The 71,347-nt window shown below is 49.3% G+C and overlaps 2 protein-coding genes across 3 annotated transcripts; both read left to right on the top strand.

The window, feature by feature from the left end:
* Positions 1-7,553: 7,553 nt before the first annotated feature.
* LOC144610956 (uncharacterized) lies at positions 7,554-59,754 on the top strand. 2 transcript variants are annotated; one of them, XM_078429987.1, is made up of 12 exons: positions 7,554-7,627; positions 12,163-12,906; positions 20,186-20,245; positions 22,314-22,366; positions 24,171-24,315; positions 30,260-30,690; positions 34,928-35,156; positions 40,727-40,844; positions 45,718-45,841; positions 46,996-47,107; positions 51,038-51,150; positions 55,400-59,754. In XM_078429987.1, exons 2-12 carry the CDS (start codon positions 12,175-12,177, stop codon positions 55,470-55,472), a joined length of 2,190 nt encoding a protein of 729 aa, XP_078286113.1. In that variant the 5' UTR covers positions 7,554-7,627; positions 12,163-12,174; the 3' UTR covers positions 55,473-59,754. The 2 variants fall into 2 exon arrangements, with proteins under 2 accessions (XP_078286113.1, XP_078286114.1); XM_078429988.1 differs by lacking the exon at positions 7,554-7,627 and adding an exon at positions 7,628-7,719.
* Positions 59,755-66,362: 6,608 nt separating this feature from the next.
* Positions 66,363-67,178, top strand: LOC144610905 (cholesterol 25-hydroxylase-like protein 1, member 1). The gene has a single exon (XM_078429893.1). The coding sequence runs from the start codon at positions 66,363-66,365 to the stop codon at positions 67,176-67,178; it is 816 nt and encodes a 271-aa protein (XP_078286019.1).
* The last annotated feature ends 4,169 nt before the right edge of the window (positions 67,179-71,347 follow it).

Consider the following 71,347-nt stretch of genomic DNA (forward strand, 5'->3'; position numbering starts at 1 on the left):
ATGCTCCCGCTCCACCAATGTCAGCCGCCCGTGCCGGGCAGGAACGGGAGCACGTGGCCGCTGGCTGGGTGAGGTCACGTGGGGCGCGGGGTGGTGACGTCACCCTTTGTCCCTGATTAGCGAGTGTGGAAGTTGGCAACCCCACTAATACGGGACAAGGGCGGTCCTTTACGGGACAAATTCAGTGGGCCAAAGGGCCTGTTTCTGTGCTGTGTCTCTGTGAGTCAGTCTGAAGAAGGGTCTCAACCCGAACCGTCACCCATTCCTTCTCTCCAGAGATGCGGCCTGTCCCGCTGAGTTACTCAAGCATTTTGTGTCTATCTAAAGGGAAAAGAGAGATTCCGAGATGCAAGTGGGGAATCAGACGACCACTTGTGGAGGTTTTTAGGGCAAACTACATTTGCTCCTTTAGTGGACCTTTGCTGCCACCTACTGTTGGACGGTTGTAGAACAGGCCCGACATCAGCAAACTAATGGATCGCTTATTAATAATTATTATTAATGGATCGATAATGAACGCATCGCTGGCACTCTGACCTTGGTACATCATCGCGGATTGCTGGATTCTTTGCCCTTTCCTGCCACCATCCTTCTGAAACAGGAAAGTTACTATCTAGCTCCCTCAGGGCGTGCAGCGTAGGTTCACTAGGTTAATTCCCGGAATGGCGGGATTGTCATATGTTGAAAGGCTGGAGCAATTAGGCTTGTATACACTGGAATTTAGAAGGATGAGGGGGGATCTTATTGAAACATATAAGATAATTAGGGGATTGGACACATTAGAGGCAGGAAACATGTTCCCAATGTTGGGGGAGTCCAGAACAAGGGGCCACAGTTTAAGGATAAGGGGTAGGCCATTTAGAACGGAGATGAGGAAGAACTTTTTCAGTCAGAGAGTGGTGAAGGTGTGGAATTCTCTGCCTCAGAAGGCAGTGGAGGCCAGTTCGTTGGATGCTTTCAAGAGAGAGCTGGATAGAGCTCTTAAGGATAGCGGAGTCAGGGGGTATGGGGAGAAGGCAGGAACGGGGTACTGATTGAGAATGATCAGCCATGATCGCATTGAATGGCGGTGCAGCCTCGAAGGGCTGAATGGCCTCCTCCTGCACCTATTGTCTATTGTCTATTGTAACCTACATGAAGTTGCTGCAGCTGTGAATTCACTGCTTGAAGTTATGATGGTTATTTGACAGCATTTACCATGCAATACCATACGATACGACTTTATGGAAAGAATTGGGGGATGTGCAAAGATTTGGGGGGAGGGAGGGGAGTCGGTCTCAGTCTCAGTCTCAGTCTACCCCACGACAGAAGGGGGAGGAGTTGTACAGTTTGATAGCCGCAGGGTAGAACGATCTCCTGTGGCGTTCGTTCTGTGCTGCATCTTGGTGGGACCAGTCTGTTGCTGAAGGTGCTCCTCAGGTTGACCAGTGTGTCACGGAGGGAGGGGGGGAGCTGTATTGTCCAGATGCCCCGCAGTTTGAGGAGCATCATCCCCTCCAAGACCCCCTCCCGTGAATCCAACTCTAACTCCGCCCCCAGGACGGAGCCAGCCTTCCTGATGGGTTTGTTGATCCTATTGGCGTCCGCGGCCTTCGCTCTGCTGCCCCAGCACACGGCAGTGAAGAAGATGGCACGGGCTACCACCGACTGGTAGAACATCTGCAGCATCTCACTGCAGATGTTGAAGGAGCGGAGGTAGCGTCAAAAAGTACAGCCGGCTCTGTCCCTTCTTGTACAGGGCCTCAGCGTTCCTGGACCAGCCCAGTTTACTGTCCAGGTACACTCCAAGGTATTTGTACTCCCAGGAAAGACATTCTTGCCATAGAGGGAGTACAGAGAAGGTTCACCAGATTTGATTCCTGGGATGGCAGGACTTCCATATGAAGAAAGACTGGATAGACTCGGCTTGTACTCGCTGGAATTTAGAAGATTGAGAGGGGATCTTATAGAAACTTACAAAATTCTTAAGGGGTTGGACAGGCTAGATGCAGGAAGATTGTTCCCAATGTTGGGGAAGTCCAGAACAAGGGGTCACAGTTTAAGGATAAGGGGGAAGTCTTTTAGGACCGAGATGAGAACGTTTTTTTTCACACAGAGAGTGGTGAATCTGTGGAATTCTCTGCCACAGAAGGTAGTTGAGGCCAGTTCATTGGCTATATTTAAGAGGGAGTTAGATGTGGCCCTTGTGGCTAAAGGGATCAGGGGGTATGGAGAGAAGGCAGGTACGGGATACTGAGTTGGATGATCAGCCATGATCATATTGAATGGCGGTGCAGGCTCGAAGGGCTGAATGGCCTACTCCTGCACCTATTTTCTATGTTTCTATTTTTTGTATGTAAACTGCACACCCACACCATTGATGGAGACATTGGGACAGGGGTGTTCCTCTCCTCCTAAAGTCCATCATCAACCATCAATTTATTGATGTGATTTATGTTTCTGACACTCGGCCTGTCCAGCCCGGCGTTAGACCGAGTATAACTGTGGTCTCATTGCTGCCGATCGATCGCAAACTGTCAGATGTGCAAGTTGATCGGGATGTGCTTAATGTTTTCACGGTCTCCAATATGAGAAAATCAACTGGTGCAATAAGTTGGTCTCTCCCATCGACTGCTGGCTGTAACACGACTTTGAAACATTCGGTACAAATAGAATGAAAAATCACAAATAAATGGCCTAGACAGAGGATGTGGAAGAAGATAGAGAGTGTGAAGTACTTGATAAGGCCCCAATAAGGAGTGATACGGCCTGGAGCAGGGTTCTTTTGCCCGTCTAAATCGTTTAGTTTCGTTTACTTTAGTTTAGAGATACAGCGCGGAAACTGGCCCTTCGGCCCACCGAGTCCGCACCGCCCAGCGATCCCCACACACTAACACTATCCTACACACACTAGGGACAATTTACACTTATACCAAGCTAATTAACCTACAAACCTGCACGTCTTTGGAGTGTGGGAGGAAACCGAAGATCTCGGGGAAAACCCTCGCAGGTCACGGGGAGAACGTACAAACTCCGTACAGACAGCACCCGTAGTCGGGATGGAACCCGGGTCTCTGGTGCCGTAAGGCAGTAGCTCCAGCGCTGCGCCACCGTGCCGCCTCATAGATTTGCTATCATATCTGAATCAGAAGAAAGGTCATACAGCATCGAAGCAGGCCCTTCGGCCCAACTGGTCCATGCTGACCAAGATCTCCCATCCAAGCTACTCCCAATCACCCGCCCCTGGTCCACCCCACTTCACTAAAAGACACCAGATTATCAGAAGATACACACAAAATGCTGGAGTAACACTGGGACAGGCAGCATCTGTGGAGAGAAAGAATGGATAACATTCATGGTGCATGGTGCACGGTGACGCAGCGGTAGAGTTGCTGCCTTACAGCGAATGCAGCGCCGGAGACTCAGGTTCGATCCCGACTACAGGCGCTGTCTGTACGGAGTTTGTACGTTCTCCCCGTGACCTGCGTGGGTTTTCCCCGAGATCTTCGGTTTCCTCCCACACTCCAAAGACGTCCAGGTTTGTAGGTTAATTGACTGGGTAAATGTAAAAATTGTCCCTAGCGTGTGTAGGATAGTGTTAATGTGCGTGGATCGCTGGGCGCCGCGGACTCGGTGGGCCGAAGGGCCTGTTTCCGCGCTGTATCTCTAAATCTAAATCTAAAACAAAAACATTTCCGTTCAAGACCCTTCTCCAGACTGAGAGTCAGGGGAGAGGGATATGGAAGAGTAAGGTGTGAAAACGACAGATCAAAGCAGACGATGACCGAGGAGATATGGAATGGATCAATGTTTGCTGAGGGGAAGGTGAGAATGAGGCATAGAATCAGTAAAGTGAATCAGGAGGACAGTGAAACTAGTCGGAGAACGAGGATGGGGGAGGGACGGAGAGAGAGGGGAAGCAAGGGTTACTTGAAGTTAGAGAAATACAGCCCTCCGCTCGCTCTGCAGCAACCCTGACATTATAATCAAACCCGCTGACCAGGGAGATGCCGTGGTAGTCTGGTGCGCTGAGGACAGGCCACAACTCTCAGACACCTCCTCCTCAACAATAGACAATAGACAATAGACAATAGGTGCAGGAGTAGGCCATTCAGCCCTTCGAGCCAGCACCGCCATTCAATGCGATCATGGCTGATCATTCTCCATCACTACCCCGTTCCTGCCTTCTCCCCATACCCCCTCACTACGCTATCCTTAAGAGCTCTATCCAGCTCTCTCTTGAAAGCATCCAACGAACTGGCCTCCACCGCCTTCTGAGGCCGAGAATTCCACACCTTCACCAATCTCTGACTGAAAAAGTTCTTCCTCATCTCCTCCCACCTCCTCCGGGTCCAACACGTAGCTATGGGCACTCGCGTGGGCCCCAGCTCTGCCTGCCTCTTTGTAGGGTACGTCGAACAATCCCTGTTCCAGGCATACACTGGCCCTATCCCCGAACTCTATCTTATCGGACCATGATCCCACAGATGAGCTCCAGGCCTTAATCTCAAACACCATTACTGATTTCATCACCTCCGGATGTCTGCCTTCCACCGCCTCCAACCTTATCGTTCCCCAGGCCCATTTTTACCTTCTCGCCAAAATCCACAAACACACAACTGCCCTGGCAGACCCATTGCTTCAGCCTGCTCCTGTCCCATGGAAATGATTCCCACGTAGTGTACCTCGACTCCATCTTATCCCCCCTGGTCCGATCTCTCCCAACCTATGTCCAAGATGCCTCACACGCCCTTCGTCTCTTTAATGTCTTCCACTATCCGAGCCCCCACTCCCTCATCCTTACTATGCACGCCCAGTCACTCTACACCTCCATCCCCCACCAGGAAGGCCTTAAAGCCCTCCGTTTCTTCCTCGACCGCAGGACCATCCAATTTCCCTCTACCAACACTCTGGCGGAACTGGACCTCACCCTCAACAACTTCTCCTATTACTCCTCCCACCTCCTCCAAGTCCGAGGCGTAGCTATGGGCAGCCGCATGGGCCCCAGCTATGCCTGCCTCTTTGAAGGGTACGTTGAACAATCACTGTTCCAGGCGTACACTGGCCCCAACCCCGAACTCTATCTCCGTTACATTGATGACTGCATCGGTGCTACCTCCAGAACTCATGGACTTCATCAACTTCACCACCAATTTTCATCCTGCACTCAAATCTACTTGGACCATCTCCGACACCTCCCTCCCCTTTCTTGATCTCACAGTCTCCATCACAGGAGATAGTCTATTGACTGACATCTATTACAAACCCACTGACTCCCACAACTATCTCGACTACACTTCTTCCCACCCTGCTTCCTGCAAAGACTCTATCTCCTACTCCCAATTCCTCCGTCTACGCCGCATCAGCGCCCAAGATGAGGTGTTCCTTACCGGAACATCCAAGATGTCCTCATTCTTTAGGGAATGGTGGTTCCCCTTGCCCATCACAGATGAGGCCCTCACTCGTGTCTCCTCGGTACCCCGCAGCTCCGCCCTTGCTCCCCCTCCCCCTAGTTGTAACAGAGACAGAGTCCCCCTCGTCCTTACCTTCCACCCCATCAGCCATCGCATACAACACATAATCCTCTGAAATTTCTGCCACCTCCAACAGGATCCCACCACTAGCCACATTTTCCCATCTCCACCCCTTTCCGCCTTCCGCAGAGACCGTTCCCTCCGCAACTCCCTTAACTCATCTCTTCCCACCCAAACCAACCCCTCCCCAGGTACCTTTCCCTGCAAACCGCAGAAGATGCAACACCTGTTGCTATACCTCCTCCCTCGACTCTGTCCAGAGACCCCGACAGTCCTTTCAGGTGAGGCAGAGGTTCACTTGCACCTCCTCCAACCTCATCTACTGTATCCGTTGTTCAAGATGTGGACTCTTATACATCGGCGAGACCAGACACAGACTGGGCGATCGTTTCACGGAACACCTTCGCTCAGCTCGCGTGAACCAACCTGATCTCCCGGTTGCTGGACACTTTAATTCCCCTTCCCATTCCTACACAGACCTTTCTGTCCACGGTCTCCTCCATTGTTAGAGTGAGGCTAAACGTAAATTGGAGGAACAGCATCTCATATTTCGCTTGGGCAGCTCACAGCCCAGTGGTGTGAATAATGATTTCTCTCACTTCAGGTAGCCCCGGCATACCCTCTCTCTCCATCCCTCCCCCACACAAGTCTCACTTTCACCCTACAAACAGCTAACAATGGCCTGTTTCCTTTATCATCGTCACTTTTTTGCACATCTTTCATTCATTGTTCTTTATCTCTCTACATCATCGTCTAAATCTCTCGTTTCCCTTATCCCTAAACAGTCTGAAAAAGGGTCTCGACCTGAAACGTCACCCATTCCTTCTCTCCAGAGATGCTGCCTGTCCTGTTGAGTTACTCCAGCACTTTGTGTCTATCTTCAATATTCATACCGCTGGGGTGTAAGCTGCCCAAGTGAAATATGAGGTGCTGTTCCTCCAATTTGCGCTGGGCCTGGCGAAAGCAACAGATGTTCTAAATTTTCTGAGACGCAACTTTTATCATTCTTCAACATCTATCAAGGAGAAGTTATTGTTAGACCTCATTTGGACTATGCAGTTTCAGCATGGGACCTATACACAAATAGAAAAATTTCTTCCATCGAACGTGTCCAAAGACGGGCAGCTCGTTTTGTTACAAAGAAGCGAGTGTTACCAAACATTAGGGTGGAACACTCTCCAAGACAGACGTAAAGCCCACCGTTTGACCTGTTTTTATAAAATGTTAAATGGTCAGCTCGACATAGATGACCAAATCTACACCAAACCCAAACCTATCAGGAACAGACAAGGGCATTCGATTCAATTTGAGATACCAGCTATCAAGACAGATGTGTATAGCAATTCATTCTCCCCTCGCACAATTAAAGCATGGAATAGTCTTCACCCTACTATAGTTACTCAACCAGACGCAACTACATTTACTGCAGCTCTTCTTCTCCAAGAAGCCCTTCTTGCTTAAGTCCATTTATTCACAAAATGCTGGAGTAACTCAGCAGGTCAGGCAGCATCTCGGGAGAGAAGGAATGGGTGACGTTTCGGGTCGAGACCCTTCTTCAGACTGAGTCCATACTCCGCCACCTCCAGTTTAAATTCCATTTGCAATATTTTGGAGGACCAAGAACCAAGGAAGAGGGAAAACCCCGTTCCCTAAAGAACGAGGACATCTCGGATGTCCTGGTATGGAACACCTCATCCCGGGCGCAGATGCGGCGTAGACGGAGGAATTGGGAGTAGGGGGATAGAGTCTTTGCTGGAAGCAGGGTGGGAAGAAGTGTAGTCTAGATAGCTGTGGGAGCCCACTACTCTGCACAGGCGCAGACGCGACCGCCGGCACCCTAGCGACGCGCAGGCGCAGTTGCTGCCGGCGGCACCCGAGTGATGCGCCGGCGCAGGCACCCGAGTGATGCGCAGGCGCAGTTGCTGCCGGCGGCACCCGAGTAATGCGCAGGCGCAGTTCCCACTAGCGACGGCACCCGATCGGTGCGCAGGCGCCGTTATGGAGACGGCGCCCGCAGTTTCGGACGCCGGGCGCGGCGCAGGCGCAGTGGGGCCGGGGGAAGGGTTAGCGGGGGCGCCGGTCCGCCGCTCTTGTGGCTCCGGCGGCATTGGCAGGTAAATGGCGGCTCCGCCCGCGCTGCGAGGGGAACAAGGGGGCGGCGGCACCGCCACCAACAGCAGCAGTAACAGTAGTGGCGGGCACTCCGGTGCGGCTCGACTCGACGCGCGGGCTCGGTGGGCGCTGGGTCCGGGAGGCGGCAGCGGTGACGCCGAGGGAGGGCCGCCAGTCCCGGGCCGGAGAAGGCCGCTCCCCCCCCCCCCCCCCCCCCGATGCCCCGGCCCTGCCTCCCCCCCGGTGTCTCCCCACCGCCACCCCTCAATGCCCCTCTCCCCTCGCCTCTTGATGCCCCCCCCTCTCTCTCCCTCCTCTTCCCCCCCCCCCACTCCTGCCACCTCAACGTCCCTCTTCCCCTGATGCCCCCCTTCCACTCCCGATGGTCTTCTCCCCTCCCGTCCATCCCCATTGATGCCCCTCTCCCCTCGCCTCTTCCTTCAATGCCCCCCTCAATACCCCTCTTCCCCTGATGCCCCCCTTCCACTCCCGATGGTCTTCTTCCCCCTTAATGCCCCTGTCTCTTTCCATGCTCCTTCCCCCCCACCGATGCCCTGTCCCTCCCTCTCTGATGCCCCCCTTCCACCCCCTATGGTCTCCCCCCCCCCGTCCCTCCCCATGATGCCTCCCCCCCCCCGTCCCTCCCCATGATGCCTCCCCCCGTCCCTCTCCTTGATACCCCTCTCCCCCCGTCCCTCCCCCTTGATACCCCTCTCCCCCTTGATGCCCCCCTGTCCCTCCCCCTTGATGCCCCCTGTCCCTCCCCCTTGATTCCCCTGTCTCTTTCCATGCTCCTCTCCCCCCCACGATGCCCTGTCCCTCCCTCTCTGACGTCCCTCTTCCCCCCCCCCCCGCCATGCCCCTACCCCTTCCCAGACCCTATCTCACCCCCCCCCCCCCCCCCCCGCCCTAGTTCCCTGAACTCCTTTTCCCAATCCCTTGTGCCCTCCTACCCTGGACTTTCTCTCTCTCCCTACCCCAAGACGTGGTGTGACAGCTGACCCTCGCTTACCCATCCCACTCCCCTCTCCTGCTGCACCCATTCTCGGGTCGATCTCTTCCCCCCACTGGGGCAGATACTCCACGCTACTGAGAGAGGGGGGTGGGGTGGTGTTCTGCTTGACCCGGTCAGACTCACCGAGGGACAGTGAAACAATCAACAGGCCTGGCAATGTCCACGACGGGAGAAGATTAAGAGGCCCGGGTCATGTTCAGACGTGCTGATCTGAGTTTCCATCTTTACTGTGACGTTCTCAAGGGCTTGCGCTTCCTCTAATCGGACGCAATGAAAGTTTACTGAACTTTTACATTGAAAAGTTTTTATTTACATGGCTGGCGTGTAGCGCAACAACGACCATAATCTTTAAAACAACACAACTCTTTAAAAAAAAAAAAAGAAAGAAAATGCTGAGAAAACTTGGGCCAGGCAGCATCTGAGGAATGAGGAACAGATTAAACACTACAAATGGATGACTTCTATTGAAAGGCCATTCATTGCTCTGAGGCGGTAACATTGTTTCTCCCTCAGCAATGCTGTTTGGCCTACTGAGTATATTTTGCGTTTCCTGCTTATATTTCATGTTTTCAGTGTCTGAAGCATTTTTGCCTTTCTTTGACAGGGTCAGAGTTGAAACGGTTTCTGGAATCTGACTTTTTTCAGCTGCATGGTGGTTATGTGATTAGATTCTAGGTTTTGATTACTGGGACACTTCATATCCCTGCAGCACTGCACAAGCATATCCTTGACGTGGACGCAAGATAAAATTAGATACTTTGACATTGCGAATTGGGAAAACATCTTGTAGTTTAAACTTTTGATAACCTTGAACTTTTGTAAACAAGTTCTCAGTTTATGTGTCAATGTCACCAGGGTGGCACAGTGGCAAAACAGCAGAGTTGCTGCCTCACAGCGCCAGAGGCCCGGGTTCAATCCTGGCTACGGGTGCTGTCTGTACGGAGTTTGTACATTCTCCCCAAGAGTTTTCTCCCGCATTCCAAAGACGTACAGGTTTGCAGGTTATTTGGCTTCGGTAAAATTGTAAATTGTCCGTAGTGTGTGTAGGATAGTGTTAGGTGTGTGGGGATCGCTGGTCAGCATGAACTTGGTGGGCCGATGGGCCTGTTTCCGTGCTGTATCTCTAAAGTTTAAAGTAAAAGTCATGTTCATTTACAGGCTTTCCTGTAAATATGTGCTTGGGAGGAGAGGGCCTTGTATGTGTTTAACAGCTAAATTAGAAATGTGCAGCATATAACTGTTGCTTTTTTTTGTTTTTAGAATTCAAGTAGAGTTCATTGTTATATGCACAGGTATGGTGAGGTACAGGTTCTATGGAAAATCTTGCGTGCAGCAGTATCACAGGCACAAACCCGGATAAACGCACACAAACAGAAATTATATATAAATCACACAAATTCTGCAAGACAGTAAAAGGAAAAAGACTGCAAAAAAAAACATTAGTGTGAAACACAATTAGGAAAAAAATCTATGGTAGTGCAAGAAGTGATTTATTCTGAATCTTTGTGTACCTCTAGTTTCCCTCTCCCCTGACTCTCAGTCTAAAGAAGGGTCTCAACACCCATTTGTTTACTGGCTGCCTGACTCGCTGAGTTACTCACGGTGGCGCAGCGGTAGAGTTGCTGCCTTACAGCGAATGCAGCGCCGGAGACTCGGGTTCGATCCTGACTACGGGCGCCGTCTGTACGGAGTTTGTACGTTCTCCCCGTGACCTGCGTGGGTTTTCTCCGAGATCTTCGGTTTCCTCCCACACTCCAAAGACGTACAGGTATGTAGGTTAATTGACTGGGTAAATGTAAAAATTGCCCCTAGTGTGTGTAGGATAGTGTTAGTGTGCGGGGATTGCTGGGCGGCGCGGACTCGGTGGGCCGAAGGGCCTGTTTCCGCGCTGTATCTCAAAATCTAAATCTAAAAAAAACTCCAGCATTTTGTGTCTATCTTCTTTGCAAACCAGCATCTGCAGTTCCTTTCTACACAGATGATCTGTAGTGTTCTGTTGAGAAAGGATTAGGGTTGTACGAGTTTGTTCAAGAACCTGACAGTTGTAGGCAGGTAGCTGTTCTTGAACCTGGTGATGCGGGACTTAAGGCTTCTGTATTCCTGGCTGACGGTAGCAGTGTGAAGAGGTTACAGCCTCGGTGATGGAGATCCTCAATAATAGATGCCCCCTTCTTGAGGCAGCATCTCATGTAGATGCTTTTGATGGTGGGGAGCTTTGTGTCGTGATAGACTGGGCTAAATTGGAATGAAATTACTGAGTAAATATCAATTGTTGATATTTATTCAGTGGTGCACATGTTGTTCTTTAGAATAAGAGAATAACTGCAGATGCTGGTACAAATTGAAGGTATTTATTCACAAAATGCTGGAGTAACTCAGCAGGCCAGGCAGCATCTCAGGAGAGATGGAATGGGTGACGTTTCGGGTCGAGACCCTTCTTCAGACTGAAGAAGTGTCTCGACCCGAAACGTCACCCATTCCTTCTCTCCTGAGATGCTGCCTGACCTGCTGAGTTACTCCAGCATTTTGTGAATAAATACCTTCGTGCGGTTCTTTAGAGAAATGCAGCTACACAAAATTGTAAACTATGATTGAGGTTTGCTGTAATTGGATTGTGTGTCTTTTAGTTGCTGATGCTGTAAACCTTGCGATAGTGTATGTGCATGCATACAGTTTTACTGAGGACATAATAGATCATGACAGTGGCAGCAGTGTGCCAAAATGCATGTGGTATGGGTTGCACGATAGCTCCACTGACCATCTACAAAATCAACTGCACTCGGAATCAGTCCACAGCAACGTTCAGCTTTCAAATTTTTTTAATGCAGTTTTGAGAAGCAGAGACTTGTATCCATATACCGTGAATGGTTCGATTGTAATCATGTATTGTCTTTCGGCCGACTGGTTGGCACGCAACAAAAGCAAACTCTGTACGGAGTTTGTACATTCTCCCCGTGACCTGCGTGGGTTTTCTCCGAGATCTTCGGTTTCCTCCCACACTCCAAAGACGTACAGGTATGTAGGTTAATTGACTGGGTAAATGTAAAAATTGTCCCTAGTGTGTGTCGGATAGTGTTGGTGTGCTGGGATCGCTGGGCGGCGCGGACTCGGTGGGCCGAAGGGCCTGTTTCCACACTGTCTCTCTAAAAAAAAAGCTTTTCACTGTACCTTGGTAACACATGACGATATGCTAAACTAAGGTTTTGTAACAATTTAATCTCGAATTTAAATTGGTAATGAATTGCCAACTGAATCAGAAGGTGCAGTTTGAACTCCATCCTTTCACCAACTAGAGAGTGGTTCTGACCTCCCATTGGAGACCTTTGGACTATCATCGAAATTCACTGGACTGTATCTTGCACTAAACTTTATTCCCTTTATCCTGTATCTGTATACCGTGGACTGTTTGTGGACAGTAATTGGCTCTTCGCTAACAGGATAGCACGCGGAAAAAAAAAATGAAAGCATGTACCTTGGTACATGTGATAATGGTAAACTAAACTGAACTCTTTTTGTCCACAGACGCTGAAAGCCATGGAGGTGGGTCACATCCCAGTGTCCGAGGGTCTGCCTCATGCCAGCGACGTGGCTGAGAAAGCCAGGGGCTACCCCACGCCTCAGTCGAAGGCCAGGAGCGTGAATGCCTACCCGCCGGTCTGCCGCTTTTACTCTCGGGGAAAGTACTGCCAGTTTGGCCGGAGGTGCCGCTTCCTGCACGAGCACCTGGAGCCGCCGCTGGCCCCGGGGGTGCCCGACAGCCCGTGCAGCGGCGCGGCCGCGGCGGCCGCGGAGAGTGCCCCTCAGTGCCAGGGCGGCGCCGAGTGCCCCACGGATGGCGGCACGGTGCGGTTTGCCGAGGACCTTGGCCGAACGCGGTTTGGAACGCCCAAGCCGCCAGCCCCCAGAGACAGAGTGAGGAGGCCGTGCCGCTACTTCCTGAACGGCTACTGCGTGATGGAGGAACGCTGCCGCTTCTGGCACCCCGAGAGGCTGCCCGCCGTGAGGGACCCCCTGGACCACGAGCCCACCCGCATCAACCTGAGGCCGCCGGGGCCGCTCATACGGCCGGCCGTCCCCCGTCCCGCCGTGGTCAAGGACGAGGTGAAGCTGACCGAGCTGACCCAGGAGGTCGCCCGCCAACTACGAGACACCGAGATCAGCCAGCTGTTGAAACGCTTCCCCAAGGACCAGCTCATCATTCAGAGGAGCCAGGATGGGAAGCAGACCTACTACCGCATTGTGGTGGAGCCTACAGACCCAGACTGGGTGAGTCCTCCACTCTCAACGCTGCTTGCATTGATTGACGTGATTGACAAGATTATTAAGGGGTTGGACACGTTAGAGGCAGGAAACATGTTCCCAATGTTGGGGGAGTCCAGAACAAAGGGCCACAGTTTAAGAATAAGGGGTAGGCCGTTTAGAACGGAGATGAGGAAAAACTTTTTCAGTCAGAGAGTTGTGAATCTGTGGAATTCTCTGCCTCAGAAGGCAGTGAAGGCCAATTCTCTGAATGCATTCAAGAGAGAGCTGGATAGAGCTCTTAAGGATAGCGGAGTGAGGGGGTATGGGGAGAAGGCAACAACGGGGTACTGATTGAGAATGATCAGCCATGATCACATTGAATGGCGGAGCTGGCTCGAAGGGCCGAATGGCCTCCTCCTGCACCTATTGTCTATTGAAACGGGCGTTTTCGGTCCACGCCGACCATCGATCGCCCGTTCTCACCAGTTCAATGTTACCTCACCTTTTCATCCACTCCCTGCACACGAGGGACAATTTACAGAGGCTCATTCACCTGCACGCCTTTGGGATGTGGGAGGGAATGGAACGCCCGTGCGGACCCCACGTGGTAACAGGGAGAACGTGCAAACTCCACACAGACAGCACGCTGACCATCCGTCACCCGTTCACACTAGTTCTGTGCTCGTAAGTTTGTGTTATGGGAGCAGAATTAGGCCATTCAGCCCAGCGAGTTTGCTCTGCCACTTAATCATGGCTGATCTGTTCTTCCATCTTAACTCCATTCTCCTGCTCCCCATAATCCCTGACACCCCTTACTAATCAAGAATCTGTCAATCTGCCTCTTAAAAATACCTGATAACTTGGCCTCCACAGCTGTCTGGCGATGAATTCCACAGATTCAAAGTGTGATCCCACTTCTTCCCTTTTTACTTAATATTTCCTTTTTCAGTGGGGGGCTCCATCTTGTATATTAGCTTGACTTCAAGAATTCCAGTACCTCGCAGTTTTAGTTTTGTTTCGACTTGCCGTGTGGAAGCATGCCCTTCATCCCACCGAGTCCACACCGCCATTCACACTCGTTCTATCGAATCCCACTTTCTCATCCACTCCCGACACACCGGGGACAATTTACACAAGGCCAATTCACCCGCAAACCCACACGACTTTGGTATGTGCAAGGAAATGGTACATGCCGTCACAGGGGAACATGCAAACTCCACACAGACAGCACGCCAACAATCGATCACCCATTCACACTAGTTCTATCCCATTTCCTCACATTTTTCCTTCATAATTCCTTTTTTGGCAGAAGGCATCTTGCATATTCAAGAATTCCAGTACCTCACAGTTTTAGTTTAGTGTAGTCCAACCAAGTCCACTCTGGCTGTTGATCACTAGTTCTATGTTGTCCCACTTTCTCATCCAAGCCCGACGCACGTGGGCAATTTATAGATCAGTTAACCTACAAACCCGCGCGTCTTTGGTATGTGGGAGGAGACACACGCAGTCACAGGGAGAACATGCTAACTCCACACAGACAGCATCCGAAGTCAGGATCAAATGGAGGTCTCTGGTGCTGTGAGGCAGCAACTCTGTGCCGCCTGGGTTGGTGTCGAGCGAGACTTTGTTGACAGAATGGGCAGATTGTAAATCTTCCTCCAGCTGAGAACAATACTGTTGTACGGAGTGCACATCGTAGACATTCTCCCAGCTGTTTTGTTGCACTTTGTCCATTACTTTCTTCTTCGTCTGTACTGCTTCACTTTACCCTTTAAATCCATAGTGGCGACGCAGTGGTAGAGTTGCTCAAGTCAAGTCAAGTCAAGTTTATTTGTCACGTACACATAAATGTGCAGTGAAATGAAAGATTACCCACAGTCTAACAACAAGAGCAATAAAAATAAGCAATAACACACACAATCAAACAAAAAGAAACATCCATCACAGTGAGTCTCCTCCAGTCACCTCCTCGCTGTGATGGAAGGCCAGAATGTATTTTCTCTTCCCCTGCCGTCTTCTCCCGCGGTCAGGCTGTTGTAGTTGCCACGTTCCAGGCCGCGCCGGACGGTGAAAGGTCTGCAGCGGGCCGACCCAAGCCAGCGCCAGAGACCTCGGTTCGATCCTGACTATGGGTGCTGTCTGCAGAGAGTTTTTACGTTCTCTCTGTGACCATGTGGTTTTTTTTTTTCCGGGTGTTCCGGTTTCCGCCCACATTCTAAAGATAGGCAGGTTTGTAGCTTAATTAGCTTCTGTAAATTGTCCCGAATGTGTAGGATATAACTAGCGATCACTGGTCGGCATGGATTCGGCGGACCGAAGGGCCTGATTCCACACAGTATCTCTAATCTAACTTCAAAACTGTTCACTTCATGAATCAAAGAAATGGTCCATTCACTATATTGTTCCTGCTCTAAACATTTGGCAAAAAAAGACCTTGATCCACTTTTTGTTTCTTTGGAGCCATGCAACTCTTTCTTCTTGTAATCCATCCTTTAGATGGGAATCTGAAGTATCGAGGGGGGACTAGAATGTACTGGGAAGACACAAGACTTCATGGTGATCCATTCACTTAATTGGGTTCACCTGCATGTTGTGCAATATATTTTAATAAAAGGAATTGGACAATATTTCTCCAGAGATATATTTTAATAAAAGCACTGGACAAGCTAGATGCGGGAAAAATGTTTCCAATGTTGGGGGAGTCCACAACCAGGGGCCACAGTTTAAGAATAAAGGGGAGGCCATTTAAAACTGAGATGAGAAAGAACTTTTTCACCCAGAGAGTTGTGAATTTGTGGAATTCTCTGCCATAGAAGGCAGTGGAGGCCAATTCACTGAATGAATTTAAAAGAGAGTTAGATAGAGCTCTACGAGCTAGTGGAATCAAGCAATATGGGGAGAAGGCAGGCACGGGTTACTGATTGTGAATGATCAGCCATGATCACAATGAATGGCGGTGCTGGTTCGAAGGGTCAAATGGCCTCCTGCACCTATTTTCTATGTTTCTATGAATTAGAAATTGCATAGTCATACAGCATAAAAACAGGCACTTCTGCCCAATTTGCCCACACGATTAACATGCCCCATCTACACAAGTCCCACCTGTGTGCATTTGACCTCTCTACACCTATCCAATCCATGTATCTGTCCAAATATATCGGCTTGTACTCGCTGGAATTTAGAAGATTGAGGGGGGATCTTATAGAAACTTACAAAATTCTTAAGGGGTTGGACAGGCAGGAAGATTGTTCCCGTTGTTGGGGAAGTCCAGAACAAGGGGTCACAGTTTAAGGATAAGGGGGAAGTCTTTTAGGACCGAGATGAGAACGTTTTTTTTCACACAGAGTGGTGAATCTGTGGAATTCTCCGCCACAGAAGGTAGTTGAGGCCAGTTCATTGGCTATATTTAAGAGGGAGTTAGATGTGGCCCTTGTGGCTAAAGGGATCAGGGGGTATGGAGAGGAGGCAGGTACGGGATACTGAGTTGGATGATCAGCCATGATCATATTGAATGGTGGTGCGTACAGGCTCGAAGGGCCGAATGGCCTACTCCTGCACCTATTTTCTATGTTTATGTTGTGATCGTACCTGCCACAACTGCCCCTGCCGGCAACTCATTCTCGGTGCACTGGGAAGAGAGAGACACTTTAGTTGTAGATCACTGGTCGCAGTCCATCAAGGGTTAATTGAAGATTTAAAAAAATAAAGCAGGTGATAGAAATCTGAATTAAAATGACAAAGTGCTGCGATTGCTCAGCAGGTCAGGCAGCATCTGTGGATGAGAAGTCGATAACTTTTCAGGACAATGTTTGTTTTCTCAGATCTGACAAAATATCATTGAGCTGAAACACCCTCATTTCTCTGTGGAAAATGCTGAGTTTCCAATAGACAATAGACAATAGGTGCAGGAGTAGGCCATTCAGCCCTTCGAGCCAGCACCGCCATTCAATGCGATCATGGCTGATCACTCTCAATCAGTACCCCGTTCCTGCCTTCTCCCCATACCCCCTCACTCCGCTATCCTTAAGAGCTCTATCCAGCTCTCTCTTGAAAGCATCCAACGAACTGGCCTCCACTGCCTTCTGAGGCAAAGAATTCCACACCTTCACCACTCTCTGACTGAAAAAGTTCGTCCTCATCTCCGTTCTAAATGGCCTACCCCTTATTCTTAAACTGTGGCCCCTTGTTCTGGACTCCCCCAACATTGGGAACATGTTTCCTGCCTCTAATTTGTCCAATCCCCTAATTATCTTATATGTTTCAATAAGATCCAGCACTTTGTATTTTATTCCTCCCCCCTAGCCTGCAATACATTACAGTAAACCCCCACAATAACGGTTCTGGGGGTGATCCATTGTCTGCTGTAACCGAGTGAGGGGGGTAAAGTTTAACCCACAGTTGGGGGGGGGGGGGGAGAATTTGGGAGTTTGTGGGAGGGTGGGATTAAACGAGCAGGAATTCACCGGCCGGGGGGCCACAGAGCCCCCAGCATGGTGCGACGGTGACGGATCCCAGCGCACATGCCCCTCGCTCTCGCCGGTCACGGGCAGCTCCCACCCTGAGGTACCAACTAACTGGGTAACTGGCGGAAGTGGGGTGGGGTGGGGAGGGGGGGATGCAACGGGAGCCTCGATCCACTGTAACTGAAATCCACTCAATGAAGGGCCGTTAGTGCAAGGGTTTACAGCACAGATGCTCCTCGACTTACGATGCTTCGACTTACAATATTTCAACTTTACAATGCTGCAAAAGCAATACACGTTCAGTAGAAACCGTGTTTTGAATTTTGATCTTTTCCTCTTCCTTTCTTCTATGCACGTTTAAGTTAGGCTAGGCTATGATGTTGGGTAGGTTAGGCTAGGCTATGATGTTGGGTAGGTTAGGTGGCTATGATGTTGGGTAGGTTAGGTGGCTATGATGTTGGTAGGTTAGATGGCTATGGTGTAGGTAGGTTAGGTGGCTATGGTGTTGGTAGGTTAGGTGGCTATGGTGTTGGTAGGTTAGGTGGCTATGGTGTTGGGTAGGTTAGGTGGCTATGATGTTCAGTAGGTTAAGTGGCTACGATGTTCTGTAGGTTAGGTGGCTATGATGTTCTGTAGGTTAGGTGGCTATGGTGTTCTGTAGGCTAGGCTAGGCTATGATGTTCGGTAGGTTAAGTGGCTATGATGTTGGGTGGGTTAGGTGGCTATGATGTTGGGTAGGTTATGTGGCTATGAAGTTGGGTAGGTTAGGTGTATTAAATGCATTTTCGACTTGCAAAATTTTTGATTTACGACGGGTTTATCTGTAAAGGAGGAGCATTTGTATTCAGTTTGTGCATTGTATTGTAGAGCAGATATATTTGACTCACCACAATGCAATCTTTTTACTAAAAACCCCCCACCATTTGTCTACCATACCAAATACAAGACCCACATACACCCAGTGGTCAGGCTTCATTCAACTCTATTTACTCTATCTAGCCTTGATGCCAGAACATGGTGGCGCAGTGGTAGAGTTGCTGCCTTACAGCGTTTGCAGCGCCAGAGACCCGGGTTCCATCCCGACTACGGGCGCTGTCTGTACGGAGTTTGTACGTTCTCTCCGTGACCGCGTGGGTTTTCTCCAAGGTCTTCGATTTCCTCCCACACTTCAAAGAGGTACAGGTTTATAGGTTAATTGGCTTGGGTTTGTATATTTGGTATAAGTGTAAATTGTCCCTAGTGTGTGTAGGCTTATGTTAATGTGCGGGTATCGCTGGTCGGTGCGGACTCGATGGGCCGAAGGGCCTGTTTCCCCACTGTATCTCTAAACTAAGCAATGAATCCTAATAGGAAGCAGGGTCAGAAGAGGAGTCTCGACCTGAAACGTTACCTATTCCAGAGATTGACTGACCTCCTGAGTTACTCCAGGATTTTATCTATCTTTTAAAATCCAAATATTAATTTATCTGTGGTGCTTCACCCAGCCCTGTGTTGAATTTCCTCTAATCTGCATAACAAGCTATTTTGGCTCTTCGCTCTTCTGTACTATTTCATTGCTGCCAGGTTTGCAGCTGTAGCCATGTTCATCTGTTAAAGTTCCACAATCGCACTTGTTTCAAGGACTGCTTGAAAAACCTGATACTCCACTTTGCCTTTAATTCCTGTTTTCACAAGACGTAGGAACAGAATTAGGCCATTTGGCCCATTGAGTCTGTTCTGCCTTTCAATCATGGCTGATTTATTTTTTCCCCTCCCAACCCCATTCTCCTGCCTTCTCCCCTGTAACCTTTGACACCCTTCCCAAATCAAGATCCTATCAGTCTCCGCTCTCAGAATAGCTGGCCTCCACAGCCGTCTGCGGCAAAGAATTCTGCAGATTCCCTCCTCGTCTCCATTCTAATGGGTCGTCTTTTATTCTGAGGCTGTGCTCTCCCAATATTGGAAACGTTCTCCACATCAATGCAATTCCGGCCTTTTTATTATTCAGTAGTTTTCGATGAGGATCCTTCTAAACTACAACGAGTACAGGTCTAGAGCCTTCAAACGCTTGTCATACGTTAACCCAATTGTTCCTGGGATCATTCTCGTAAACCAGACCCTCGTCAAAGCCAGCACACGCCTCTTCAGTTATGGAGGCCCATTAGCTTGGCTTTAAACCCCCCCCCAATCACCCAGCAGAAACATCCCTTACTTATTCTGTGAATGAACTGGCTGGTGTTGAGTTTTTGCTTTCCACAGCCTGTCCTAACATTACAAAGATAGACACAAAGTGCTGGAGTAACTCAGTGGGTTGGGCGGCATCTCTGGGGGGGGGGAGTAAAAAGGATGAGAATTTGAAGAAGGGTCCCGACCCTTGTTCCCAATGTTGGGGGAGTCCAGAACAAGGGGCCACAGTTTAAGAATAAGGGGTAGGCCATTTAGAACTGAGATGAGGAAAAATGTTTTCAGTCAGAGAGTTGTGAATCTGTGGAATTCTCTGCCTCAGAAGGCAGTGGAGGCCAATTCTCTGAATGCATTCAAGAGAGAGAGCTAGATAGAGCTCCTAAGGATAGCGGAGTCAGGGGGTATGGGTAGAAGGCAGGAACGGGGTACTGATTGAGAATGATCAGCCATGATCACATTGAATGGCCGTTCTGGCTCGAAGGGCCAAATGACCTCCTCCCGCACCTATTGTCTATTGACCCGAAACGTCACCCATCCTTTTTCTCCAGAGATGCTGTCTGACCCGCTGAGTTACCCCAGCACTTTGTGTCTATTCTCGGTATAAACTAGCATCTGCAGTTCCTTCTTGCACGTCCTAACATTACGAAGTTGATTCTTATTCTCTCCCTCTCTCACAGCCGTTTGATTTGAAGGAGCTGGACATTCAGATTTGCTTCCCAGACGATTATCCTTTGGAGGTAAGAGGTAATATTGCTGATGGCACAAAGTGCAGGCTTACGCAAGCAGGAGCTATATATGTTGCCCATGGGGCATGTTGCCCATGGGGCATTATGTTACAATGAAAGGCAACTTGTGGCTGACCACACTAATCTATGACACAAACATTGCGGTTTGTTTTTGGAAGAATGTCACAAACTTTTTCCATCCGTCAGTAAGATCAATTCTGTTATTTTCATCAACATTGTTTAGTTTAGTTTTCAGGGCGGCACGGTGGCGCAGCGGTAGAGTTGTTGCCTTACAGCGAATGCAGCGCCGGAGACCCAGGTTCGAACCTGACTCCTGTACGGAGTTTGTATGTTCTCCCCGTGACCTGCCTGGGTTTTCTCCGAGATCTTCGGTTTCCTCCCACACTCCAAAGACTTACAGGTATGTAGGTTAATTGGCTTGGTAAGTGTTCAAAATTGTCCCTAGTGGATGTAGGATAGTGTTAATGTGCGGGGATCGCTGGGCGGCGCGGGCCCGGTGGGCCGAAAGGGCCTGTTTCCTAAACTAAGCTGTATCTCTAAACTAAACTTTAAAAAAACTAAAGATACAGCGTGGAAACAGGCCCTTCGGCATACCGACCAACGATTCCCACACATGAATACTATCCTAGACACGCTAGGGACAATTTACACATACACCAAACCAAGTAACCTACATACCAGTGCGTCTGTGGAGTGTGGGAGGAAAGTGAAAATCTCGGAGAAACCCCACGTAGTCACGGGTAGAACGTACAAACTCCGTACAGACGGCACCCGTAGTCGGGATGGAACCCGGGACTCCGGTGCTGGAAGGCAGCAACTCTACCGCTGCACCACCATGCCACCCTGAGTCATAGAGTCATAGAACTATAAGAATAGTTTCCACTAATAACCTTATGCTATGTAGATCTACCCACGCTAAGTTACATTTCGATGACTGCACCTGCAGAGGAACTGAAATAGAAACACCTAAGTTATAGGTTACTTTTACTCCCCAATGTTGGGGGATTCCAGAACCAGGGGCCACAGTTTAAGAATAAGGGGTAGGCCATTTAGAACGGAGATGAGGAAAAACCTTTTCAGTCAGAGAGTTGTGAATCTGTGGAATTCTCTGCCTCAGAAGGCAGTGGAGGCCAAGTCTCTGAATGCATTCAAGAGAGGGCTGGATAGAGCTCTTAAGGATAGTGGAGTCAGAGGGTATGGGGAGAAGGCAGGAACGGGGTACTGATTGAGAATGATCAGCCATGATCACATTGAATGGCGGTGCTGGCTCGAAGGGCCGAATAGCCTCCTCCTGCACCTATTGTCTACAGTACAGTACAGAAATAGGCCGTTCGGCCCACAATGCCTGTGCTGAGCATGATGCCAAGATAAACATCTCATCTGTCTGTGATCGATATCCCTCCATTCTCTGCATATCCCCATGTGCCTATAAATGCCACTATGGTATCTACCTCCACCACCACCCCTAGCAGTGCGTTCCAGTCACCCACCACCCTCTGTGTAATAGAAAATTGCGTGGAACTGTCCGCAAGGTCATTCAGCTCAACCTCTGGGCTTCAGTTATTGAGGGAAGTGTATTTCTGGCTGAGGCTTACCGCTTTCATCTTGTTGCGATTGGATCTACCTGAAGTGCGTTGCAGGTCCAACGCCGATTTGTCCGCCCCCCCCCTTCGGTTCCAGATCCTTTCTGGCTTGTCCGTTTTGCTGGACCCACAGAGGTCACGGCCTCTGAGAGGAGTCATGCAGTACTGGACTGGCGGATGGCTTTGGGAACGGATCTGCCAGCACCGGCCGGGCTGGAGTTCCAGAGGCCCAGGCCGCAGGGGGCAGATTCGACCCCTCCGCCGATCGGTGAGGTTGAGATCGGCCGCCTCACCCGGCCTTGGTGCCACATTTTCGAGTGGGGGGGAGGGGAATTTCAAGGGCACTCTGGTAATTTTGTCCGGATCAAAGGAGGTGCCGGACAAATCGGTGGTGGACCTGTACTTACCCACTCTTTCTCCTACCTCAAATACGCCGGCACGTTACTCGATTCTCTTCATCTTTCTCTTGTTCTAAGGTGTTCACTTTGGACATTCCCGAGGATCAGGATCTGCCAGCTTCTATGGGAAGGTAAGGAGAAACAAGGATAAAATGCTGAACGTAGACGCAAAATGCTGGAGTAACACAGCAGGTCAGGCAGCATCTCGGGAGAGAAGGAATGGGTGACATTTCGGGTCGAAACTCTTCAAGGTGCCTGGCCTGCTGAGTTACCCCAGCATTTTGTGTCCATCTCTGAGCATTTACCCTGTCTATTCCCCTCAAGATCTTATGAACCTCGTCCTCCCGCGCTCCAAGTGTTGGGATTCTAATGGTGATAGCATCCACTCGTCTGGAAAAACCTACCCCAGTTTGGCACCAACATGTGCTTGGAGTTTGACTATGTTCTTCAGTTCTCAAGTGGTTGTTCATTTTCACTAAGTGCTGGGTTTTTTTTTAAAATGTTTATTTTTTTAATTTTTATTTTAATTAATTACAGTGCATATAACAACAACAGTAAACCCCATCCCTCCCCTTCCCTACAACATCATGAACAAAAACAAACAAATAAATAAATGAAAATAATTTTTTTTAAAACACGACTACAATGTGACAAAAAAGACAAAAGCCCAAAAACATGAGTCAAGGTAATTTTCACAAGTCAAATATTTCAGTATTTTCACTGCTGGATTCAAAGAAGGTACAAAAGCCTGTGGCATTGAGGGGATAGTTTTACTTGTCCTTAATATGCTGCAGCACTGGGTTCCATATGTTGAAGAACTTTTTTAGTTTTTTTTTTAGAGATACAGCGCGGAAACAGGCCCTTCGGCCCACCGAGTCTGCGCCGCCCAGCGATCCCCGCACACTAACACTATCTTACACACACTAGTGACAATTTTTACATTTTACCCACCCAATTAACCTACATACCTGTACGTCTTTGGAGTGTGGGAAGAAACCGAAGATCTCGGAGAAAACCCACGCAGGTCACGGGGAGAACGTACAAACTCCGTACAGACGGCGCCCGTAGTCAGGATCGAACCTGAGTCTCCGGCGCTGAATTCGCTGTAAGGCAGCAACTCTAGCGCTGCGCCACCGTGCCGCCCTGGACCAGAGACCCGGGTTCGATCTCGACTATGGGTGCTGTCTGTACGGTTTTGTACATTCTCCTCATGACCTGCGTGGGTTTTTCTCAGGGTGCTCTGGTTTCCTCCCACACTCCAAAGATGTACAGTTTTGTAGGTTAATTGGCTTTGGTAAAGATTGTAAATTGTTCCTAGTGTGTAGGATCGTGCTAGTGTACGGGAATCGCTGGTCGACGTGGACTCGGTGGGCCAAAGGGCCTGCCTCAGCTAAACTAAACTAAACTAAACTTTTGAGGGTTGCCAGATAATTCATATCTCAGCCTCTCGACGTGTACGATGCTCATTAATTCTCTTAACCAAGTCTCAAACTGAGGAGCAGAGTCTGATTTCCATAGTTTCAAAATACATCTGTTGGTAATTACCATACCATAAACCAAGATTGTGCGAGCATTATGGTCTAGCTTCTCAAGCGTTGTGGAATATCCGAATAGAGCAGTTTCAGGGTCTGGAGTTAAAGTGACGTTTAAAACAGTTCCATTGAAATAAAAGACACAGCAACTAAGTGCTGGTTGCTATTGAGGGCGTGCAGGGTAGGTTTACTAGGTTAATTCCCGGAATGGCGGGACTGTCATATGTTGAAAGACTGGAGCGACTAGGCTTGTATACACTGGAATTTAGGAGGATGAGAGGAGATCTTATCGAAACGTATAAGATTATTAAGGGGTTGGACACGTTAGAGGCAGGAAACACCTATTGTCTATTGTCCATTGAGTGCATCTTCACAAGGTTACCTTCCGTCCTCTCCACCTCAGGCACGTGTGCAACGCCTCAGAGGAGTGGCTTCGGGCCAAGCACGCCACCAACAGGCTGACGGGAAAACTCGAGCTGCTGTTTCGTCCTTACCTGCGGTGGCTCGATCGCAACCTGGAGAAGCTGTTCATAGAGGGGGCCAGAAAGGTAAGACCATGCCGCCCTGTTCAGTGAAGTCTTGAAGATGAATGAATATAAGAAAATAACTGCAGATGCTGGTACAAATCGAAGGTATTTATTCACAAAATGCTGGAGTAACTCAGCAGGTCAGGCAGCATCTCAGGAGAGAAGGAATGGGCGACGTTTCGGGTCAAGACCCTTCTTCAGACTGATGTCAGGGGGGCGGGACAAAGGAAGGATATAGGTGGAGACAGGAAGATAGAGGGAGATATAAGAAAATAACTGCAGATGCTGGTACAAATCGATTTATTCACAAAATGCTGGAGTAACTCAGCAGGTCAGGCAGCATCTCGGGAGAGAAGGAATGGGTGACGTTTCGGGTCGAGACCCTTCTTCAGACTGATGTCGGGGGTGGGACAAAGGAGGGATATAGGTGGAGACAGGAAGATAGAGGGAGATCTGGGAAGGAGGAGGGGAAGGGGGATGTGGCTGTGGTAGCGAGTCTGGGTCAAGATGTGGTCGTAGAGTAGGAGGGCAGGAGAAATCACAGAGGGGGAGCAGCGAGAGAGCATGTTACTGAACTCTCGTCGAAGAGAGGAGGAGAACTTCTTCAAAGTGGACATACCTCGAAGAGAAATCGCAGTGGAGCAACCAGTAGTATAAGAAAATAACTGCAGATGCTGGTACAAATCGATTTATTCACAAAATGCTGGAGTAACTCAGCAGGTCAGGCAGCATCTCGGGAGAGAAGGAATGGGTGACGTTTCGGGTCGAGACCCTTCTTCAGACTGATGTCGGGGGTGGGACAAAGGAAGGATATAGGTGGAGACAGGAAGATAGAGGGAGATCTGGGAAGGAGGAGGGGAAGGGAGATGTGGCTGTGGTAGCGAGTCTGGGTCAAGATGTGGTCGTAGAGTAGGAGGGCAGGAGAAATCACAGAGGGGGAGCAGCGAGAGAGCATGTTACTGAACTCTCGTCGAAGAGAGGAGGAGAACTTCTTCAAAGTGGACATACCTCGAAGAGAAATCGCAGTAGAGGGAGATCTGGGGAGGAGGAGAGAGGGGCAGAGGAACTATCTAAAGTTGGAGAAGTCAATGTTCATACCACTGGGCTGCAAGCTGCCCAGGCAAAATATGAGGTGCTGTTCCTCCAATTTCCGGTGGGCCTCACTATGGCATGATAAATGAATAAGTTTATTGGCCAAGTACGTACACATACAACTCGCAAGTAACAACACGAACACACAGTAAATAATTAAGAATAAAGCATAAAACATTAAGAACACAACATTACAGTTTAAACATGTGAGTGAAATAAACCAGAGCAAAAAGGGACTGCAGACTTTTGGTTGTTGAGTAGAGCTACTGCTCGCGGAAAAAAGCTGTTTTTATGTCTGGCTGTGGCTGCTTTGACAGCCTGATGAGAACAAAATACTTGAGAGATGAAAGAAAGAAGCAACCATATTACAGGCTGGTCTACTCTCAGTGTCCCATTGTGTCAGAATCGATACTTCCTAGCCGTCAGGCTGTCCACTGATTAAGAGGTGTCTTTCTAACTGGTCATTGAAAGGAATTCTGCAGAATAAGTTGCACCTAAATCTGAAGTCAACTAAGATTCAAGAGAGGAGTTAATAGAAGAAGGGTCCCGACCTGAAACATCACCGCTCCATGTTCTCCAAGGATGCTGCCTGGCACGTTGAGTTACGCCAACGTTTTGTGTTGTTGCCTTACAGCGCCAGAGTCCCGGGTTCGATCGCGACTATGGGTGCTGTCTGTACGGTTTTGTACATTCTCCTCATGACCTGTGTGGGTTTTCTCCGGGTCCTCCGGTTTCCTCCCACACTCCAAAGATGTACAGTTTTGTAGGTTAATTGGCTTTGGTAAAGATTGTAAATTGTCCCTGGTGTGTAGGATAGTGCTAGTGTACGGGAATTGCTGGTCGACGTGGGCCAAAGGGCCTGCCCCAGCACTGTGTCTCTAGTGTATGGGAATTGCTGGTCGACGTGGACTCGGTGGGCCAAAGGGCCTGCCTCAGCACTGTGTCTCTAAACTAAACTAAAGTAAAAGATGCACCTAATCCTAAAGTAAACTAAGGGAGAAGAGAGAGTAGACAAAAAGTGCTCGAGTAACTCAGCGGGTCAGGCAGCATCTCTGGAGAGAAGGAATGGGTGACGTTTCGGGTCGAGACCCTTCTTCAGACTGAGGTCGTCTAAAAGAAGGGTCTGGACCCAAAACGTCACCTATCCATGTTCTCCAAGGATGCTGCCTGACCTGCTGAGTTACTCTAGCACTTTGTTTCCTATTTTTCTAAAGTATACTAATTTGAATTTGTACTGTAAATCTCTGGTTCACCTACTTTTTGATTGTTTGGAAATATAGAAGGTTTGGCATCTAGTTCACCTGAGCACAGATTAATAATACAATGCCCTTTGTACATTGAGCCTTTGAATATTTTTGTAGGATCCTCCTGCTCGCAGTTGCGAGGCTGGGTTTTCACGTTGGTAAAATGAATACTTTTGGCATTACAGAAAATCTTAGACACATGCAACAACTTGTCTGTGCTTAATTTGCAACCAGATTAGTCATATACCTGACTGTACCTGAACATTAAAAGCCATCCATTAGTTTAGTTTAGAGATACAGCGTGGAAACGGGCCCTTCGGCCCACTGAGACCACGTCGACCAGCGATCATCATACACTAGCACTATCCTACACGCACTAGGAACAATTTGCAATTATACCAAGCCAATTAGCCTACAATTGCTTGGTATTGTAACCAATTGGTTTAAGCCAATTAGCCTACAAACCTGTACGTCTTTGGAGTGTGGGAGGAAACCGGAGCTCCGGAGAAAACCCAAGCAGGTTACGGGGAGAACGTACAAACTCTGCACAGACAGCACCCGTAGTCGGGGTTGAACCGGGTCTCAGGCGCTGTAAGACAGCAACTCTACCGCTGTGCCACCGTGCTGCCCATTAGTTTCTGCTTTATTAATGAATTTATTAATGATTTCTTGCTTCCCCCTCCCCACGCAACCATCACCACATTTCCACATTGTCCAGTCGTGTCTAGAGTATTTAATCGTGTAGGAAGGAACTGCAGATGCTGGTTTCAACCGAAGATAGACACAAGATGCTTGAGTAACTCTGCGGGACAGGCAGCTTCTCTGGAGAGAAGGAATGGGTGACATTTTGGGTCGAGACAAGGAGGGTCTCGACCTGAAACGTCACCCGTTCCTTCTCCCCAGAGTGCTGCCTGTCCTGAAGAGGATTTCATTGTTATAAGTACTGTCACATTGCATGGTAACAGGCTCTTCAGCCCAACCTGTCAATGCCAAAGCTAGTCCCATTTATCCTCGTTTGCCCCATATTGTCATATGTCCCCATAACAAAACAATGACATTCTTACCTGCAGCAGCATAACAGGCCTGTAAACACGATATACATTAATAACATATTATAATCACAAATTCTCAAAATTAATAACCACAATACTAACGTAGAACTGAGATGAGATGAGGAAAAACTTTTTCAGTCAGAGAGTTGTGAATCTGTGGAATTCTCTGCCTCAGAAGGCAGTGGAGGCCAATTCTCTGAATGCATTCAAGAGAGAGCTGGATAGAGCTCTTAAGGATAGCGGAGTCAGGGGGTATGGGGAGAAGGCAGGAACGGGTTACTGATTGAGAATGATCAGCCATGATCACATTGAATGATGGTGCTGGCTCGAAGGGCTGAATGGCCTGCTGCACCTATTGTCTAAAATGAAATCCCCAGGTCCTTGGTGCAACCAAAGACAGACCACAGAAATTCATGGTTGGGGTTCGTGTTGTATAATGTTCAAGAGCCTGATGGTTGTTGGGAAGCAGCCGTTTGTGAACCCGATGGTCACGGTTTTCAGACTCCAATACCACCTTCCCGATGGCAGGAGTGAAACGCGAGGTGATTTGGTCCATTCACAATCCGGTCCCATCACCTGTAGAATATAGAACAGCACAGCACAGGATCAGGCACTTTGGCCCACAATGCCTGTGCCGAACAAGATGCCAAGTGAAACGAATCTTCCCTGCCTGCACTTGATCACTATCCCTCCATTCCCTGCATGTCGGCACGCCTGTCCAATCTCAACAACAGTTCAACAGCTCAACAGAGCTTTATTTGTCATTCGGTAGCAAGGTACCAAACGAAACTACATAGCAGTCACACACAAAAAAAGAACACAAGACACATGACCCCAACACAAACGTCCATCACAGTGACTCCAAACACCCGCTCACTGTGATGGAGGCAACAAAACTTCCACTCTCTTCCCCACGCCCACGGACAGGCAGCTCGTCCCCGACCGACCCGCACAGTCCCCGCGGCCGAGTCGCACCGGGCGATGTTAGGTCCCGCGGCCGAGCCGCACCGGGCGATGGAAGGCCCCGCGGCCAAGCCGCACCGGGCGATGTTAAGTCCAGCGGCCGAGCCGCACCAGCGATGTTAGGCTCCGCGGCCGAGCTGCACCGGGTGATGGAAGGCCCCGCGGCCAAGCCGCACCGGGCACTGTTAAGTCCAGCGGCCGAGCCGCACCGGGCGATGTTGAGTCCAGCGGCCGAGCCGCGCCGGGCGATGGAAGGCCCCGCGGCCGAGCCGCACCCCGCGCCGTGAGGAAGAGACCTAAAAGAGAAAGGTTTCCCCCACCCCCCCACCCACACCACCCCACCCACACCACCACCCTCCACACATACACAACCAAAAAAAAACAAAAACCATCCCAACACCGACACACAACAAAAAAAAAAGGAAAAAAGACGAACAGACTGCTAGCGAGCCGCAGCCGTTAGGCGCCGCCACTTCCATCTGAAGTCAATTAGTCTAAAGAAGGGTTCTGACCCGTAATGTCACCCATTCCCTCTCTCCCGAGATGCTGCCTGACTCGCTGAGTTACTCCAGTGCTTTGTGCCCATCTTCAGTATAAATCAGCATCTGCACTTCCTCCCTACATATTTTGCCTATACAAAAGCCTCTTAAATGGCCCTATGGTACCTTCCTCCACCACAACCCTTGGATGCCCAACAAGTTAGTAAAACATGATCTGCTGTGGTCAAAGCCATGCTGACCCTACCAAATCACTTTAGTTTAGATATACAGCGTGGAAGCAGGCCCTTCGGCCCACCGAGTCCCTGCCGACCAGCGATCCCTGCACATTAACACTATCCTACACACACCTACAAACCTGTAAGTCTTTGGAGTGTAAGTATCCCATTCTCTGTCGTATGTTGAAAGACTGGAGCGACTAGGTTTGTATACACTGGAATTTAGACGGATGAGAGGAGATCATCGAAACGTATAAGATCATTAAGGGGTTGGACACGTTAGAGGCAGGAAACATGTTCCCAGTGTTGGGGGAGTCCAGAACCAGGGGCCACAGTTTAAGAATAAGGGGTAGGCCATTTAGAACGGAGATGAGGGAAAACCTTTTTCAGTCAGAGAGTTGTAAATCTGTGGAATTCTCTGCCTCAGAAGGCAGTGGAGGCCAATTCTCTGAATGCATTCAAGAGAGAGCTGGATAGAGCTCTTAAGGATAGCAGAGTCAGGGGGTATGGGGAGAAGGCAGGAACGGGGTACTGATTGAGAATGATCAGCCATGATCACATTGAATGGCGGTGCTGGCTCAAAGGGCCGAATGGCCTCCTCCTGCACCTATTGTCTATAAAGCCATGCTGACCCTCCCGAATCAGTTTAGTTTAGAGATACAGCGTGGAAACAGGCCCTTCGGCCCACTGAGTCCCTGCCGACCAGCGATCCCTGCACACTAACACTATCCTACACACACCTACAAACCTGTAAGTCTTTGGAGTGTAAGTATCCCATTCTCTCCAGCCCTGTGACCTCTCCTCTTTATTGAGGAGGTTGCATGAATTATTGTGGAGAATTGCTGTCAATACGACTGTGGCTTTGAATGCTGACATTTCACTTTTTCTACCCTCTCCAGATAAAGAGGGAATTGGACACGGAGAAATCGGGGATCCGCTTTGTGCCGTTCCAGGACCTGCAGCCGCGCCTGGCCGACGCGCGGGTTCTGCAGACGACGGAAGGACCTCTGTGCCCGCAGAAAGAAGACGTGGTCAGGGGGCTGTCACAGGAGCTTCAGCAGACCAAGTTCAACGAGACGGAAAGCCCGGAGTTGAGCGGCACGGGCAGCGAGGTCAGCTCCGGGGAGGAGGTTGACGGCTGTTCAAGGACTGACGCGCCCCGCAGGCATAAACCCCTCCCGGCCGGCAATGGGGGCGGCCAGCTGCCCATGGAGTCAAACAGCAAGGGCCTGCGCAAGGGAACAGCCGTGCGGTTCATTGGCTTTCAGCTGGGAGAAGGGACGGCGACGCTGGCCGTTCAGCAGATCACCGTGTCACTGAAGTGCAGCAGGTACGATCAGCCTTAGTGGCGAGAGAGTGAATGCAGGCAGTCAGCCGCCAAGGCGCATCATTAATTGTACGATGCCAAAACCTTTCCACCCATTTGGTAGACACAGAATGCTGGAGTAACTCAGCGGGTCAGGCAGCATCTCTGGAGAACATGGACACAGAGTGCTGGAGTAACTCAGCGGGTCAGGCAGCATCTCTGGAGAGAAGGAATGGGCGACGTTTCGGGTCGAGACCCTTCTTCAGACTGATGTCAGGGGAGGGGACGGGACAAAGATAGAATGTATTCGGAGACAGGAAGACTAGTGGGAGAACCGGGAAGGGGGAGGGGATAGAGAGGGGAAGCATGGACTATCTGAAGTTAGAGAAGTCAATGTTCATACCACTGGGGTGTAAACTGCCCAAGCGAAATATGAGATGCTGTTCCTCCAATTTGCGCTGGGCATTTGTGTAATTGGGCTCTGGTGATGCTGCCTGCCATCTTGAGGCAGTGCCTCCTGTAGATCCCTTTGATGATGTGGAGGTCAGTGCCCATGATGGACGTGTCTACCACCTGAGCATTTTGTCCACAAACAACTATGCTTAGTCCGTAGTGTCTCTGTTCTAAAAGCTGTGTTCTTAAGAACAAAATGTGTGACAATGTTATATTGCCGACAGAGTAAGCTAAAACTTTTTAAGTATCTCCAGTTTTGGATTTGGTTGCGTGGCAATTTTAGGCCCACCTTACTCACCGTCATCCCTTTGGTGCTAATGGAAGAGGTTTCATTGAAATCGGTGTTATGTTTTTAAAGTTATTCACATTTTAAAGTTTAGATCTATCTCCGAGGAAGGGGTGGGAGGGGTGGGGGGAGGGAAGGGTGAAGGGAAGGGTGAAGGGAAGGAGGGGAAGGAGGGGAGGGTGAGGGGAAGGTGGGGGGGGAAGGGAGGGTGGGGGGGAGGGGAGGGTTGGAGGGGGGGGAGGGAGGGGGAGGAGAGGGTGCTGCACCAATGCAGGAGAGGTTGGGTCTCGTTATCAATTAAAATGGAAAAAATTAACCCCCAATCATTTTAAAAACTATTTCATTTGCCATCATAAGATAGGTCTTGCAATGATGATGTGTATAAATCCAAGATAGGCACAAAAAGCTGGAGTAACTCAGCGGGACAGGCAGCATCTCTGGAGGGAAGGAATGGGTGACGTTTCGGGTCGAGACCCTTCTTCAGACCGAAAGTCACGGGAAAGGCAAACGCAAGATATAGACGATGATGTAGAGAGATAAAGTACAATGAATGAAAGATATGCAAAAAAAGGAACAATGATAAAGGAAACTGGCCATTGTTAGCTATTTGTTGGGTGAAAATGAGCTGGTGCGACTTGGGTGGGGGAGGATAGAGAGAGAGGGAATGCCGGGGTTACTTGAAGTTAGAAAAAACCAATATTCATACTACTGGGCTTTAAGCTGCCCAAGCTAAATATGAGATGCTGTTCCTCTAAATCTATAAAATATAAATTTCCAAGTATAAATCCCAGATGGTTGTGTCTTCCAATAGCCCGGGTCCGCGCCGCCCAGCGATCCCCGCACATTAACACTATCCTACACCCACTAGGGACAATTTTTACATTTACCAAGCCAATTAACCTACAAACCTGCACGTCTTTGGAGTGTGGGAGGAAACCGAAGATCTTGGAGAAAACCCATGTGGGTCACGGGGAGAACGTGCAAACTCCGTACAGACAGCGGCCGTAGTCGGGATGGATCCCGGGTGTTCTGCGCTGCATTCCTTGTAAGGCAGCAACTCTACTGCTGCGCTACTGCTGCGCCACCGTGCCGCCCATGTGTTGTGTGTTATGGGGCGGCCGAGTGGCGCTGCTGCCTCGCAGCGCCAGAGACCCGGTTTCAATCCTGACCTCGGATGCTGTCTGTGTGGAGTTTGCACATCCTCACTGTGATCGCGTGGCTTTCCTCCGGTTTCCTCCCATATTCCAAAGATATGTGGGTTTGGAGTCTAATTGACCGCTGTAAATTGCCTCAAGTGTGCAGGGAGTGGATATGACAATAGACAATGGGTGCAGGAGGAGGCCATTCGGCCCTTCGAGCCAGCACCATCATTCAATGTGATCATGGCTGATCATTCTCAATCAGTACCCTGTTCCTGCCTTCTCCCCATACCCCTTGACTCCGCTATCCTTAAGAGCTCTATCTAGCTCTCTCTTGAATGTATTCAGAGAATTGGCCTCCACTGCCTTCTGAGGCAGAGAATTCCACAGATTCACAACTCTCTGACTGAAAAAGTTTTTCCTCATCTCCGTTCTAAATGGCCTACCCCTTATTCTCAAACTGTGGCCCCTGGTTCTGGACTCCCCCAACATTGGGAACATGTTTCCTGCCTCTAACGTGTCCAACCCCTTAATAATCTTATATGTTTCGATAAGATCTCCTCTCATCCTTCTAAATTCCAGTGCATACAAGCCTAGTCGCTCCAGTCTTTCAACATACGACAGTCCCGCCATTCCGGGAATTGAAAGTGAGATAACGCAGAACTAGTGTGAATGGGTGATCAATGGTCGGCGTGGACCCAGTGGGCCGAAGGGCCTGTTTTCGTGCTGTATCTCTATACAACTCTGCTAGTCACAGCTTCCAAGATAAATCTCAATAGATTTAGCAAATACTGTCTCAGATTATGCTGATTCTGTGCAACATATTATGGTTTTAAATGAGATGGTGTTTCCACAAGCTGGATAACAGATTCCCATCCCTCAATACAGCACTCTTAAACTCGAGAATTGCAAAGGCAGCTCGATAACTAGCGTGAGACAAGTGCAAAAATATCATGAATATTGTACGCGTGGGTTATTTTCTTGGTGGAGTATTGGTGGCCTCAAATATTCACTTTTTTTCTCTCCACAAATATTGTATGCCCTGTTGAGTATTTCTAGTATTTACTGTGGTTTATTTTTAATTTCCAGCCACATTTTCTTTGCTTTTCAACTACCATTGTGATTAATAAGTCTGATTTGGTTTCCTTGCTTATCCATTGACGATCTCCTCCCTGATATCGTTCTCTTATAATATAAGAAAATAACTGCAGATGCTGGTACAAATCGAAGGTATTTATTCACAAAATGCTGGAGTAAATCAGCAGGTCAGGCAGCATCTCGGGAGAGAAGGAATGGGCGACGTTTATAATGTCGTATGCTTATGTTCTCTGTGTGGGGCAGCGCAGTGGGTAGAGCTGCTGCCTCACAGCGCCAGAGACCCAGGTTCGATCCTGACCTCGGGTGCTGTCTATGTGGAGTTTACACGTTCTCCCTGTGACCGGCTGGCTTTCCTCCGGGTGCTCCCAATTTCCTCCTACGTCCCAAAGACGTGTGGGATTTGTAAGTTAATTGGCCTCCAAATTGACCCAGGTGTGTCGGGAGTGATTGAGGGAGTGCAGTAACATAGAACTAGTGCGAGCGGGTGATCAATGGTCGGCATGGACTTGGTGGGCCGAAGGGTCTCTTTCCAAGCTGTGTCTCTAAAATGGAAACTATAACTTGGGGACTGCTGAGATTTTCTGTCGCTCCCTGTTCTTAGGTGGCCTTAATTGTTATTTTCTGGTCTTGTAATTGAGTCAAAACATAGAAAATAGGTGCAGGAGTAGGCCATTCGGCCCTTCGAGCCTGCACCGCCATTCAATATGATCATGGCTGATCATCCAACTCAGTATCCCGTACCTGCCTTCTCTCCATACCCCCTGATCCCTTTAGCCACAAGGGCCACATCTAACTCCCTCTTAAATATAGCCAATGAACTGGCCTCAACTACCTTCTGTGGTAGAGAATTCCACAGATTCACCACTCTCTGTGTGAAAAGAAACTTTCTCATCTCGGTCCTAAAAGACTTCCCCCTTATCCTTAAACTTGTTCTGGACTTCCCCAACATCGGGAACAATCTTCCTGCATCTAGCCTGTCCAATTAGTTTTGTAAGTTTCTATAAGATCCCCCCTCAATCTTCTAAATTCCAGCGAGTACAAGCCGAGTCTATCCAGTCTTTCTTCATATGAAAGTCCTGCCATCCCAGGGATCAATCTGGTGAACCTTCTCTGTACTCCCTCTATGGCAAGAATGTCTATCCTCAGATTAGGAGACCAAAACTGTACGCAATACTCCAGGTGTGGTCTCACCAATGGCAGTGACGATTGAGCAGGGTTTTAGCCAACAGCAAATCCCAGTGAGTAGCTTCTGTTGAACTGACCACTGTTCACTTTCTGTTCAAAGGTGCAAAGTAACTGCCGACCTGACCGTTTCACAGAAACAGCCTTCTTCTGCAAGCTGTGAGAAATGTAGCACGTCCATCAGTGCAACCTTCCGGCCCAGTATCCTCCACGAGAACTCTGATGTCGTGGGTTACCTGGACTTGCGTGGATGCGTCCCTGTAGATTTGATCGTGCAGGATAGTTCCTTCTCTGTGGGCTGCCTAAACTGCTCCAAGGAGGGAGATTTGCAGGTCAGTTAGTAAAACGGGAGCCTTTTCCGAATGTCTTACCTGTTGGTCATTCCAGTGGTTTCTCCTCCTCTTGCATAAAAGGTTAAGACCATAAGACATAGGAGCAGAATTAGGCCATTCGCCCATCGATTCTGCTCTGCCATTCGATCATGGCTGATCTATTTTTCCCTCTCAACCCATTTTTTCCTGTAACCTTTGACGCCCTTAATAATCAAAAACCTATCACTGCGTAGGAAGGAACTGCAGATGCTGGTTTAAACCGAAGATAGACACAAAATGCTGGAGTAACTCAGCGGGACAGGCAGCATCTCTGGAGAGAAGGCATGGGTGACGTTTCAGGCCGAGACCCTTCCTTTCTCTCCAGAGATGTTGCCTGTCCCGCTGAGTTACTCCAGCATTTTGTGTCTACCTACCTAAGACGTTATCAATCTCCACTTTAAAAACATCAAACGACTTCGTCTCCGCTGCCGTCTGGATTCCACAGATTCACCACCCTTTGGCTAAAGAAGTATAGCGGAGATGGACCTTTGTATTGTGTTATTATATGAGCCATATTCCATTGGGCACCTAAATGAGAAAGCAACAGGTTTTGGGCATCTGGATCGGTGACTCCCAGCCCTTTTCATCCACAGTCTGAAAACTGACACGGTGGCGCAGCGGTAGAGTTGCTGCCTTGCAGCGCCAGAGACCCGGGTTCAATCCTGACCACGGGTGCTGTCTGTACGGAGTTTGTCCATTCTCCCCATGACTTGGATGGGGTTTTCTCCGGGTGCTCCGGTTTCCTCCCACACTCCAAAAACATACAGGTTTGTAGGTCAATTGGCTTTGGTAAAATTATAAATTGTTCCCATGCATTAATGTGCGGGGATCGCTGTTTGGCGCGGACATGATGGGCCGAATGGCCTGTTTCTGCGCTGTATCTCTAAACCAAACTAATTGACAAACAAGTATGAAGTAAGATTAAATTTAAATTTGAACCCCCTCCTCGTGGCCCAGTTTCAATCCTTCGTGGGCCAGTTTTGGGGAGCAGCCAGCAGTTGGGAAGCAGCAATCTAGATGATGTTGTATGTGTGCGGTCTGATATTCTAGATTGCTGATAACCTTAGATTACAGTAGAACAAGCAGAGAATTCTAACAAAAGGGCTTCGTCCACAACAGAAGCCTGTGTTTCCCATTCCGATGCTGATTTTAACTCCTCTGTATCTCCAGGTCTTTGTGTTTGTTTTATATTTTCCCTTTAAGATTGTGTTTGACCTGTAACCACCTCATATTAGATAGCGAGGGAAGGCAATCCCATGCTTCAAAGTCACTTTGTCTTGCCAAGGCAAATAGAAGGATGAGAGGGGATCTTATTGAAACATATAAGATTATTAAGGGGTTGGACACATTAGAGGCAGGAAACATGTTCCCAATGTTGGGGGAGTCCAGAACAAGGGGCCATAGTTTAAGAATAAGGGGGTAGGCCATTTAGAATGGAGATGAGGAAAAACTTTTTCACCCAGAGAGTTGTGAATCTGTGTCAATCTCTGCCTCAGAAGGCAGTGGAGGCCAATTCTCAGGATGCTTTCAAGAGAGAGTTCGATAGAGCTCTTAAAGATAGCGGAGTCAGGGGATATGGGGAGAAGGCAGGAACGGGGTACTGATTGTGGATGATCAGCCATGATCACAGTGAATGGCGGTGCTGGCTCGAATGGCCGAATGGCCTACTCCTGCACCTATTGTCTATTGAGTCTTAAAATCTGCAAAGATAGACACAAAATGCTGGAGTAACTCGTGTGTCCGGCAGCATCTCTGGAGAAAACGGAATAGATGACATTTCAGGTCTGAGGAAGGGTCTCGATCTAAAATGTCACCTGTTCCTTTTCTCCAGAGATGCTGCCTGACCCGCTAACTCCGGCATTTTGTGTCTATCTTCGATGTAAACCAGCATCTGCAGTTCCTTCCTACATACTTAAACTCTGTGATATAGGTTGAGAGACTATTTTTGGCGTAGTTTTACAATCTAAAGAGTTCAGCTCCTGATTAGGTTGAGGAGGTGCAAAGGGACTTGGTCGTGCTGGTGCAGGATTCCCGAAAAGTTAATTTGCAAGTCGAATCGGTAGCAAGGAAGGCAAACGCAACGCTAGCATTTATTTCAAGAGAATTTGAACACAAAAACAGTGATGTAATGCTGAGGTTTTGTAAGCTGCCGGTCAAAAAGCATTTGGATCCCATATCTGAGGAAGGATGTGCTAGCGCTGGAGAGTTTTACGAGAATGATCCCAGGAATGAGTGGGTTAACTGACATAGGATGAGGGTTTGACAGCACTGGGCCTGTACTCGCTGGAGTTTAGAAGGCTGAGGGGAAACCTCAAAATGGCAACCCAAAATGGCGGCGCTGCCATAGCAGCTGCGGCTTACCTGCGGTCCATTTGTCTTTGTGTTTTTGTTGTTTTTTTGTCTTAATTGTAGTTGTGATGTGGTGTTTTTGTGTTTGTGTACTATGTGTGTATGTGGGTGGGGGGGGAGGGGGGGGAACTGTAAAATTGTAAATAGGTGTCCCTTCCGAACGGAGACCCGACCTTTGTTTTCTGGGTGGTGTCTCCGTTCCTGCTGCGGCCTACCATCGGCCCAACTCCTGGAGCTGGCGGCCTCCAGGGCTCCGGTTCGCAGAGCCCGCGGACCGGACTTACCATCACCGGAGCCGGCCGTCTTCGGAGGCTGCGGGAGCGGCTGCGACTCGCCTTAGGCTCGGGCTGCGTGGATGCCGACATCAGGAGCTCCGGCAGCGGCAGCGTGTTCGCCCGCCCCGGATCGCGGGGCTTGGGTCGCGGACATTTCACCGTCCGGCGCGGCCTAAGATAGGCCGCGGGATATTTCTCTGCTGGGCGGGGGCTTCAATGTCGGGAGCCACGACCGCCCCGATGTGCAGCAACAGCGGCAGTGACAGCGTGTTCGCCCGCCCCGGATCGTACTTATCATCGGCGGAGCCGGCCGTCTTCGGAGGCTGCGGGAGCGGCTGCGACTCGCCTTAGGCTCGGCCTGCTGCGGACCGTCCGGCGCGGCCTGCAACCACAACAGCCTGACTGCGGGAGAGGACAGCAGGAGAAGGGAAAAGACATTGTGACCTGACATCACAGTGAGGAGAGGACTGGAGGAGACTCACTGTGATGGATGTTTTCTTGATGGATGTTTCTTTTGTGTGTTTTGGGGGTTGTGTAATTTTAATGCCTATTTTGATGCTTTTGTTGTTGGACTGTGGGTGACTGAATTTCGTCCAATTTGGATGACAATAAAGCTATCTTGAATCTTGAATCATTGAAACATCTTGAATAGTGAAAGGCCTGTATGGAGTGGATGTGGAGAGGATGTTTCCACTAGTGGGAGAGTGCAGGACCAGAGGTCATCGCCTCAGAATTAAAGGATGTTCCTTTAAGAAGGAGATGGGGAGGAATATCTTTAGTCTTAGGGTGGTGAATTTGTGGAATTCATTGCCACAGAAGGCTGTGGTGGCCAAGTCAATGGATATTTTTAAGGCAAAGATAGCGAGATTCTTCATGTCAGGGGTTATAGGGAGAAGGCAGGAGAATGAGGTTGAGGGAAAGATAGGTCAGCCATGATTGAATGGTAGAATAGACTCGATGGGCTGAATGACCTAATTCTGCTCCTATCACTTATGAACTTATTATTGTTGCATGTACAGAGAACAGCATTGTTTTGCACGCTATCGAATCAAATCCGATAAAAGTATTCATAAATACAATCAAGCCAAACTCAAATACTGTACAACAGTCAGAGCGAAGGGAAAGACGTGCACGGTGGCGCAGCGGTAGAGTTGCTGCCTTACAGCGGATGCAGCGCCGGAGATCTGGGTTCGATCCCGACTACGGGTGCTGTCTGTACGGAGTTTGCACGTTCACCCCATGACCTGCATAGGTTTTCTCCGAGATCTTCGGTTTCCTCCCACACTCCAAAGACGTACAGGTTTGTAGGTTAATTGGCTTGGTACATATTTTAAAAAATTGTCCCTAGTGGGTATAGGATAGTGTTAATGTGCGGGGAACACTGGTCGGCACGCACCCGGTGGGCCGAAAGGGCCTGTTTCCGCGCTGTATCTCTAATCTAAATTAAACGAAACAGAATGCACTAGACAGTTTTCAGCAGGGATAGATACAGAGTGCAGTACACAGATCTCAGCACTGAAAGATATGGAGTGCAGTATGTAGTTCTCAGCATTGTTGTGCAACAGGTTCAGAGGTGGAGTCCAATGTTTGCAATGAGCTACAATAGACAATAGGTGCAGGTGGAGGCCATTCGGCCCTTCGAGCCAGCACCACCATTCAATGTGATCATGGCTGATCATTCTCAATCAGTACCCCGTTCCTGCCTTCTCCCCATACCCCCTGACTCCGCTATCCTTAAGAGCTCTATCTAGCTCTCTCTTGAATGCATTCAGAGAATTGGCCTCCACTGCCTTCTGAGGCAGAGAATTCCACAGATTCACAACTCTGACTGAAAAAGTTTTTCCTCATCTCCATTCTAAATGGCCTACCCCTTATTCTTAAACTGTGGCCCCTGGTTCTTAGCATAGAGTCCAATGTTTGCAATGAGCTACAGGTGAATGGGCTTGTGGAACTTTGCACTGTAAAGTTAAGAGGGCGTGCAGCGTAGGTTTACTAGGTTAATTCCTGGAATGGCGGGACTGTCATATGTTGAAAGACTGGAGCGACTAGGCTTGTATACACTGGAATTTAGAAGGATGAGAGGGGATCTTATCGAAACGTATAAGATTATTTAGGGGTTGGACACATTAGAGGCAGGAAACATGTTCCCAATATTGGGGGAGTCCTGAACCAGGGGCCACAGTTTAAGAATAAGGGGTAGGCCATTTAGAACAAAGACGAGGAAAAACTTTTTCACCCAGAGAGTTGTGAATCTGTGGAATTCTCTGCCTCAGAGGGCAGTGGAGGCCAATTCTCTGAATACATTCAAGAGAGAGCTAGATAGAGCTCTTAAGGATAGCCGAGTCAGGGGGTATGGGGAGAAGGCAGGAACGGGGTACTGATTGAGAATGATCAGTCATGATCACATTGAATGGCGGTACTGGCTCGAAGGGCCGAATGGCCTACTCCTGCACCTATTGTCTATAAGAGCTGTATTTAACCTGTGATTGCTCCATTGAGAGCCTGGGGATACTCACTATCCCGCGGTCTAGGCTTAAGCTCAGGGGTGACCGCGCTTTTGCGGTTGCAGCTCCGAGACTGTGGAACAGCATCCCTCTCCCCATCAGAACTGCCCCCTCCATTGACTCATTTAAGTCCAGGCTCAAAACCTATTTCTACTCCCTAGCGTTTGAGGCCCTCTGAGGGGGCGCTGTGAGCTGTTTATGTATGTGCTGTTATGTTTGTGTGCCATTGTATGATCGTTTCTTAGTACCTGAACTGATGTACAGCACTTTGGTCAACGTGGGTTGTTTTTAAATGTGCTATACAAATAAAATTGACTTGACTTGACTTGACTTGACTCCTGCATTTTCTTTTGTTAACCCACTGAGTGACTGCGGTTGCTAACCCTTCTCTCTTGTTGTCCAGGGTCTGTCGTACGGCCGGTACAAGGAACTCAACTGCTTGCACTGCCATGGGAAACTCAGTGTGTTTGCAGAGGCGGCCCAGTTTTACCAGATGAACGCCCAGTCAGATGACGAGATGGGTGAGCGTAGCTAAACGTAGTTGACTTCACTCGTAGCAGGAGGATGGAGTTGGGGAAAAGAAGATGTGTTGCAAAGAAACACATTTGGAATACGGGCCTGGAGATTAATAGAGAGCGGGGACTCGTGGCGTGTTCACCCCAATGTCTTTTCTCCATTTCCTTTCCTTACTCAGCCAAATGTATCAATAGCATTTCTCCCCCACCCCCCCCCCCTTTCTCCCCTCCCCTATTTGCACCTATTTCTCCCCTCAATCTCCCCCTCGTCCTAAGCTCCTTCCTCTGGCTTCACAATTTGTAACTCATCAATCAGTCTGTCTCACACCTTCTGATTTAATCAGGCATGTGAATTTCCCGTGTTTCCGAGGATCTCTGCGTTTTTTTTATAACGCTTTTTGCATGATTTCCGCGTTTTTCACTTTGCCAAAATGCGTCTACCAATGGAGAAATTGGATGGAAAAAAATTAATAAACGATGTATAGCAGCGTTTCTCAACCGGGGCTCCCCCCCGGGACACTGGGGTTCCGCTAGAGGTCGCTAGGGGTTCCGCGCAAAATAGCCGCTAATCATTGGAATCTGGACAAAATTAGGAGAGCCCACTTGAAACCCCCCCCCCCCCCCCCCCCACGCGCCCTGGAAGTCTCCCTGAAAATGTGGCACCCAGGCTGGGCAAGGCATCCAATCTCGACCTCATCGGGACTTCCACGGCCGATCGGTGGGTTGAATTTGCAACCTGCGGCCGGGGCTCTGGAACTCCAGCCCAGCTGGAGCCGGCACATCTATCCCCATCGCCGAGCGACTTCCTTGGCCGGCTGGATAAACCAGCAAAGCTCTGGAACCAAGAGTGCCAGAAAATCAGTGGCGGAACTGTAATGAGTAAATATTAAATTTAACTGCAAGATTATATAACTAAATTAATTAAAATAATTTAAAATTTATTAGTGTACAGTGACATATTCACATTATTCTGTAATGTCCGTTTTTACTTTGAAATGCACTAAAAGAGGCTTGAAACTGGTAATTTTGTGTGTGAATTAAAAAAAAAAATTTGACCCCCGCTGTACGCCTCAAAAAACGTTCGGCTCTTTTCTTCTTATTTTACCTCACTCGCGTGCCTGTTTAATCTCTGGCCTTCGTTCCAACCATCTACCTACCACCCCCCCCATATCTATGTCCACCTATTACCTGATACACTTTGTCCTGCCTTTCCTCTCTCCTAGCTTTCTTTCCTCCCCCCCCTCCACAATCAGTCTGAATCCCAATCTGAAGCATCAGCTATCCATGTTCTCCAGAGATGTTGCCTAACCCGCTGTCTTACTCCAGCATTTTGTGTCCTTTTGTATCAGTAGAACACTGATACCCTTTTTCCTGTGTTCCCTTAAAAAAACACTTCATTTCAGCCACCCCCAAATATAGTGTAAGAAAATAACTGCAGATGCTGGTACAAATCGAAGGTATTTATTTCACAAAATGCTGGAGTAACTCAGCAGGTCTGGCAGCATCTCAGGAGATACCCTTCTTCAGACCCTTCTGAAGAAGGGTCTCGACCCGAATAGGTGACGTTTCGGGTCGAGACCCTTCTGAAGAAGGGTCTCGACCCGAAACGTCACCCATTCCTTCTCTCCTGAGATACCCCCAAATATAGAATTAATAGGCCTCACATTCTCACTACCCTCTTCAGAAAATAGGTTTCTTCTCAATTCCCGTTGTGATTTTCCACTGACTATCTTGCTCTGTAAATTTGTTCTTTCTTTCACTTTCTCAGTCAATCCCTCCCCCACGCCTGTTAAAATCTTTCATTACCCATTCTAGGTCACTCCTTGTCCTCTCACTGTAAGAACAATCAGACAGGGACTGCTTGACCCTGATAGATATTGACAATTCCATTATTGAACCAAGTATACTTATGGCTAACTAACTAGCCTGTGTACCTGAGAGGACACAAATTGGTGGAGTAACTCAGCGGGTCAGGCAACATCTCTCGAGAATATGGATAGTTGAAATTTTGGGTTAGGATCCTTCTTCAGCCTGATTGTAAGGAGGGGAAAGATACATAGAAACAGAGAAAATAGGTGCAGGAGGAGGCCATTTGGCCCTTCGAGCCAGCACCGCCATTCATTGTGATCATGGCTGATCATCCACAATCAGTAACCCATGCCTGCCTTCTCCCCATATCCCTTGATTCCACTAGCCCTTGGAGCTCTATCTAACTCTCTTTTAAATTCATCCAGTGAATTGGCCTCCACTGCCCTCTATGGCAGAGAATTCCCCAAATTCACAACTCTCTGGGTGAAAAAGTTTTTTTCTCACCTCAGTTTTAAATGGCCTCCCCTTTATTCTTAGACTGTGGCCCCTGGTTCTGGACTCCCCCAACATTGGGAATATTTTTCCCGCATCTAGCTTGTCCAGTCCTTTTATAATTTTATATGTTTCCATAAGATATCCCTCTCATCCTTCTAAATTCTAGTGAAAGCTGGAAGAGAGGAGGGCCTGGCAGATAATAGGTTGATGCAAGTGAGAAGGGTTTTCTTTTAGATAGGCAGATGGTAAGAACAAAGGCCAGAGATGAAAAAGCAAATGGTGTCAGACAAAAGGAGTGACAAATTGCGAATTGTGAAGCTGGAGGAAGGAATGTAGGTGGAGGGGCAGGGGAGAAATAAGTGCGAGTCCAGGTGAGGCACAGGGGAGAGGGGAAAAAAGGGGGGAGGGGTTTACATAACTTTGTCCTGCCCATCCCCTCCTCCAGCTTTCTTCCCCCAATTCCACAATCTTTTGTAAACAAGCATTTACAGTTCCATGGAACTGCAAACATGCAGTTCCACAAAATGCTTGAGTAACTCAGCGGGTCAGGCAGCATCACTGGAGAGAAGGAATGGGTGACGTTTCGGGTCGAGACTTTGTCCCGCCCCCTCCTCTGACCCAAAATGTCACCCATTCCCTCTCTCCCGAGATGCTGCCTGACCCGCTGAGTTACTCCAGCATTTTGTGTCTGCCTTCGATTTTAAACCAGCATCAGCAGGTTTTTTTTACTTACAACCAATGAATATTGGTTTCTCAAGCTTCAAGTAACCCCTGTTTCCCCCTCTCTGTCCCTCCCCCACCCGAGTCCTCTTGCTCATCTCTCCATTTGTATTCGTTCGTTATCACCTCGTCCCCGACCAACAATGGACCATTGTGGGCTCCACCTGTCCTGAATCATCGATGCGGGCTCCGCTTTGTTCTGTACCTTCCCGCGCCTCTAGTTTCTCCCTCCCTGACCCCCAGTTTGATGAAGGGTCCTGACCCGAAACGCCACCTAACTCCTTTTCTCCAGAGATGCTGCCTGACCCGTGAGTTACTCCAACATTCTGTGTCCATTCATCAAGGGAAAGGGAGTGTGGGTGAAGTCTGGCAACCAGACACTCAGACGGGCAGCTCCAGCCTCAACAGATGATTTGTTTAATTAAATAATTTTTCATTAGTTTCTTAATTAAATAAATAAGAAATGTACGAGGGTTTTCTTTGAAAAAAAACACAAAGTGTTAGAGCAACTCAGCAGATCAGGCAGCATCTCTGGAGGACATGGATAGTTGACGTTTCAGGTCAGGACCATTCTTCGGACCCTAAACGTTACCTATCCATGTTCTCCAGGGATGCTGCCTGGCCCGCTGAGTGACTCCACCCTTTGTGTGGGTTTTTTTTTAATGAACCAGCATCTGCAGTTCCCACAAGAGTTTTCTCGTTAGTGGAAAAGTGCAGGATGGGTCCCAGTTTGGGAGAAGAGTGTTGTCTCTGGGTCATCTGCTCCTTGATGACCGATTGCCGATTAGGAAAAGGGGAGATGCAACGAGACCTGGGTGTCGTGGTACACCAGTCATTGAAAGTAGGCATGCAGGTGCAGCAGGCAGTGAAGAAAGTGAATGGGATGTTGGCATTCATAGCGAGGGGATTTGAGTATAGGAGCAGGGAGGTTCTGCTGCAGTTGTACAGGGCATTGGTGAGACCACACCTTGAGTATTGCGTGCAGTTTTGGTCTCCTAATCTGAGGAAAGACATTCTTGCCATGGAGGGAGTACAGAGAAGGTTCACCAGATTGATTCCTGGGATGGCAGGACTTTCATATGAAGAAAGACTGGATAGACTCGGTTTATACTCGCTGGAATTTAGAAGATTGAGGGGGGATCTTATAGAAACTTACAAAATTCTTAAGGGGTTGGACAGGCTAGATGCAGGAAGATTGTTCCTGATGTTGGGGAAGTCCAGAACAAGGGGTCACAGTTTAAGGATAAGGGGGAAGTCTTTTAGGACTGAGATGAGAAAGTTATTTTTCACACAGAGTGGTGAATCTGTGGAATTCTCTGCTACAGAAGGTAGTTGAGGCCAGCTCATTGGCTATATTTAAGAGGGAGTTAGATGTGGCCCTTGTGGCTAAAGGGATCAGGGGGTATGGAGAGAAGGCAGGTACGGGATACTGAGTTGGATGATCAGCCATGATCATATTGAATGGCGGTGCAGGCTCGAAGGGCCGAATGGCCTACTCCTGCACCTATTTTCTATGTTTCTATGTTGAGCTTGTAGGTTGTGTGTTGGACCACAGCTGACACGTAACCATTCAGTGACAGAAGGTAGATACAAAATGCTGGAGTAACTCAGCGATTCAGGCAGCATCTCTGGAGAGAAGGAATGGGTGATGTTTCAGGTCGAGACCCTTCTTCAGACTGATCAGTCTGAAGAAGGGTCTCGACCCGAAACGTCACCCATTCCTTCTCTCCAGAGATGCTGCCTGACCTGCTGAGTTACTCCAGCATTTTGTGTCCACCTTCGGTTTAAACCAGCATCTGCAGTTTTTTTCCTAACCATTCAGTGACCAGTCGTTTGGTCTTTTTTCTTGCTAAAGACAATAAGAATTCAGTTCACCAACATCCGAAGAGGCTGCCCCAAGTATCTACCATCCAGCTGGGGAAACCCCTGCCTGAATTTGGCACCTGCGGCCACTACAAGAAGAGTTGTCGCTGGCTCAGGTAAGATCTGCTTTAACTTCTGTTTTTGCGTCTGAATAAGATTAGAACATTTGTTTCGCCATCTCCGATTTGTTTTACCCAGAGAGTTTGTGAATCTGTGGAATTCTCTGCCTCAGATGGCAGTGGAGGCCGATTCTCTGGATGCATTCAAGAGAGAGTTAGATGGAGCTCTCAAAGATAGCGGAGTCAGGGGGTATGGGGAGAAGGCAGGAACGGGGTACTGATTGTGGATGATCAGCCATGATCACGGTGAATGGCGGTGCTGGCTTGAAGGGCCGAATGGCCTCCTCCTGCACCTCTCACCTGCCATAGTTTCCTTTTAGCAGATGGATTGCAGTGGAGAAAAGGGGAGGTATCCACATTTGGGAAGATAAATGGCGTTTAGATGAGGTTTTTCTCTTCGACTGTTAGACGTTGCCTGTGCGCCCTCATTTAAGAAACTAGGAAGTGGGGATAGTGTAGGAAGGAACTGCAGATGCTGGTTTACACCGAAGATAGGCCCAAAACGCTGGAGTAACTCGTTGGGACAGGCAGCATCTCTGGAGAGAAGGAATGGGTGACGTTCGATTCGAGACCCTTCTTCAGACATTTCTGCAAAATTTTCTCTGCCTGCCCTGGTTTCCTTCCATATCCCAGACGCTTGGGTTTGTAGGTTAATTAGCTTCTGTAAATTGCCCCTGGTGTGTAGGGAGTGTGAAGGGGTGGGCGATGTGGACTCAATAGGCCGAAGGGCCTGTTTCCATACTGCATCTCCAAACCTAGACAAGGTTAAGATCAGGATTGTGACCGTATTTAAGGATAGTTTACAGATACAGCACGGAAACCAGGCCCTTCAGCCTACCAAGTCCGTGTCGACCAGTACACTAGCACAATCCTACACACTAGGAACAACTTACAATTTATTGAAGCCAATGAACCTGGCAATCTGTACGTGTGTCGGTCAGGGCCAGTCGCTGGTTGGTGAGAGGATAGTCCAATTGCCCTGAATCTGGACTGTGTGCGTTTTCACACTTGTTGCCTGATGGGAGAGGAGGGAGTGAGCGGGGTGAGACTGGTCCTTGATTGTGCTGGTGGTCTTGCTGAGGCAGCATGACCTGCGTGTGCCTCTGTGTGCTGCAGGGTTTTAACTGTTCCTCTCCTGGTGAATCTTTCAGGTTTCAGTGCTGCGGGAAAGCCTACCCGTGCGACCTGTGTCATGACAACAACCAGGACCACCTGATGGAGATGGCCACACGCATGATCTGCGGCTTCTGTGCCAAGGAGCAGGTGAGGGGTGGCTGCTTCAGCTTGGCTTAGTGTCACATGTACCGAGCTACAGTGAAAAGCTGTGCGTGCTAACCAGTCAGCAGAAAGACAGAGAGACAATAGGTGCAGGAGGAGGCCATTCGACCCTTCGAGCCAGCACCGCCATTCAATGTGATCATGGCTGATCATTCTCAATCAGTACCCCGTTCCTGCCTTCTCCCCTGACTCCGCTATCCTTAAGAGCTCTATCTAGCTCTCTTGAATGCATTCAGAGAATTGGCCTCCACTGCCTTCTGAGGCAGAGAATTCCACAGATTCACAACTCTCTGACTGAAAATGTTTTTCCTCATCTCCGTTCAAAATGGCCTCCCCCTTATTCTTAAACTGGCCCCTGGTTCTGGACTCCCCCAACATTAGGAACATGTTTCCTGCCTCTAACGTGTCCAACCCCTTAATAATCTTATACGTTTCGATAAGATCCCCTCTCATTCCTTCTAAATTCCAGTGCATGATTATGCATGATTACAATCGAGCCGTTCAGTGTATTACAGTGCAGAATAAGGGAATAACGTTTAGTGCAAGGTAAAGCCAGCAAAGTCCGATCAAGGAAAGTCCGAGGGTCACCAAAGACGTAGACAGTAGTTCAGCACTGTGTGAGGGTAACCTTGGGTGACCTGACAGTGTGGGACATGATAGTCTCGTGCAGTTCAGTTTATGTAGGAAGGAACTGCAGATTCTGGTTTACACTGAAGACAGACACAAAATGCTGGAGTAACTCAGCGGGTCAGGCAGCATCTGTGGAGGAAAGGAATAGAGGAAGTTTCAGGTAGAGACCCTTCTTCAGACTGAGAATTGGGGGGTGAGAGATACATCCCCTGATACCTCTAGTTTCCCTCTCGCCTGACCCAGTCTGAAGCAGGGTCTCGACCCAAAGTGTTACCTATTCCTTTTCTCCAGAGATGCCGCCTGACCAGCTGAGTTACTCCATTTAGTGCTCATCTCTAATTTAGTTTATAATTGTAACGTTTACCACGATACAGTGAAAAGCTTTTGTTTGTGTGCTTTCCAGTCAGCAAACAGACAATACATGATTACAGTCAAGCTGTCCTCAGTACACAGATAAAGGATAAAGGGTACAACATTAAGTACAAGATAAACTCCAATTAAAGATAGTTCAAAGGTTTCTAGTGAGATTGATGGGAGGTCAGAACCGCACTCTAGCTGATGAGTGATGGATCTTATAGAAACATATAAAAAACTGGATCTTATAGAAACATATATAATACTTATTGGGATTGGACAGGCTAGATGCAGGAAAAATGTTCCCGATGTTGGGGGAGTCCAGAACCAGGGGTCACAGTTTACGAATAAGGGGTAGGCCATTTAGGACTGAGATGAGGAAAATCTTTTTCACCCAGAGAGTTGTGAATTTGTGGAATTCTCTGCCACAGAGGCCAATTCACGATGTTTTCAAGAGAGAGTTAGATTTAGCTCTTCGGGCTAAAGGAATCAAGGGATACAGATGCAGGTACGGGGGACTGATTTTGGATGATCAGCCATGATGATGTTGAATGGCGGTGCTGGCTCGAAGGGCTGAATGGCCTACTCCTGCACCTATTTTCTGTGTTTCTATGAGAGGGCCGTTCAGTTGCCTGACAACAGTTGGGAAGAAACTGTCCCTGAATGTTTGCACGTAGACCTGGATCTGTAGTCACAGCAAAAGATACTCCAGCTAAAGACTGGAACGAGGAGTTGAGTATAGGAGCAAAGAGGTCCTTCTGCAGTTGTACAGGGCCCTGGTGAGACCGCACCTGGAGTACTGTCTGTAGTTTTGGTCTCCAAATTTGAGGAAGGATATGCTTGCTATTGAGGGCGTGCAGCGTAGGTTTACTAGGTTAATTCCCGGAATGGCGGGACTGTCGTATGTTGAAAGACTGGAGCAACTAGGCTTGTATACATTGGAATTTAGAAGGATGAGAGGGGATCTTATTGAAACATATAAGATTATTAAGGGATTGGACGCGCTAGAGGCAGGAAACATGTTCCCAATGTTGGGGGAGTCCAGAACCAGGGGGCACAGTTTAAGAATAAGGGGTAGGCCATTTAGAACAGAGATGAGGGAAAACCTTTTTCTGTCAGAGAGTTGTAAATCTGTGGAATTCTCTGCCTCAGAAGGCAGTGGAGGCCAAGTCTCTGAATGCATTCAAGAGAGAGCTGGATAGAGCTCTTAAGGATAGCGGAGTCAGGGGGTATGGGGAGAAGGCAGGAACGGGGTACTGATTGAGAATGATCAGCCATGATCACACTGAATGGCGGTGCTGACTCGAAGGGCCGAATGGCCTCCTCCTGCACCTATTGTCTATTGTCGTGGAAGTAAAAGGTGAGGAGCACAAGCAATGTCGCTGGCAGCTGGGAGCAGAGATGTAGCTTATGAGAAGAAATTGCTGAGGAAACTTCTTAAAGATTAATTTATTTCTCCCATAGCTGTCAGTGTTAATCGACCCTCACTGGATGGAAAGAGAAAATGGAGAGGTGGGGAATGATGGGAATGCAAGGGGGTTGGTAAGGAGTGGATGGGCCGAATGGTATCCTGCTTCGTTGGAAGAGGATATAAGACTAGACTACGAATGTGATGATGGTGTAGAGCTACTGCACAGTGTGGTGACGATCTACCCACAGTGGTGGTAGTTAGGGTGCTCAATGATTGAGGCCTTGCTGAGGATAAAGGCGCTATATTTCCAAGACGGGACCCAAAGTGCCTGACCCGCTGAATTACTCCAGCAAAAAGTGTTCTTCCTTTGCAAAACAGCATCTCAGTTTTTGTTAGGTAGACAGAGATAGACGCAGAGTGCTGGAGTAACTCAGCGGGTGAGGCAGCATCTCTGGAGAAAAAGGATGGATGACGTTTCGGGTCGGGACCCTTCTTCAGACATCCTCGGTTCTTGTGGCTGCAATTCCAAGACAATTGGTGTTGTGCAACTTTGATTGAAAGATACAACTTTTAAAAACATGCCCTTCGGCCCACCGTCTCCCAGCCAACCATCGATCATCCATAGAAACATAGAAAATAGGTGCAGGAGGAAGCCATTCGGCCCTTCGAGCCAGCACCGCCGTTCATCGTGATCATGGCTGATCATCCACAATCAGTAACCCGTGCCTGCCTTCTCCCCATATCCCTTGATTCCACTAGCCCCTAGAGATCTATCTAACTCTTTTTTAAATTCATACAGTGAATTAGCCTCCACTGCCCTCTGTGGCAGAGAATTCCACAAACTCACAACTTTCTGGGTGAAAAAGTTTTTTCTCATCTCAGTTTTAAATGGCCTCCCCTTTATTCTTAGACTGTGTGGCCCCTGGTTCTGGACTCTCCCAACATTCACACTAGTTCCATAATATCCCACTTTCTCATCCACTCCCTACACACAAAGAGGCCAGTTAACCCGCAAACCAGCACATCTTTGGGATGTGGGAGGACACTGGAGCACCGGTGGAAAAACCACGCAGTCACGGGGAGAACATTGGGCACCTGGTGGACACAAAATGCTGGAGCAACTCAGCGGGTCAGGCGGCATCTCGGGAGAGAAGGAATGGGTGACGTTTCGGGTCGAGACCCTTCTTCAGACTGATGTCAGGGGAGAAGGAATGGGTGACGTTTCGGGTCGAGACCCTTCTTCAGAGGGGGCCCCCTCCCCTGACACGTCTGAAGAAGGGTCTCGACCCAAAACGCCACCCATTCCTTCTCTCCTGAGATGCTGCCTGACCCGCTGAGTTAATCCAGCATTTTGTGTCTACATTCGATTTAAACCTACACATTGTGCACCTGACCGCTCTCCCAGCAGCGCCACTGCGCTGCCCGAGTGGGCTTGTAGACCGGGTGTGGCGCGTGGTGGTCTAGCCCGGGTAGCAGCAGAGCCGCTCCGTCTCTGACTCAAGCTGTGCGCTCGTTTCCAGCCGTACAGCAATGGGAAGCCGTGCGCAGCCTGCGGAGCCATGATGACCAAGGGATCCCACAGCAGCCACTGGGAAGGAGGCCAAGGCTGCCGGAGTCAGATGCGGATGAGTCGGTGAGTCTCCCGCGCCCATCCTCGCCTCCTCGCGTTAGACTGTAGAGTCGCCAGTCCTCCGACCGGAGATCCCCCCCCCCCCCCGTACACGAGCACCATCCCACCCACACTCGGAACAATCTAGAAGCCTATTGACCCACAAACCTGCACGACTTTGGAGTGTGGGAGGAAACCGGAGCACCCGGAGAAAACCCACACGGTCACAGGGAGAACGTACAAACTCGGTACAGACAGTCAGGATTGAACCCGAGTCTCTGGCGCTGTAAGGCAGCAACTCTACCACCGTGCCACCCTATTCCCGGTGTCCCCAACTACTTGCAAAGTCGGAGAGCGGTATTTCTTTTATTCACGGGAAAATCCTGCTCAAAATCTGCACTGGAATTATTTTCCTTGTTTGCAGATGCTTAAACTTATATTTTTACTTAATGTTTCCTCTTCAGTAGGAGCCTCCATCTTACATAACAATACAACACAATACAATATATCTTTATTGTCATTGTACAGGAGTACAACGAGATTGGGAATGCGCCTCCCATACGATGCAATAAATTAATTCGCTAAATTTATACAACCCAGTGAAACAAAATTAGAAACAGTTTTAAAACAGTCTAAAGTTCAAGTAGGTCTGTGCCGGTTCACTGTGCGATGTGACCATCCGGCTCCTTAATCCCTAACTCTTTAATCTCAAGAGTACCAGTGCCTTAGGGTTTTAGTTTAGTTCAATGATGCAGGTTGGAAACAGGCCCCTTCAGTGCACAATGTCTATGCTGAATGTGATGCCAGTCCACGCCGACCATCGATCACAGGTTCACGCTCGATCCCACCTTCTCATCCACTCCCTGCACACCAGGGGCAACACAGAGGCCAATTGACCTACAGACCCGCGCGTCTTTGGCAGGAAACCAGAGCACCCGGAGGAAACCCACACAGTCACAGGGAGAACGTGCAAACTCCCCACAGACAGCACCTGAGTTCAGGATCGACCCCAGGTCTCTGGTGCTGCGAGGCAGCAGTTCAACCAGCTGCAGTCTCACAGGTTCTACGGTCAATGCCCAATGCCTCAACGTCTCCCCTCCTGTGGTTCCTCCCAGCATGCTGAAGGGCAAGTCCATGGGTGGGCTTAGATTTTGCCAGTGGTGACGTGGCTGGATCTACGTTAAATGTGTTCCAAACTTCTAAGGCAGTCCCTCTGTTTCGAGGGTGGCTTACTCTCACCTAATTAGCCTCTCTAAATAGAATATAGAAACAGTACAGCACAGGAAAAGGCCCTTCGGCCCACAATGCCAATGCTGAGCATGATGCCAGGATAAACTAATCTGGTCTTACTGCGAATGATCCATCTCCCTCCATTCCCTGTTTCGCCATGTGCCTACCTAAAAGCCTCTTAAACGTCACCATCGTATCTGTCTCCACCATCACCCCTGGCAACGAGTTCCAGACACCCACTATTCTCTTTGTGCAAAAAATAACATGCCTTTAGACTTTAGAGATACAACTCGGAAACAGGATTTTCGGCCCACCATGTCCGCGCCGATCAGTGATTCCCCCCCCACTAGCACTGTCCTATACACAAGGTAGAATTTATATAGAAAATAGGTGCAGGAGGAGGCCATTTGGCCCTTCGAGCCAGCACCGCCATTCATTGTGATCATGGCTGATCATCCACAATCAGTAACCCGTGCCACCCTTCTCCCCATATCCCTTGATTCCACTAGCCCCTAGAGCTCTAGTCAAGTCAAGTCAAGTCAAATTTATTTGTCACATACACATACACGATGTGCAGTGAAATGAAAGTGGCAATGCCTGCGGGTTGTGCACAAAAAGAATTACAGTTACAGCATATAAATAAAGTTAATAAGTTACTATTAGTGTCGACAAAAATGTAGTCTCTGGGGTTATAAAAGTTGACAGTCCTGATGGCCTGTGGGAAGAAGCTCCGTCTCATCCTCTCCGTTTTCACAGCGTGACAGCGGAGGCGTTTGCCTGATCGTAGCATCTGGAACAGTCCGTTACTGGGGTGGCAGGGGTCCCTCATGATCTTGCTTGCTCTGGATCTGCACCTCCTGATGTATAGGTCCTGCAGGGGGACGAGTGTAGTTCCCATGGTGCGTTCTGCCGAACACACTACTCTCTGCAGGGCCATCCTGTCCTGGGCAGAGCTGTTCCCAAACCAGACTGTAATGTTGCCGGACAGGATGCTCTCTACAGCCCCAGAGTAGAAGCAATACTTCTAACTCTCTCTTAAATTCATCCAGTGAATCGGCCTCCACTGCCCTCTGTGGCAGAGAATTCCACAAATTCACAACTCTCTGGGTGAAAACGTTTTTCCTCACCACAGTTTAAAATTTACAATTTTTACCAAAGCCAATTAACCTACAAAACCTGTACGTCTTAGGAGTGTGGGAAGAAACCAGAGTACCGGGAGAAAACCCACACGGTCACAGTGAGAACGTGCAAACTCCGTACAGACAGCACCGGTAGTCCAGGTGGAATCGAGGGGTCTGGTGTTGTGAGGCAGCTGCTCGACCGCTGTGCCACTGTTCCTTGCCAGGATCTTCCCCGTTAAAAGGTTCTAAATGCATTGGCCCTTTATCTGTTCTCCCTACAATATGCTTCCTGTGGTATCAGATATAAATAATGCTCCGTATGTCATTGAACCCAAAGCTGTTACACAACCCGGCCTATCTGCGATTGCTTGGTTATCTCGCAACTAACACGTGGAGTCCTGAGCAAGCTAGGACTGTAAAGGTAAAAGGTAGACACAAAATGCTGGAGTAACTCAGCAGGTCAGGCAGCATCTCGGGAGAGAAGGAATGGGTGACATTTCGGGTTGAGACCCTTCTTTAGACTGATGTCAGGGGGGGGGGCGGGATAAAGACTAGTCTTCCGGTCTCGACTACATTCTTTGTCCCACCCCCTCCCCTGACATCAGTCTCGACCCGAAATGTCACCCATTCCTTCTCTCCCGAGATGCTGCCTGACCCGCTGAGTTACTCCAGCATTTTGCGTCTACCTTCGATTTAAACCAGCATCTGCAGTTCCTTCCTGCACTAGCTACAATAGAACTCTGGCAAACCAGCCATCTCAAGACATTGGTGTGCCAAACTAACATCTTATCCAGTCTAACGTCTAAAGATTTGTAGGTTCTGTAAATTGTCCCTAGTGTGTAGTTTTGTGCTTGTGTAGTATGGTGCTGTTCGGTGTGGATCCGGTGGGCCGAAGGGTTTGTTTACACCCTATTTATTCAAGTATTTACAATACTCAATAATTCATAAGGAATTAGGTCATTCGGCCCATCAATCTACTCTGCCATTCAATCATGGCTCCCTCCTAACCCCATTCTCCTGCCTCCCCCCCCCCCATAACCCCTGACACCCGTACTTCAAAACAAAACCCACCACCATAGTACAAGTAAAACAAATATTCTTAAATAACTCTTTCCCCATGCTTGTCCGGGATGCATTCCACCCCCCACGTGCCCAGCGGTCCCGGAAATCTCCCAGTGCGCCCGTGGACAGCGCGCGGTCCCTCTCCAGTACCACACTGGCGCGAACGTAACCCCCGAGAGAGGGGCAGGCAGCCGGCTCGGGCAGAGCCCTCTTCCCCCCGGCACTCTGCGTGACTGCCTTTTTCTTTTGGTGCATCAATCATTCACACAGAGGGTGGTGGGTGTATGGAACGAGCTGCCAGAGGAGGTAGTTGAGGCTGGGACTATCCCATCGCTTAAGAAACAGTTGGACAGGTACATGAAAAAGACAGGTTTGGAGGGATATGGACCAAGTGCAGGCAGGTGGGACTAGGGTAGCTGGGACATGTGGGCGAGTTGGGCTGAAGGGCCTGTTTCCACACTGCATCACTCTATGACTCTATTTATTCACAAAATGCTGGAGTAACTCAGCAGGTCAGGCAGCATCTCTGGAGAGAAGCAATGGGCGACGTTTCGGGTCGAGACCCTTCTTCAGACTATAGATCAGTCTGAAGAAGGGTCTCGGCCCGAAACGTCACCCATTCCTTCTCTCCTGAGATGCTGCCTGACCCACTGAGTTACTCCAGCATTTTGTGAATAAATACCTTCGATTTGTACCAGCATCTGCAGTTATTTTCTTATTCTCTAAATCGTCCGGTTACTGATCAACTGTGCAAGGATTGCTAACGCCTCACTGGTTACTGTGTAGTCAGACCGCTGTGCTCCGTTCCGCCGCTGAGCCAGCCCGCCTTTAACCCCGCCTTGCATTCTGTTCCTCCGCAGCAAAGACAAGCAGAAGTACTCGAACGCCTCGAAGACGGTCTCGCGCCGGTCTGCCCTCCAGCAGCCCAAGTGAGCAGCGAGGCCTGGGTTTCGATCCCTCACCTGAGAACGGTGGCCTTAGTAACAACTCTGTGAGTGGGTTTGGTGTGTACGTGTTTCTTTTTTTTTTTTTTTTTTTCCCACTGTTGTTCCTTTCTCCCTTGTACGACGAGGTGGTGAGAGGATAAAATGTTTTCAAATTTCGAGGATCTTGGGGGGGGGGGGGTTTGAAACACAACCCCGTGGGGGAATCGGGCGGCCTTTAGTTTGGGCAGCCCGCAGTAAGATGCCGTCTCTGCCCCAGACTTCAGAACGACTGCCCCGCGTTGTAGACCCTGTGCAAAGTCAGCGGAATTTACTGTGCCCCTGCTGTTGACTAACTCCGCTTGCTCTGAGGCAAGCCGCCGGCACTTGTAGGCCGCGACACGCCACGGTTTGTACCGGTGGATGCACCACCTAATGTTCCAAGTGTGTAGTATTCACAAGGGCATGGCTAGATGTCCACCCGATAGCCTGGTTTACCCTTGCTCGTGGCAATAAGCAGGGGCAGCCTTCGCTGGGTCACCTGCCACAGCACAGATGCCCACTGCAGTAGTGTAGACGTGTTGGGCAGCGTGGGGCAGTCCCGTGCCAACTCCCCGAGAACCGATGGTGCTCCCAACTCACCTCCAACCTCTGAATCAGTGGGGAGTGGAGCCAGCACAAGTGCATTTGGAAGTTGCGTTCTCATTTGGTTTTGAATGTTCAAGGTTATCACTGTGTTGATTTACATTTAATTTGGCAATTTTATAAAATGCGGTCAAATCTTGTACTATGCAACACATTGCCACGCCGACAGTTCGCAAGGAAACGCTTGTCACCCTGTGAGTGAGATGGATGAAGGAAGGAAGGAACTGTACACGTCTGGGGTGCCACCGCCATCCACTCGGGCGGGAGGTGGTTCATGAAGGGTGGCTTGTCAAGGCCGCTTCAGTGTGGTTCCCATTGACTGCAGTTACCTGCTGGAGGAAGCACGTGGGACGGATTCTTTGCGGCCTCTCCCGCAACTGTTTTGCGTTTGTCTCCCGACCCCGTGAGTCGTTCTGTGATCGCGACTGACGACCGCCCCCATCTACGGGACGTGGGGCGAAGAGAACGTCGTTCCCTTACTCGAACCTGCTCAGTCATTCACTCTGGGTGCAGCTGATCAATTCTCCTTCCCCCCCCCACCCCAGCAGCCACTGACCCCCTTACGGAACAAAACTTTGTACGTCTCCAAAGCCCGGAGACCGAGATGCTTTGGCACCGACCGTACAAGAGCTGGCTGCTCTTGAAAAGGAGGTGTAGTCCTCTTTCTTCCAGTTTGGCTTTCAGGCCAACCAATTGTTCAAGCGCTTTGATTGCAACATGCGCCTTAATTTAGTTCAACAAAGAAACTGACAAGCTACTAAAGAACCTTTAGTAACTGTGAACCTAAAATTTAAAAAAACCAGCAGAAACTGTGGACGATCAATGTTCCTTGAAATGTTCCGTTCAAAGTGGGACGGAGATGATACAGGGTGCAAGGGGAGGATACAGGGTGCAAGGGGAGGATACGGGCCTGGGGTGTGTGCGGGGTAAAAGCTGCAACTCTTGTCGGTCTCTTCCACCATGGAGGCAAGGCCCCGGTGGATGGAAAGGCAGTCTGGATATTTGGGTTGCTGCAGTCGTAGAATGAGCTTGGCCCTGCCTTTTAGGCTTTGGGGATTATCTGTGGCCCCTGCACTGAGGTGCCAGTTGACCGTCCATGTGGTGTTCCAACGTGACGCACTTTGTGTGGATCCACCTCCCGGACACTCGCGTTAAAGCCCCTTGCAGTAAAGCCCCTTCCGTTAGGCAATGCCGGTTCCCAACAACATCGGTAGCAGAGATCCTCACCACCCTGATTCTTCATCGCTGCCTCACTATTTTAGTTCTGCAAACTCAACGTAGATTTAACGGCCAGGACAATAAAGTACGTGCGCAGCAACTGCAGCAGAGTGTGTGTTGGGTTGGGGCGCCGCCTTCCTTGGCAGTCGTCTTCATTTTGTGCTTCTGGAGCTGGCAGCTAGACACACGCGCCCCAGAGTTTTAGAAACCGGCTTGTTGAGAATGTTGGGTGGTTGACATTGAGTTACTTGTACCCTGGGCCTGCACTTGCCCCACTCCTCCTATCCTGAAGTCTGTCCCACACTCTGCCAGACTTTGCCTCGGCTTTGTGACTTCTGCCTGGGTGCGGCCACCCTCCATTTCCGACTTTCCCCACTCTGCCTCTCGCTCCCGTCCCCGGGAAGAGAACCGGCTGCCGAGGCGTGAGCGGAGTCCTCAACGCCTCAGTGCGGATCACGGCCAACAGTTCTCCACACGGGCCCATCGGCAACAGGGAGCTCAACCAAAGGTAGACACAAAGTGCTGGAGTAACTCAGCAGGTCAGGCAGCATCTCGGGAGAGAAGGAATGGAATGGTCGAGGACCCGAAACGTCACCCATTCCTTCTCTTCCCAAGATGCTGCCTGACCTGCTGAGTTACTCCAGCACTTTGTGTCTCCTTTCGATTTAAACCAGCATCTGCAATTTTTTTCCTAACCATCTCTCTTCCTGCAGCCAGACGTTCTGACCTGTGCTCCAATGTTCCAGTGAACCAAGAGCTGCAGATGCTGGTGTAGACCAAAGGTAGACACAAAGCGCTGGAGTAACTCGGTGGGTCAGGCAGCATCTCTGGAGAGAAGGAATGGGTCTCCTCTGTGGAGGAAAAGGGTGGCTGACGTTTTAGGTTGGAATCCTTCTTAAGGCCGAAGGACGGTCCCGACCGGAAAGGTCATCCATCGTTTTTCTCCAGAGATGACGCCTGGCCCGCTGAGTTACGGCAGCACTTTGTGTCTGTCTACGTTGCGGTGGGCTGAAGATAGTCCCGTTTCCTTGCACTTGGTTCATTGCACTGTTTCCAGAGCCCTCGTCCGTAGGTCAGAGTCCACTCTCCCAGGCCCCTGGTTACAAGGGGCACGTCTCCCTGAAGCTGTGGAGGGGACGTACCCGCCCGAGAGGTCAACGAGTCCGAGGAAAGGTCGCCGGCTTAAAATACAGGCTCTTGTTTCTCTCCCCACACCACCGCCCAACCGGCCCTGTCTGTCCAGTGTAGAGACAATAAACCGCAGACACTGCTTTACAAAGAAGGAAATGAAGGAGTGTTGGAGCAACTCAGCGGGTCGGGCATGATCCCTGGAGAACATGCACAGATGATGTTTCGGGTTGGGCCCCTGCTTCAGACTGATGAAGGGCCACGATTTGAAGCATCACCCGTCCACGTTCTCCAGAGATGCTGCCCGACCCGCTGAGTTACTCCAGCACTCCGTGTCCTTCAACGTGTCTGATGCTTTCTCCATCTTAATTTTGGATCTCTGGTTTTGCACTCTTTTTATCTTCGCCTCCTGCCCTTCTCTTATTCCGTGTTCTTCCGTCCCCTCCCGTCACCATCGGTTGCTGGCTGGTTAGCGAAAGGAACGTACGTAGAGGAAACTTGGTGAACTGCGTAGTGTGCGTGTGTGTGTGTTGGTGCCAGTGTGAATGTGGCCAGTGTGAGCCGGGCCGCTGGGCAGTGAGGTAGCCAGGACCCACGGCGAGCAATTGATGCTTCTCTCCTGTGCTGGAGTTTAACTCCACACACACTCTCTCATTCCGATGAGGTTTTCCATGTCATGAAATGACAGACGTCACTTTTGTAACGAGAGTGCCTTTGGGTTTTCTTCCCCATCACCTCCACCAGCTGATTACACCGCCCGACCGCGACTCGCGTGTGTGTGTACACGCGTGTGTATGTACACGCGTGTGTATGTGTGAGACTCTCTGTGCACGCACGACCTGACTACCAGCAGACTGCCCTCGCTCACCAACCAAGGCGTTCACCCAGCCGGGTCCCTCTGCTTGCTCGCAGTCTTCCTCCAGAGTAGCCTTGCTGTGTTGATACACCAGGGCAGGGGTTAGTTTGACCAAAAGCTGCCGTAGGGAGTGGAAGACCTGATTTCCACCAGCGTGGGTCAGGAACGCCGACACTGCCAGAGTTTGGCCCGTTATCCGCGGCGCCCATCCGCCACCATTGGCCGAGTCCCCCTCTTCACCTGGGTGAACAGCCCTGTGTCCTCGCGCACTCCCAGTCACACCCAGGGGCACGGGGCAGTCACATGCAGCATTTTGTTGGAATAATAAACTTTAATCTGGTCATATTTCTGATTTTTGGTGCAAAATTGTAACTCTGAAATGGTTAATATGAACTGGCAAGATATTTTAAAAATGAAAAAAAGATACATTTGCATGTATGTAGAGTTGACAGTATTTTAAAATAAACTTTAGTTTTGTCAGTTTTGAGATGTTTGTCTTCCTGTCGCTGAAGTCAAAGACTCTTTTATTTTGCTTATAATCTCTTTGGCCTTTTGGTGAACTAACAAAACTGTGGCCATTGATCGACTTGAACTAAGTAGGTGTCTGAACGTCTGTAAACCTGCCACCATCAGTGTTATTGGTCAGTCAGAGGTCCAAACTACTTCACGTTAACAAATTAAGTTGAGTTTATTGTCATATATATGTACTCAAACACACAAAGGTATAGAAACATAGACAACAGGTGCAGGAGTAGGCCATTCAGCCCTTCGAGCCAGCACCGCCATTCAATATGATCAGGGCTGATCATCCAAAATCAGTACCCCATTCGTGCTTTCTCCTTGATTCCTTTTGGCCCCTAAGAGCTTAATCTAACTCTCTCTCTTGTGCTGCATAAATTATAGACACAAAGTCCTGGAGTAACTCAGCAGATCAAGCATCATCTCCGGGGGAAAGGAATAGGTGACGTTTCGGGTCGAGACCCTTCAGCATTTTGTGTCTGTATCTGTTCTAAATCATGAAGCTGCAGAGAAGAATTCCGAGGATGTTGCCAGCACTCGAGGGCCTGAGTTACAACTTGAACAGCGAGGTTCATTGATCAACTTCCTGCTTTGATGACCTTTTTACCAATAAATCCATCAGCAGATTACCACTCCCACCTTGATACACCGTGTACCGGTATTGAGATTACATTTCATTTAACATTACACAGCATGCCATTGCAATCAGCCAACATCTGGGTTTAGTTTAGAGATACAGCGTGGAAAAAGGCCCTTTGATCCATCGAGTCGGGGATATCAGGAACTAGAGGGCATTGGTTTAAGGGGAGAGGAGAAAGATTTAATGGGAAAGGACACAAAGTGCTGGAGTAACTCAGCAGGTCAGGCAGCATCTCAAGAGAACATGGAGGTGACATTTGGGGTCAGGACCTTTCTTCAGATTGTGCTGAAGAAGGGTCCTGACCCAAAACATCACCTATCTGTGTTCTCTACAGATGCTGCCTGACCTGCTGAGTTACTCCAGCACTTTGTGTTCTTTTGCGTGAACCAGAATCTGCATTTCCTTGGTTCTCAGTCTTAATAGGGCAGTTACCTGAGGGGCAACTGTTTCACCTGGTGGGTATATGGAACGAGCTGCCTGGGGAAATGGTTGAGGCAAGTACAATAACATTTAAAAGACATCAGGACAGGTACATGGATGCAGAAGATTTACAGGGCTATGGGCCAAATGCAGGCAAATGGGACTAGCGTAGATGGGTATCCTAGTCAGCATAGACAAGTTGGGCCGAAGGGCCTGTATCTGTTCTCTATGACAGTAACCTGATTGGATGACTAGCTGGGGAGTGGTAAACTAAATCACTGATAAACTAAATCCTCTAGAAGAATCTGATGAAGCAGTACTTTGAGAAGTTTATATTAGTTTACTGTCACGTGTACAGTAAAATGTTTTTGTTGCGTGCTGACCAGTCGGTGGAAAGACTATACATGATTACAAAGGAGCCATTCATGGTGTACAGATACATGATAAGGGAATAACGTTTAGTGCAAGGTAAAGTCCGATTAAAAATAGCCTGAGGGTGTCCAGTGAGGTGGATTGATCCCTGGGATGGCAGGACTTTCATATGAAGAAAGATTGGATAGACTCGGCTTGTACTCGCTGGAATTTAGAAGATTGAGGGGGGATCTTATAGAAACTTACAAAATTCTTAAGGGGTTGGACAGGCTAGATGCAGGAAGATTGTTCCCGATGTTGGGGAAGTCCAGAACAAGGGGTCACAGTTTAAGGATAAGGGGGAAGTCTTTTAGGACCGAGATGAGAAACATTTTTTTCACACAGAGAGTGGTGAATCTGTGGAATACTCTGCCACAGAAGGTAGTTGAGGCCAGTTCATTGGCTATATTTAAGAGGGAGTTAGATGTGGCACTTGTGGCTAAAGGGATCAGGGGGTATGGAGAAAAGGCAGGTACGGGATACTGAGTTGGATGATCAGCCATGATCATATTGAATGGCGGTGCAGGCTCGAAGGGCTGAATGGCCTACTCCTGCACCTATTTTCTATGTTTCTATGATAGTAGCTCAGGACCGCTCTCTAGTTGTTGATAGTCCCTTATCACGTATCTGTATACTGTAAAAGGCTCGATTGTAATCATGTATTGTCTTTCTGCTGACTGCTTTGCACGCAACAAAAGCTTTTCACTGTACCTCGGCACACGTGACAATAAACCACACTGAACTGATCGGATGGTTCAGTTGCCAGCTGAGAAGAAACTGCCCATGAATGTGGAGGTCGATTTATTCACAAAATGCTGGAGTAACTCAGCAGGTCGGGCAGCATCTCGAGAGAGAGAAGGAATGGGTGACGTTTCGGGTCGAGACCCTTCTTCAAACTGATGCCGCCCCCCTGACATCAGTCTGAAGAAGGGTCTCGACCCGAAACGTCACCCATTCCTTCTCTCCCGAGATGCTGCCTGACCTGCTGAGTTACTCCAGCATTTTGTGAATAAATCGATTTGTACCAGCATCTGCAGTTATTTTCTTATATGAATGTGGAGGTGTGCCTTTTCACACTTCTGTACCTTTTGTCTAATTACACATATATTTAAAATAAGTTATACATAAATTACATGCAAAATGTACATAAATTACACATAAATCACACAAGTGTTCACAGATCACAGTTCAGTCTGAAGAAGGGTCTCGACCCGAAACGTCGCCCATTCCTTCTCTCCTGAGATGCTGCCTGACCTGCTGAGTTACTCCAGCATTTTGTGAAATAAATGCCTTCAGTGTTCACAGATTATACGTGCATTACACAGAAATTCTCTTAAGACCTGGCACCATCTGACCTGCTGAGTATTTCCAGAATCTTTTTCCAAAAATGGTTTTTGAGAATGCAGATTGAGAATATACCCATTTCCAATTCTTGAGGATAAATTTCCAATCATTGTTAATAGCTGCGGAATTAGAGTAGTGATCATGATCACATGAAAGGGTTTGGGACCAAGACTGCGATTGTTTCAAAGGACAAAAGTCTCCAGTGTGTTCGCTGGGGAATTAGCACTGGGACTTTGCGCTGAGCTGGAGTACAAATGGCAAGTGCGTGAGAAGCTGATAACATGGATCAGCTGTTCTCTGAGCAACAGAGGTGGCATTAGTAAGCGCCGACGTGTGTCAGCATGTTGCCTGGAAGAGAGGGCTGGGTTTTAGTTTTAGAGACACAACGTGGAAACAGGCCCTTTGGCCCACCGAGTCCACACCGACCAACGATTCCCGCACACAAACACTATCCTACAAGTCAAGTCAAGTACATTTTATTTGTATAGCACATTTAAAAACAACCCACGTTGACCACGTACATCAGTTCAGGTACTAAGAAACGAACATACAATGGCACACAAACATAACAGCACATACATAAACAGTTCACAAGCGCCCCCTCAGAGGGCCTCAAACACTAGGGAGTAGAAATAGGTTTTGACCCTGGACTTAAAGGAGTCGATGGAGGGGGCAGTTCTGATGGGGAGAGGGATGCTGTTCTACAGTCTAGGAGCTGCAACCGCAAAAGCGCGGTCACCCCTGAGCTTAAGCCTAGACCGCGGGATAGTGAGTAGCCCCAAGTCAGCCGACCTGAGGGACCTGGAGAAAGAGTGGTCCACACACACCAGGGACAATTTTACATTTATAATGTAAAGACAATTAACCTGCAAACCTACCTGTACGTCTTTGGAGTGTGGGAGGAAACTGGAGCACCCGGAGAAAACCCACGCGGGTCAAGGGGAGAACGTACAAACTCCGTTTAGACAGCGCCCGTGGTCAGGATTGAGAGAGCTGGATTCAAGAGAGAGCTGGATAGAGCTCTTAAGGATAGCGGAGTCAGGGGGTATGGGGAGAAGGCAGGAACGGGGTACTGATTGAGAATGATCAGCCATGATCACATTGAATGGCGGTGCTGGCTCGAAGGGCCGAATGGCCTGCTACTGCACCTATTGTCTATTGTCTCTGGTGCTGTGAGGCAGCAACTCTCCCTCTGTGTTTTCTCCAAGATCGCCGGTTTCCTCCCACACTCCAAAGACGTAGACTCTACGTCGTAGAGGTTTGTAGGTAAATTAGCTTGGTATAAATGTAAATTATCCATAGTGTGTGTAGGATAGCTTGATTTAGTTTAGAGATACAACACGGACACAGGCCCTTCGGCCCACCAAGTCCGCACCAAGCGCACACAAATACTATCCTACACACACTAGGGACAATTTTACCTGTTACGATTATACCAAAATGGTGTTAGTGTGCGGGCATTGCTGGGCGGCACGGACTCGGTGGGCCGAAGGGGCTTTTTCCGTACTGTAACTCTAAACCAAACTAAAATGAGGGAAATTGGGTTGAGTCCTTTCCCCCAGCATAGAGGAGTTTAAAACTAGAGGGCACAGGCTTAAGCTGGGAGGGGAGACCGCAGGGTCAGAGTTTTCACACATGCACACACACACAATGGTCAACTGGAATCAGCTGCCAGGGACAGTTCATCAGTTCATATGAAATTGGAGCAGAACTAGGCCATTCAGCCCATCAACTCTACCCCACCATTCAATCATGGCTGATCTATCTCTCCCTCCTAACCCCATTCTCCTGCCTTCTTCCCATAGCCCTTGACACCTGTATTAATCAAGAATCTATCAATCTCTGCCTAAAATATATCCACTGACTTGGTCTCCACAGCCTTCTGTGGCAAAGAATTCCACAGATTCACCACCCTCTGACTAAAGAAATTTCTCCTCATCCCCTTCCTAAAAGAACGACCTTTAATTTTGAGACTATAACCTCTGGTCCTAGACTCTCCCACTCGTGGAAACATCCTCTCCACATCCACTCTATCAAAGCCTTTCACTATTCTGTACGTTTCAATGAGGTCCCCCCTCATTCTTCCAAACTCCAGCGAGTACAGGCCCAGTGCCGACAAACGCTCATAATAGGTTAACCCACTCATTCCTGGGATCGTTCTTGTAAACCTCCTCTGGACCCTCTCCAGAGCCAGCACATCCTTCCTCAGATATGATGTCCAAAACTGCTCACAATATTCTAAATGCGACCGTACCAATTCCTTATAGAGCCTCAACCTCTTTCTCCTGCCTTCTTCTCCCTGTAACCCCTGACACCCGTACTAATCAAGAACCTGGCGATCTCAGCTTTAAAAATATTCAATGTCTTGGTCTCCACAGCTGTCTGTGGCAATAAATTCCGCAGATGTGGCTGAAGAAATTCCTCATCATTTCCTTTCGACAGGTACGTCCTTTTATTCTGAGGCTGTGCCCTCTGGTCCTAGACTCTCCCACTAGTGGAAATATCCTCTCCACATCCACAGGTGGAGAGGCAGATATAATCACAGCGTTTGAAAGAGATGTGGACAGGAAGATTGCCGGTTGTGAAGGACTAATGCCAATCCAGTCAGAGTTTGTATATTAACGCCCGGCTGGGCCACTGGCTCATCGTGAACCAAGTGTCCACTGGACCTGCGGGCGAGGGGAAGCTGGGAACCACGTTACTGCTGGAGGTAACCCCGCCAAATCCAACATCTAAACCCCCCCAACCCCAGCTCGGGACCTTTACATCGGATCTGCTCTTTTGTTGAATAGTTCTTCAGACTGAAGAAGGGTCCTGACCTGAAACTTCACCCAGCACAACAGTTCACCCCCTCCCTCTGTGACACACAGGTCAATGTGAGGAGCACCTTCAGCAACAGGCTGGTCCCACCAAGATGCAGCACAGAATGCCACAGGAGATCCTTCTTCCCTGTGGCTATCAGACTGTACAACTCATCCCCCTTCTGTCGTGGGGTCGACTGAGACTGACTCCCCAATCTTTGCACACCCCCCAAATCTTTCCACTCATCACTGTAATTTCATATTTCATGTATTTTGTGTTTTCTACGACTGTTGGCAGATCAAAATCGGATCCATGTTCTCCAGAGATGCCTCGTTAATTTCTGGAAAGATATTTGGGAAGTTAATTCCCCAACGAGTGAACTTCAGTCGCCATTACTCAACCTTGTTAGAGGCAAGGAACTGCAGATGCTGGTTTACAAAATAAAAAGACGCAAAGTGCTGGAGTAACTCAGCGGGTCAGGCAACATCTCTGGAGAAAAGGAATGGGTGACGTTTCAGTCTGAAGAAGGGTCTCGACCCGAAACGTCACCCATTCCTTCTCTCCTGAGATGCTGCCTGACCCGCTGAGTTACTCCAGCATTCTGTGAAACAAATACCTTCGATTTGTACCAGCATCTGCAGTTATTTTCTTACATAACAAGTGCTGGCGTCGCAGGGCATCAGGCGGCAGGGATAAGGCGGCTTTATCCGGGATGAGATGTGGGGGGATTATCTGTGTTGCTTTGGGACTGTGTGTGTGTGTGGGGAGGGAGGGAGGTATAAAGTGGCCCGGGGGAGGTGGAGCAGGGGATGGAGCAGGGGATGGGGCAGGGGATGGGGCAGGGGGTGGGGCAGGGGGTGGGGCAGGGGGTGGGGCAGGGGGTGGGGCAGGGGGTGGGGCAGGGGATGGAGCAGGGGATGGGAGGCAACTCCACGCTGAGCCCGGCTGCCCTGCAGCCTCTGTGGGACCAGCTGTGCTTGCACCATGGTTGGGTGTTGAGGAGCCCGGCATTGCCTGTCCTCCTCTCGCTGTCGGGCTACCTCGCCTTCTGCCTTCCCTTCTCGGTCGCTGACCTGCTGGGGCCGTGGCTGCCACGCTGGCCCGGGTGGAAGCTGCAGGGCTGGCGGCCCGGACCAAGCCCCATGGCCCGCTGCTTGAGCCTCGCCCTCTCCAACCACCTGCTCTTGGCGCTGCCGGCCGCGGCGCTGAGGGGCTGGTGGGACCCTTCGGCCCCTCTGCCCCGTGCTGCCCCCACCCTCTGCCAGCTGCTGGCGGGCGCTCTGAGCTGCCTGCTGGTCTTCGACCTGCAGTACTACGTGTGGCATGTGGTCCACCACGCCAGCGGGCGGCTGTACTGGGCTGTGCACTCCCCCCACCACCGCTACACAGCCCCCTTCTCATTGGCCAGCCAGCAGCTCGGGCCCGGGGAGCTCCTGGCCGTCAGCTTCTGGAGCACCACCACCCCGCTCATCCTCAAGGTCCACCCGCTGGCCGCCTGGCTCTCCATGGTCCTCAGCGTCTGGCTCTCGGTGGAAGACCACGTCGGCTACGACCTGCCCTGGGGGCTCCACCGTCTGGTGCCCGGGGGGCTAGTGGGAGGCTCCCCGGCCCACGACCTCCACCACCAACACCCCAGCACCAACTTTGCCCCCTTCTTCACCCACCTGGACCGGGCATTTGGCACCGCCTACAGCGACCAGAAACACCTGACACCAGGAACCCTTCAGTGGTGAGGAGCACGGTTGCCAACTTGTCCTGTATTAGCCGGGACATCCCGTATTAGCCGGGACATCTCGTATTTGGACCTCAATTGGTTTGTCCCGTACGGGACCGCCCTTGTCGGTGATAAAAGAAGTCTTCAGGACGCTGCTGAGAACCTTGAGGCCTTGCATTGGACACCACTTCCTCCTTCTGCCGCCTCCTAGCCCATCTGCGGAACGGTCTACGGCTCTTCCAATGGACCTACCAGCCAGTTGGGAACCGCAGTCCCAGAGAGGCCGAGTCCCCTCAAGGTCGAGTATCCACCAAAGGGCAAGAGGCCAGACTGACCCAGGATCTCCACCCGAAACATCATCCGTCCACCCCCCTCCACAGATGCTGCCCGACCCGCTGAGATCCTCCAGCGCTTTGTGTTTTGGACAAGAAGGATTCAGTGGGTTGTAAACTGTAGGATATTGTTAGTGTGCGGGGATCGCTGGTCGGTGCGGACACGGTGGGCCGAAGGGCCTGTTTCCTCGCTGTATCTCTAACCTAAACTAAACCTAAAAGTGAAACATAATAATGGATGGTCGACATGAATTTCAAAATAGGAAATCCTGCTTCAGTCTGAAGAAGGGTCTCGACCCGAAACGTCACCCATTCCTTCTCTCCTGAGATGCTGCCTGACCCGCTGAGTTACTCCAGCATTGTGTGAATAAACACCTTCGATTTGTACCAGCATCTGCAGTTATTTTCTTATACTACTTGATTATCAACAGGTTTGTTGAATTGGGAAAACAGTGAATCTAATTTATCCTGGTTTTCATGCGTCATTTGATAACATGGATAGGACAGGTTTGGAGGGATGTGGACCAAGCGCAGGCAGGTGGGACTAGTGTAGCTGGGACATGTTGGCCGGTGTGGGCAAGTTGGGCCAAAGGGCCTGTTTCCACACTGAATCACTCTATGGTGAAATAACCTGTGATAGATTAGCGATGATGGTCAGACAAGGTGGACTAAAACTCAGAGTGCTAGAGCGACTCAAATTTCACTGTACCTTAATTGGTACATGTGACAATAAATTGAATCTTGAATCTTGAACTCAGCAGGTCAGGTAGCATCTGGGGAGGAGATGGATCAGAGAAGCGATCTGGTCAAACAAAGACCAACATTCATACTTGCCACATTATCACTCAACTGGATCTTGGTCATCTCACCTCATGTGTAAGAAGGAACTGCAGATGCTGGTTTACATTGACGATAGACACAAAACGCTGGATTAACTCAACAGGACAGGCAGCATCTCTGGAGAGAAGGAATGGGTGACGTTTCGGGTTGAGACCCTTCTTCTGTCTGAGAAATGGTCACCCATTCCTTCTCTCCAGAGATGCTGCCAGTCCCTCTGAGTTACTCCAGCATTTTGCGTCTATCCCCTTACGTTAATCTTGAAGTAAATATATATTTGAACCTTTGTTTAAAGTATACTCTTTAAATGTTTGTGGCTTGGTTGCGTTCGAATGACTTAAAGTTCAAATTGTTCAATTCAATTCTAAATTCAAATTATTTTAAAGGTTTACGTACTATTAACTGTTGTGTTTCCTGTTGTGCTTGCTGCTCGTTTATCCAAATAGAGAAGTCATCTCTCCCTCTCTCTCCCTTCTGTTCATGCCTCGCGTGTACAAAACTTTCCAAATAAAAGATTTATACAATGTGTGGAGTGCTGGTCCTCTCACCTGACTCGTCAACGTCTTTGGAAGCACAAAGGGTGGTGGGTGTATGGAACAAGCTGCCAGAGGAGGTAGTTGAGGCTGGGACTATCCCAACATTTGAGAAACAGTTAGACAGGTACATGGATAGGACAGGTTTGGAGGGATATGGACCAAATGCAGGCAGGTGGGACTAGTGTAGCTGGGACATGTTGGCCGATGCGGGCAAGTTGGGCTGAAGGGCCCGTTTCCACACTGTATCACTCTATGACAGGCTATTCCGAGGAGCTCCCAGGAAGTTTAAGCCTGGTGGGAATGCTGTGCACAACCACTGGAACCACCTCTGGAGGGCAGGCAGCTGTTGGGAATTTGGTTTCAATGCCACAACCACCATCAATGCCAATGATGAGTGTCCCAAAGTAATTTGCAAAGTGTCCCAAATTGACATGTTTTCCATCTCAATGCTGTATCACCAAGAAGAGGGGATTGCCACCACCTTTCACAGAAACTAGGAGCAGGAGGAGGCCATTCAGCCCTTCGAGCCAGCACCGCCATTCAATATGATCATGGCTGATCATCCACAATCAGTACCCCATTCCTGCTTTCTCCCCATATCCCTTGATTCAATTAACCCTAAGAGCTCTATCTGACTCTCTCTTGAATGCATCCAGTAAATTGGCTTCCACTGTCTTCTGTGGCAGAGAATTCCACAGATTCACAACACTCTGGGTGAAAAGGTTTTTCCTCACCTCAGTCCTAAATGGCCGACCCCTCATTCTTAAACTGTGGCCCCTGGTTCTGAACAACAATGTACAAACTCCGTACAGACAGCACCCGTAGTCAGGATGGAATCCGGGTCTCTGGCAACGTGAGGCAGCAATTCTACCGCTGCACCACCTTCACTGGGATTCAGATTATTTTCTGTGCTGTAATGTTCGTTGTATATACCAAATGGAAGAAAATCAACGAAAAAGCTCATCCCTACCGATTGGATATTCTTGTTATTGAGGGCGTGCAGCGTACGTTTAATAGGTTAATTCCGGGAATGGCGGGACTGTCGTATGTTGAAAGACTGGAGCGACTAGGCTTGTATACACTGGAATTTAGAAGGATGAGAGGGGATCTTATCGAAACATATAAGATTATTAAGGGATTGGACACGTTAGAGGAAGGAAACATGTTCCCAATGTTGGGGGAGTCCAGAACCAGGGGCCACAGTTTAAGAATAAGGGGTAGGCCATTTAGAACGGAGATGAGGAAAAACTTTTTCAGTCAGAGAGTTGTAAATCTGTGGAATTCTCTGCCTCAGAAGGCAGTGGAGGCCAATTCTCTGAATGCATTCAAGAGAGAGCTAGATAGAGCTCTTAAGGATAGCGGAGTCAGGGGGGTATGGGGAGAAGGCAGGAACGGGGTACTGATTGAGAATGATCAGCCATGATCACACTGAATGGTGGCGCTGGCTCGAAGGGCCGAATGGCCTCCTCCTGCACCTATTATCTATTGCCGCTACCAGCATCAGGCACAACTCCACAAAAGTGCTGTAGAAATAATGTCAGTTTTAATTGGAATTTTACAATGGAACATTTCTACAGTACAATGATAAAACCGTGCAACCCTGCAGTTTCTGCTTCCAAACACAAAGAAGGTCCTCTCCACTGTGAATGAGGGCAAAGGGAACAAACGTGAACTGGCAAAAGTTGGGCCTAGCTGAGAGAAAGGCCTCACCTTACATCACAGTCGCAAAAGACAGTGTTGGCTGACAAACCGCACCCGGTGGAATTAAATGTTCTACGCCCAACCAAATGATGTAAACTCCAGCACATGGGCCCCACAGGGAATACATTGTGATCAGGCACCAGGGGTGCCAACTATCTCACTCCCAAATACAGGACAAGGTGACGTCACCGCCCCGCGCCCCACATGACCTCACCCAGCCAGCAGCCACGTGCTCCCGTTCCACCAATGGCGGCCGCCTGGGCCGGGAGGCGGGTTGCCATGCAACCTCCGTTAGGCGAACACACTGGGCCGATGCATTCCTGACACACACTCCAAATGCAGGCTGGAGTGGTGGGCAATGCCAATCAGAACGTTACACGCAGGGCGTCACGTTGCGGCCAAGGCCATCGTGCAGACTAACCACACAAAGCAAAACAGTGCAGGTTCTTCATTAGTACGGGTGTCAGCGGTTATGGGGAGAAGGCAGGAGAATGGGATCAGGAGGGAGAGCTAGATCAGCCGTGATTGAATGGTGGGGTAGGCTCAATGGGCGGAACGGCCTCATTCTGCTCCTAGCACTTAGGAGCTGCTGTAAAGCAGAGATTAAAATCATGGCGAAATGCTAGAAATTTTCATCAGGCTGTGACCGTCTGAAAGAGGCCCATAAATCTCAATGATCAGCCATGATCACATTGAATGGTGGTGCTGGCTCGAAGGGCCGAATGGTCTACTCCTGCACCTATTGTCTATTGTCTATAATCACCGGCTGCTGCAAAGGGACT

This window comes from Rhinoraja longicauda, chromosome 38, assembly GCF_053455715.1.
Source record: "Rhinoraja longicauda isolate Sanriku21f chromosome 38, sRhiLon1.1, whole genome shotgun sequence".
NCBI classification, from domain to species: Eukaryota; Metazoa; Chordata; class Chondrichthyes; order Rajiformes; family Arhynchobatidae; genus Rhinoraja; species Rhinoraja longicauda.

Excerpts from the sequence above, each read along its gene's own strand:
- LOC144610956 (XM_078429987.1), top strand. The coding sequence starts at position 12,175 with ATGGAGGTGGGTCACATCCCAGTGTCCGAGGGTCTGCCTCATGCCAGC. Across the intron at positions 24,316-30,259 it reads TCATAGAGGGGGCCAGAAAG|ATAAAGAGGGAATTGGACAC; the intron begins GTAAGACCATGC and ends TACCCTCTCCAG. Across the intron at positions 40,845-45,717 it reads CCAGTCAGATGACGAGATGG|ACAATAAGAATTCAGTTCAC; the intron begins GTGAGCGTAGCT and ends TTCTTGCTAAAG.
- LOC144610905 (XM_078429893.1), top strand. The coding sequence starts at position 66,363 with ATGGGAGGCAACTCCACGCTGAGCCCGGCTGCCCTGCAGCCTCTGTGG.